Source organism: Stegostoma tigrinum, assembly GCF_030684315.1.
Source record: "Stegostoma tigrinum isolate sSteTig4 chromosome 30 unlocalized genomic scaffold, sSteTig4.hap1 SUPER_30_unloc_1, whole genome shotgun sequence".
NCBI classification, from domain to species: domain Eukaryota; kingdom Metazoa; phylum Chordata; class Chondrichthyes; order Orectolobiformes; family Stegostomatidae; genus Stegostoma; species Stegostoma tigrinum.
The window spans coordinates 170,711-242,799 of NW_026728045.1; the positions used below are offsets into that span (position 1 = coordinate 170,711).

Here is a 72,089-nt window from a genome sequence, read left to right on the forward strand (position 1 = left end):
CTTCCAGCAGCCATTCCTGTCCACACCCAAGTTACTGTACTGGCCACAACATCATAGCTCCAAGTACTGACTCATGCTTCAAGTTCAGCCGCCTTATTTCCGATACTTCTAACATTGAAGTATACTCACCTCAAACCATCCCTGTGTCCACAATTACGCTCCATTGTCTACATTTCTTTATTAACAACCTCACTCCCTATTGTATCTGTTGTAATTTAGAATTGATCCTTACAATATAAATGCATTAGCAAGTATATAAAAAGTTATTGTCTCATCCTCAGGAGCCCACAACTAGACAACAATATTCTGGAAGTAACATTTGTTTATCATTTTTAAATTGGGTTTTCAACTGCTGAAAGTGGGAAAGCTAAAAAAAAAGTTTTGCTTCTGCTATAAAAATTGAGGACACTTTCCTCTCTATTTCATCTTTTGATTCCCTGATAGAACAAATCTGCCTATCTAGTGGTGGACATAACTTCAATTAAAAATATACCATCACCATTTCAAAGTATTGGGTGGGTAATAAAGGCCAGCCTTAAATTGGGCCATCTCCTGAGAATAAATATGAAAGCAAAGCAGAAAAGAGGAGGTTTGTTTAACTCGGTGATATGAAAACATTTTCACAAAATACTTTGTCCATTTTGAACTTTAATTTATGCCATTTTCCTTCAGGATGTGGATTTGTACACTGAACCCATCCCATCCCATCCAAGTAATCACCCTCTGGGCATATAATCAAAGATTCATAACCTTTTGAGTAATGTAAATAAGTGCCTCACATCCTGACCCTTCACAGAAGACAGCAACTCCGTAATCCATTAATCCACAAAATATCCCCTTCTTCAATGATGGGAAAGGCCCATAAATCAGGGAAAAACATAAGGTTAGGATAACAAAGTGTGAAGCTGGATGAACACAGCAGGCCAAGCAGCATCTCAGGAGCACCAAAGCTGACGTTTTGGGCCTAGACCCTTCATCAGTCCTGAGATGCTGCTTGGCCTGCTGTGTTCATCCAGCTTCACACTTTGTTATCTTGGATTCTCCAGCATCTGCAGTTCCCATTATCACAAAAACATAAGGCTGATACATTTGCATCTATCTTCATCCGAAGTGTGAAGTAGACAATCTATTGAAGCTCAACTATCTTCAGCTGCTTCATCAATGACCTACCTCCATTGCCCATACAGTTTAGCATTTTTGTTCATGTTTGGACCAAGGTTGTAATTAGGATCAGAAGATGAGAGGACCTGGCAGGCCCAAAACTGTGCATCAGTGACCAGTTTAGTACTCAGTTTATAAGTTCTGAGGAAGGGCCACCAGACCCAAAACGTTAACTCTGTTTTCTCCTCCACAGATGCTGCCAGACCTGCTGAGCTTTTCCAGCAGCTTTGTTTTTGTGCTAATTTATTACATGCTGCTTGATATCTCTTTCAATAAACCTTTACTTCATTTTGCTGATGTTCAAGAGGACACCGATAGGCAGTAACTGGGAGGTTTCATGTTTTTGGACAATGAATATGTGGGAAATTCTCCATATTTTTGGACAAATGCCTGTGTTGGGGCTACAATGGAAGAGCTTAGCTAATTGGTTAGCTCAAGAACTGGTTCTCAAGCACAAGATTTCAATACTATTGCTGGTATATTGTAAAGGCCCATAGGCTTTGCAGATTTCAATGCCTTCGGTTGTTGTTTGATATTTTTTGAAGTGAATTGGATTAGCTAAAATGAGAAAGTGAAGCTTGATCCAGTCTTTGGCGGGTAATCCACAATCCTGTACATGGCAACTTGCTGTTAAACAACAGAAACAACATACAATAGCCAGGGAAAAGTGATCCCACGGCCAACGAAGGAGATTTAAACTCTGCAGTCTGAGCATCTGTGATGTTGGGTAGAAGTCAAGCTGGACTATCCACTGGACTTTTTTGTGAAGATGGAGACATACACTTCAGTACTGATTTTTTTGTCCTTGTGTGCTTGACTTCCCTGCCTTTGATGATTTGGATATTTGTGGAATGGCTGTCCTCCGGTAGGTATTTAAATGATCACTATCAATCACCATTGGATGTGGTGGGGCAACTGATCATTGAGCTGTTAATAAGATCCCTTATACCTGCCTATTCAGGGCAGCTTCTGCTCTTTGGATTGCAATCAGTCCCACGTATGATTGCCTACTACTAGTCAATGACTAGATTGAGCTTCACTTTCATTTTCTATCAAGGAGCCAATTGAAGCCAGGGCTGTTAGTTCCCCCATTGCTCACTCACCCCACTGTAGGATTTCAGACAGGTCAGAGATGGTTGGAATGACAGTGGAAAGTCCACCTGGGCCATTGACAGATCGCGTTTCACCAGCAAACCACCAGAGGTGAGAGGGTTAGGCGTTGGCACTGCCCACCTCTGTCCATGTATTTCAATCACAGATCAGCCATGCTCTCATTGAAGGACAGAGTGCTACATAACTGACTCCTGTTCTATGTTTCTGTTCTCCACCAATCATTACGTAGGTTTGTTGATACACGACATGAATGGCTGTTTAAAGATATTCAGCTGTGACAATTGGGCATGATTTTATTTAAAAACAATGGTTGGAGGAAGATTTAGGGTGTTTTTGTTCACTACCCATAAATTTACCAAGGAGTATAAAGGTGGCAGTAGGTACAATACCCAGCTGAGGTTTCCTATCATTGTTGGACAGTAGGCCACAGGTCAGTGCTGGGCCTGAGTTGAAGGTGGAGGTGGGTGCCCATAGGATGTAAGTTTTGGGAAAATGTTGAGCATTTTTTTTCGTAACAAGGGTAGGAGACTGTGCCTCACTCTCCGATTCTCCTCAGATATTCCCACATAGATTTGATTGTCCTGTTTCCGAAATGAAAAGACCATCTCCTGTCACTGGTGTCATAGCAATTGTCCAGGAGGAGACTCTGAAATGGGCATTAATTTACAACTTAAAACTTGAATTGGTGAGAAGTTGGGAGACCATACTCAGGCTTCCCTGATGTGGGCCACAAGTCCCGAAGGAACATGTGGGCTACTAGCCGTGAAGCGCAGTGTGACTTGGAGCATGGTGGACAGTGAGACCTGTACCAGTCTGTGGGGAAACAGCCCTGGAGCATCGCGCAGTCAGGCGGTGAGAGCGGGAACAGGCAGCCCCGAGACGGTGAGCACGGGAACAGGCAGTGAGAGTGGGAACAGGCAGCCGGGAGGCGGTGAGAGTGGGAACAGACTGCCCCGAGGCAGTGAGAGCGGGAACAGGCTATCCCGAGGCAGTGAGAGCGGGAACAGGCAGCTCGGAGATGGTGAGAGCGGGAACAGGCAGTGAGAGTGGGAACAGGCAGCCGGGAGGCGGTGAGAGTGGGAACAGGCTTTCCCGAGGCAGTGAGAGCGGGAACAGGCTGTCCCGAGGCAGTGAAAGCGGGAACAGGCAGCCCGGAGATGGTGAGAGCAGGAACAGGCAGCCCCGAGGGGTGAGAACAGGAACAGGCAACCCCGAAGCTGTGAGAGCAACAACAGGCAGCTGGGAGGCAGTGAGAAAGGGAGCAAGCAGCCACGAGGTGGTGAGAGTGGGAACAGGCAGCCCTGAAGTGGTGAGAGCAGGAACAGGCAGCCCCGAGGGGTGAGAACAGGAACAGGCAGTGAGAGTGGGAACAGGCAGCCCTGAGGTGGTGAGAGAGTGAACAGGCAGCTCAGAGATGGTAAGAGTGGGAACAGACAGCGCCAAGACAGTGAGAGGGGGAACAGGCAGCTTGAGGCAGTGAGAGAGGAAACAGTCAGCCCGGAGCTGGTGAGAGTCTGAACAGGCAGCCACAAGGTGTTGAGAGTGGGAACAGGCAGCTTGAGTCGCTGAAAGATGGAACAGGCAGCCCCGAGGCAGTGAGAGCAAACAGGCAGCCCTGAGGTGATGAGAGCGGGCACAGGCATCCCCAAGGAGGTGAGAATGGGAACAGACAGCCCAGAGGCAGCAAGAGCTGGAACAGGCAGCCCCGAGGTGGTGTGAGTGGGAATGGGAGACCCCGAGGCAGTGAGAGTGGGAACGGGAGGCTCTGAGGCAGAGAGAGTGGGAACGGGAGGCCCCGAGGCGGTGAGAGTGGGAAGAGGCAGCCCCAAGGAGGTGAGATCGGGAACAGGCAGCCAGCTGGCAGAGAGGGAGGTAACAGGCAGCCCGAGGCTAGACAGTAGTAACAGGCCTCACGGGGCAGTAAAAGTGTAAACAGGGAGCCCCGAGGTGGTGATAGTGGGAACAGGCGGCATCGATACAATGAAAGCAGGGGCTGGCAGCCCTGAGGCGGTGAGAATGGCAACAGGAAGCCCCGAGGTGGTGAGTTTAAGGGAACAGGCAGTCCCAAAGTGGTGATAGTGGGAACAGGCAGCAGCAATGCGGTTAGAGTGGGAACAGGCAGCCCTGAGGCATTGAGAGTGGGAACAGGAAGCCCCGATATAGTGAGATCGGGAAGAAACAGCCCCGAGGCGGTGAGAGCGGAAACAGGTAGCCCTGATGCAGTAAGAGTGGGACGAGGCAGCCCTAAGGCGGTGAGAGCGGGAACAGGCAGCCCTGAGGCAGTGAGAGCGGGAACAGGCATGCCCGAGGTGGTGAGAGCGGGAACAGGCACGCCCGAGGTTGTGAGAGAGGGAACAGGCATGCCCGAGGTGGTGAGAGCAGGAACAGGCAACCCCGAGGTGGTGAGAGTGAGAACCGGCAGTGCGAGTTGCTGAGAGTGGGAACAGGCAGCCCCGAGACAGTGAGAGCAGGAACTGGCAGTGAGAGTGGGAACAGGCAGCCCGAGGTGGTGAGAGAGCGAACAGGCAGTCTCGAGGCAGCGAAAGCAGGAACAGGCAGCCCCAAGATGGTGAGTGAGGGAACAGGCAGCTCCAGTCGATGAGAGAGGGAACAGGCAGACCCAAGGTGGTGAGAGTGAGAACCGGCAGTGCGAGTTGCTGAGAGTGGGAACAGGCAGCCCCGAGACAGTGAGAGCAGGAACTGGCAGTGAGAGTGGGAACAGGCAGCCCGAGGCGGTGAGAGAGCGAACAGGCAGTCTCGAGGCAGCAAAAGCAGGAACAGGCAGTCCCAAGATGGTGAGTGAGGGAACAGGCAGCTCCAGTCGATGAGAGAGGGAACAGGCAGACCCAAGGTGGTGAGAGCGGGAACAGGCAGGCCCAAGGTGGTGAGAGTGGGAACAGTTGGACCCGAGGCAGTGAGAGCAGGAGCATGTTGTGTGGAGTACGAGTCCAGCATGGCCAGGGGGGTTATGGACTGTGATGTTGAACTATTAACTGTTTTTATTTGTTTTTCTACGCTTTAGAAAGAAGGACTGCAATGTTTAACTTCATGAATTACTTTCTTCATTTTCCTGCTTTGTACTAAGTTTCGGATACATTTGCACATAAGATGACACTGTCAGTGGCAGCTTGTAAACTTTTCACTGTACTGATGTTAGTGATTACATGTGACAAGCAAAAAGTTAATTCTAATTCTAATTCTAGAAATGGGTTTCCCATCCGTGAGTGTCACACTCAATAAAATCACCCTCACCAGCAAATTCACTCTGGGAGAGGGAATTAAATCCCACCGCCCCATGTTTCTGAAGCTGCACCCACTGATGGTGAGCAGGTAACTGAGGGACCCACTGACCAGAATGTTTACACCAACTGACAAGAGGCACATTCTGCAACAATCACCACATTCATAATGCCCTGTTCACTTTTCAACCAAGGCTGTAATGAGGTCAGGAGCCGAGTGGTCCTGGTGGGATTCAAACTGTTTGAAGATGAGCGGGTTATTGCTGAGTTGGTGCTGTTTGTTAGTACTATTGATAATTTCTTCTATCACTTTACTGATGATCAAAAATAGACTGCCAGGGGAGGTAGTGAAAGCAGATACTATCTTGACTTTTAAAGAGCGTCTTGACAAATACATGAATGGGATGGGAATAGAGGGATATGGTATCCGGAAGGGTTGGGGGTTTTAGTTGTGATGAGCTGCATATCGGTGCAGGCTTGGAGGGCCGAAGGGCCTGTTCCTGTGCTGTAATTTTCTTTGCTCTTTGTATGCCCCAGAACATCGATGTACCCTCCGGAGACTCGCCATCCACCCTGCCCTTCTCCTTTGTGAACACCGATGCAAAGTATCTGTAATCTATATCTATCCTCACTGAACAACACCCACCCCACTTCCCCTACACTCACCTTTGCAAGGTTTATCCCCTCCTCCTTGACCTGTCCATCTTCTATCTCACCTATCCGCCCCACTATCCAACTTCTATCACTGCCCCCCGCCCACCACTCTCTATTTATTTCAGAGCCCTCTTCCCCTCCCCCATTTCTGAAGAAGGGTCCAAATCCAGAACATCAGTTTTCCTGATCCTCTGATACTGCCTGGCCTGTTGTGTTCCTCCAGCTCCACACAATGCCTTTGAATGTAGTTTGGCATGGAGTTGCATAATAATGCAGCGACAGTGTTGGCACTGGGTCAGAATGTGTATTGAAAATTAAAATGTCGACCGCATCTTGTAATGTCTCCTTCAGATCAAGTTAGGGTTTTGCACTCGTGCAGTATCTTAAACAATTGCACTGAGCCACAACAGCACCTGGTCCCAGTGGCCTAATGGATAAGGCACTGCCCTCCTAAGGCAGGGATTGCGGGTTTAAGTCCCGTCTGGGGTGCGTTGAGTTCTGCCGTGTGCCACAGCTTTTCATTTTTAAAGCACGGCACTGTGGCTCAGTTGCCTGCTGCGCAATCACGTTGCACTGTGAAATCCGGCTAAGATTGCACCGTGAGGCGACAGGGAGTGTGGAGTTTGAGCATTATTCCCTCGCTGGCTCGTGGTTCCTCGCACAGCTCAATGATGTGAGACGTACAGGCCAGGTGGTGTGTCAGAGATAATGGGAACTGCAGATGCTGGAGAATCCAAGATAATAAAGTGTGAAGCTGGATGAACACAGCAGGCCAAGCAGCATCTCAGGAGCACAAAAGCTGACGTTTCGGGCCTAGGATCTCTGATCAAGGGTCTAGGCCCAAAATGTCAGCTTTTGTGCTCCTGAGATGCCACAGATGGTGTGTCATTTGAGGAGCAGTTGAGGGTTCTGGGTTTGTACTCGATAGAGGTTAGAAGAATGAGGTATGGATCTGATTGAAACTTACTGAATACTGAGACCCCTGGGGAGGGTCGATGTTGAGAAGTTTCCACGAGTAGCAGAGACTAGGAACCGTGGTCACAGCCTCACACTGGAGGGAGAATGCTTTAGAGCTGAGATGAGGAAGAAACATCTTCACCCAGAGGATGGTGTATCTGTGTTGCAGAAAACTGTGGATGCCACGTCATTCAGTGCCTTGAAGATAACAATAGATAGATTCTTCGTTCGTAAGGGGATCAAAGGTTCTGGGGAGAAGGCAGGGGAATGTGGCTGAGAAACAAGTCAGCCACCATTGAATGGTGAATCAGACACAATGGGCCAGTTGGCTGATCACTGCCCCTACATTGTATAGTCTGATATAATTCCGCCCCTACATGGTAAAGTCCTCTATAATTTTGCCCCTACATCTTATTCCATATGGTCTTATGGAAACTGTTGCTTGTTCATTTCAGGGAGTAGTTAAGGGTCTTCCCCATCGCTGCAGGTCTTTCTCTATTCATTCATGGACTGAGGGCGTTGCTGGCTTGGCAGCGTTTATTGTCCATCCCTAATTAGCCAGTGGGCAGTTAAGAGTCAGCCACATTGCTGCAGGCCTGGAGTCACATGTAGGCATAATCGGGTAGGGATGGCAGTTTTCTTTCCCGAAAGGAACATCAGTGAACCAGATGGGTTTTACTGCAATCTATGACAGCTTCATCGTCACTGTGATGGAAACTTGTTTTCAATTCCTCATTTTGTTCAAATCAACTAAATTTAAATTTCAGCTAATGAGATGTGAGTTCATGTACACAGAGCATTTGTCGGGGTCTCTGGCTTCCACCATGATTACATCACCAGATGCAACATAATCCCCTCACCGAGCTGGCAGCGAACTCAGAAATATGACTCTCCATTCCTTCATCTAAGTAATCTCTGACTATAATACAGATAACTGAGAGGGAGTATGAATCACATTCCAACAATCAGAGTATATATTGATTATTCCCCTCGTCTGGCTCCTGCACCCTCATAGATTTCTGGTGCAGGTCGATAGACTGTCTCTAACTCTCTTAACCCTGTTGGTTGTAATGAAGGGTTAAAGCTTTGCTCATAACTAATGCTTCTCATTCTTTCACACAAGTGGCCTTCATTTCCTCCAAACCTCTCCCACTGCCTCACCATAATGTTGCTGGGTCCACTGGGAGAAACCCGGAGGGGTTTAACGCTCAATACAGAACTGAGAGAAATTATAACAATTTCTGAAAGGTCAGAACAGTCCCATCAAGTAACTGGGAAAGGAATATGTTTTAAAATTGTGGTTGCAGGTTTTCACAAACTAAATTAACAACTGTTAAGAATCCCGGGAAATGCCTGAGCTGTAACAGTTCATTTCCCCACCTCATGCAGCAGCAGTTCTATTGCACAATCAGAAATCTCTCTTTTTGCTCTAACCTGGGAAGATAGGGAGAAAATAAATCATTACATCTTCCCCACTCCCCGCTCTCTTGCCTTCACATAGGCATTGCCCTTATCAGGCTTTGCTTGTGACTGGTTCACTGGCCACATGGGCCTTTTCATGGTGGTGGAAATATTGAACCAATTTATTTGCACAGTGGTGTCTTCACTGAGTCACTGCACATAATATATATGTGCACACGGGTAATGCGGGGAGAATAATAAGCACGACTGTTGTGCGATGATAGGAAACAAGAAAAAAACAGGAGTTTTAGAATCTCCTCTGTACAGGCACTGATAAACAAAACACTCTCCGTTTAAAGTAGTTTCTCCTGAGTTCACTCTTCACTTGTTAGTGACAGCCTTATGTTTATATTAGTCCTCAACCGACCAAAAACACTTTCACAATCTTAAAGACATCTATCAATTCATCCCTTAGTTTTCTCTTTTCTGAACAAACAGGCTTCATCATATACAATGCTTTTTTTCTTCATTCCTGAACAAATTTTAAAAATCTTTTTCTGATGTTTCCAATCCGTCTACACTTTGATGACTGAGTTTAAGGAAGGGGAAGGAGCAACAAGAAACAAAAGCATCTTAAAAGTGAATGAAACAGGAAAGAGAGCTCTGGAAATAACACGAGCCCATTAATGGCAAGGGAGAAAAAGAGGAGTCTAAGCGTGAAGTGAGAATGATCCGATTAAAATGGGCGAAACAATGTCTGGAATAAGACCAGGGTGCTGGATGCAGAGGAAACGAGCATTACAGAGGTTATAGAGACATGACTCTAGAAAGAACAGAGCTGGGTATTTGGCACCGCAGCACCTTCTATTTAGAAAAGACGCAGAGGTGAAATAAGGGGGAGGTGGAGAATCTGTATTTATTAAAGGTAACAGGCTGTCGAGAAAAGAGACAGTGCTATCTGTGAGACAAAGATACGGTCCATGTGGGGAGAGAGAAAGTTCATAATGGTAATCATAGTAAAGATGTGTTCTCCACAGGCCAGCTTAAAGTGGAAGAAAGGCGATCAAATAATCATCGCTCAGTCTCTTCTGTCCAGAGGGCTGAGATGCAGAGTGACAGACCCTGCAAGCCACTTCCAATTTGAGTTAGAACTGCATCACTGTTCCTTCACTGTATGTCCCTCTCTATCACCACTGTGGGTATCTCTACACTGTAAGAACTGCAGTGAATCTGATGTCTCACTCACTGACACCTTCTTAACGGAGTTAGGGATGGGGAATACCTGTCAGAGATAATGGGAACTGCAGATGCTGGAGAATCCGAGATAACAAAGTGTGGAGCTGGATGAACACAGCAGGCCAGGCAGCATCTTAGGAGCAGAAAAGCTGACATTTCGGGCCTAGACCCTTCATCAGAAAAGGAATACCTGACAGCCTTGTCAGTGATGCTGAAAGGCTGTCAACAATAGGTTGTTGAGAGCGTAATAGAGGGAGTAGACATTGGCAATGTTGTAGATGTAATTTATCTAGATTTTCAAGAGGCTTTCAATTGAGATCCCCATAATTAAATAATTAATCAGGTCAGGGAATGCGGAGTCATGGAACAAAGTGGTCTTTCAGTCAGAAGGCTGAGATTGGAATGAAAGATAACTGATTCACTCTGGCAGAAACTAAAAAATGGTGCACCTCAGTGATCAGTGTTGGGGCCACAGCTGCTCACAGTCTTGTGTGAAGAACCCTTCCTCATCTGAGCATGTCTTGTGCTTTAGAAGGCAGTAATCTATGAATTGTAAATTCAGAGGTCACTCAGTTCCAAGCGTCACTATGTGGCAACTTTCAATTCGACCCAACAATATGAGAATGGCTTATGACAAGGTTTTCAAGCAATGACCCAAGACAGGTTGGAGGTCACTGAAGAGGAGCTCCAAGGTATCGGCAGTTGTGGAATGAGACAAACAGCAACAGTGGTTGACTCCATGTTGGAGATGTAACAGTGTAATAGTGCTTCTGGTAAGGCAGCGGAATATGCAAATTCTTTGCTGGTGATGAGGCAAGAGCAGTTAGATGGTTCTTTGTAGTCAGAACATTGGAGGAAGCTTCAGGCCTGAGTAGGCAACTAGTTGTTGGAGTCAAGACTCAGAAGAAATGTTGGTGAGTTAAGAATGTGGGAAGGTCGCTGGCTGATAAGCCACAATAGACCCTGAAGAAGCCCTCAGTCTTAACACATTAACATTCCAGTAGCTGAGACACATGTAGAAAAGCTCACAAACAGTATTTGCTGGATGCTACTATGCAATATTGGGATTCAGGGAAAAACCCCAGGGTCAGTTTTATCTTGATGAACCCAGGCATTAATGAAGAGCTAGAATGCTTGTGAAAATGTTGCAGTGTGGCCAGAGCTTGGAGCTGAATATCCAAAGGTAATCGGTTTTTCGGAAGGACAGACAAAAATGAAAAGGATATGGGATGATTGTTGCTTAAAGAAGAAATGAACACATTACTGAGGAATGATACTAGCTCCAGTGAAACGAAATCTGTTTGGATTTCGTTTAGAATCATCAAGAGACAGAAAATGATGGTAAGGGTTATACATAGAACTCCAGATTACGGCAGCAATGTTGGTGAAAGTATTAGCAGGGAATTAAAGGCACAAGCAATGAAAGTACAGCATAATTATGGGCAATTTTAATCTGCGCATCGATTAGGCAAATCAGTAACAATCCCATCGAGTCAGAATTCCTGCAGTGTGTTTGAGATGATTTTCTGTGTCAATGCGGTCATGAACCAACTAGAGATCAAGCCAGCCAAGGCTGGGTGCTGGGTAATGAGAAAGGGATCAATGACAATCCATTGCGTGAGGCCTTTGGGGAAGAGTGACCATAACACGATAGAATTCCTCATTCAGGTACAGAATGGCGTAGTTGAGACCAAGTTTGTGAATCTGACTCATGGAAACTGCAATGGTGTGATGTGCAAGTTGACTTTGATAAAGGGATGAGAGTGGATTGGCAATGGCAAACATTTGAAGAGTACATTGGAGGAATGGCAACAATTATTCATTTCACTCTGGCACAATTATCATGGGGAAGGCAGCTTATGCATCAGAGTATTTCATTCCAAGGAAAAGACAAAGAAATTAACCCAAAAAGAAACACAAAGGGATTGAATAAGAGGGAGAAAATAGTGCATAAGCATAAGCTTGCAGAGAACATTCAAACTGATTGAGCCATCGACAGATTAGTCAAGACAAGCCAGATATGAGTAAACCGTGCCACAATTGGCATTAGATGAGGATTCCCAGAAGTATTCTACAATTAATATCTATTCTAACAATCTACAAGACTGCCTTATGGGGTATCGGCCTATGCTATTTTCCAACAGATGATGGAGAATATTTTGCATGGTCTAGATGACATGCAAATAACTGAGAAGACCAAAAAAGAGCATTTAGAGAATTTGAATGGTGCTTTAACATGTCTCCGAGGCAGGGATAAGCCTTAGTGAGGAGAGATGCGTGTCCATGTGCTCCAAGTGACCTACTTTGACCACAAGAGTTGACAAGACCGGGTTACACCTGTTGGAAGATAACGTGAGGTAATCAAATGTCCCCAGGCACCCATGTTCGTACTGGAGATTAGGTCTTTCCTTGGGTTGGAAGATTATTTCCAAAAATTCATATGTAACCTGACTTCAATCTTGGGACCCTTACATTTGATATTGAAAAGGGGTCAGCTTTGGAAATGGTCTCAGAGTCATGATGTTGGCTTTAGGGAAGTGAAGAAATAGTTATTGTCATCTAAGGTCTTAGGACACTACAGTCCCAAGTGAAATGTGGTGCTGACATGCTCTGCCTCTTTACACAGTACTGGGGGACTGCTGCAGAGCCCGTTCTGGTTTTAAACTTTCTGGACATACTTGCAGTCACGGCTGACAATATCAGACTGTGGAGACAAAATGATCCAGTCCTGGAAAAACTGAAACAACTGATGGTGATGGGAGAAACAAATGGGCCCACACCATCAGAATTGAAATGTTTCTGGGCCTGGAGAGAGCAGATGTCCATAGAGGGTGGCATAATATGATGGGAAGCAAGAGTGATTGTCCCAAACAAAGGATTTTGGCAGATACCTACTGAAGTCCCCCAAGGTCATCCAGGGGTTTTCAAAATGAAGATGTTTGTGAGAGGTTGTGTCTGGTGGCCAGGGTTGGATGTAGACACAGCTGTCTTTGTGGGGCAGGGTCCAGAGGGCCAAAAAAAACAAAAATTGCTGTCAGCAACATTCACGGGAATGTCCAGGTAAACCCTGGATTTAGTCATAAATCGACTATGCCAGCCTATTCATGGGCCGTTTTTTTTAATCATTGTGAGTACCCATCTAAAATGTTTGAATGTGCATTGAGGTCATTTGACAAACTTGGGGACAATAACTGAAAAGTTGTGAGCATCTTTTGCAACACACAGATTCCCAAAGGTGCTGGTCACAGACTTTTGGACCATCATTCACCAGCAGGGAATTCAAGTATTTCTTAAAGTCAACTGGCATTCAGCGTATAAGGACAGCTATATACCATTCATCATTCAATATTCTGGTGGAAAGAGTAGTCCATATTTTGAAGGCAGGCTCAAACAAACAGCTTACTACTTCTCTCGATCCCAAACAGGTTGTGGCTTGATTATGGGACCATCCTTCGTGGAACTGCGGGGACAGCTCTAGCAGATGTGCTAATGAGGAAAATACTTTACACCAAGTTATCTCTGATCTTCCCGGAATTAGGGAGCGGAGGGTGAAACAGCATCAGGAACGTCAATGCCAGGCACAAATTCTTAAATGGCAGAGGTCGTTTTATTTCAGGGGATGATGTTTGGTGTCGATGTCATCGGAATGGACCTGAGTGGGTATGAGGAATGGTTGACACAAAGTCAGATCCTGTGACATACAAACTTCCGGTAGGAGAGGCAATCCTAAACAAGCACATGGATCAGATGAAAGCCACAATCTCGCAAACGGAGCAGGAGAAAAGCCTCTCAGAACCTCCGGCAAGGCTGTCAGAACCTGTGGATTGTCCCCCTTGACCTCGCGTTGAAGAAATCACTGAGAACAAGATGGACCCAGCAATAGACACAGGCTCAACACCATTATCACCTGAAGAACAAGATGAGGTTCGGCCGACATTCTCCAGGCACGATGGAGGCTATGGCCCAGAACATGCCAGCAGCTTCCGAGGCAGAGTCAGAGAAACTGAAAAGGAGTTGAAAACACCCCGGGACAAACTACAGGATAAAGAACGGGCCTAGACCCCAGGCCTTAGAGGAGGAGGGATATACTGATTGGAATGAGGTCAGCCAGGTAGACCTCATGGAATGAGTTCCCTGATTAGAACAGGTTAAGAGCCTGAAATAACTGCACAGAGTCTGGTATCCTGTCCCCAGTTTTACTTTTATTTATGAGGACACAATACTCTAGCTGTGGCTAATCAGCTCAGAGTCAGTCTTCAACTGAGGACATTCTAATCCCTTGGTTATACTTGTTTCTCCTGGTTGCATTGGTCAGCCAAGGCTTTCCCGATTGGTGTTGCTAATCTGGGACAATCAAGAACCACGTCGTCAATGACATCCACCTGGTCCCAATCACTACATCCCGAAGTCCAGGGATGTTGTCCCGGTCTTTTGCTTGTAGCTTCTGTGTGACGTTTTCACTCCAGTTCTGGTTCCTCTGACTCCACCCCTGGCATAGGGGGAGGTAGCGATGGTGGATCATGGCCCTCCTTTTGCATCCAGAGCGTCTCGGAAGAGTCTTTTCCTCCTCTCCCGGTGATGAAAGTATCTCGGCTGCATCCGTCACAGACTCAAGTTTCCTCGACCTTGGCTGGAGGGGGAGAACCTACATTTTGCAACAGACCTTCTGGCTATTCTGAGGGACCAGGTATGTTTTGCACCTGCCCTGTTTGCAAGGTAACAGCTTTTGGGTGATCCACACATTTGTTCAGGACCACCTCGCCTACCCAAACTTAGTAAGTCCCAGGACCTGGCCTTGCATCAGCCTTGCCTTGTACCCATACTGGGCCAAATCCGTGGCACTGGTACAAACTTTTTCCCCCCTATTAAATTGTCTCCCTCCCTTCGAGGCAGCATGTGGCTGGCGTTGGTGTTCTTGTTGGCATCTCACTGCCTCCTCTCCCCCAGGTCTGGGAATATCAGGTTCAACCTGCTGCAGAGTCTTCTCCCCATCAGCAACTCTGCTGGAGCTATCCCTGTTGTTGTGTGCGAGGGGTGATCCTATAATCGAACAGGAACCAAGACAGCATGGCATAAATTGACACTGTAGGCTGCTTCTTTAAACCTGCCCTCAATGTTTGGCTCACTGTTTCTACCAGACCATTGTACGGTATGGAGCTATCCACATGCGCTGTATGTGATTGGCTCAGGCATATTTGAATTCCCTGCTGGTAAATGATGTCCATTGTCTGTGACCCAGTTCTTCCAGGAGTCAGTGTATCGCGAGTTATGCCCACAGCTTCGCAGTCACCACGGCAAACGGAGGAATTTGAATTCAATGAAATATCGGAAATTAAGAATCTAATGATGACCATGAATCCATTGTTGATTGTCGGGTAAAACCCACCCAGTTCGCTCGTGTCCTTCAGGGAAGGAAGTTGCCATCGCTATCTGGTCTGGCCAATGAGGCCCCAGGCCCACAGCAACGTGATTGAGTCGCAAATGCCCTCTGGGCAATTAGGGATGGGCAATAAATGCTGCCTAGCCAGCGACGCCCTCATCCTGTGAATGAATAAAGGACCCCTGAGGTGGCTGAATGAACTCTATGCACATCCAAAGACTTTGAATGGGCAGCCACAATGACCAGGAGCATTGAACCCTTGAAAGGGCCAGCTTGGCCGACATGCAACTGAATCTAAGGTTTACCTGGCCATTCCCATGTGTGGGAGTGCTGTTGGTGACAATTTTTGTCCTTTGTTTGGCACTCTGTACACCATCCCACCATCCCTGGCCACCAGGCATATCTTCTGGCCAGCATCATTTTCTTGGAAACCCTGGGGTAGCCCTGGTGGAGTTTGCCAATACCTGGCGATGACCTTTATTTGGGACAATCACCCTTGCTTCCCCACAGTAATATGCTGTCCTCTGGCCTACATGTAAAATGGGTTTGGCCCCTTTGATAGACCCAAGCCCTTCTTGAAAAACTCCTGGGGATTTCACTGGGACTTCACTGAGGCAGCCATTTTCCAATCGCAAATTCTTGAGCCATTCTGGGTGAATTTGTCTCAGCAAATTCCACCCCAATAGGCTTGGGCCCGAGCCTTTCACTATCATCAGTCGTGACTGCACCAACTGCTTCTCATAGGAGACCAGAACCAAAGTCATCCCCTTTAGCTGTAGTGGTTCCCCAGTGTATGTTCTCAGTCTGGCTGAGGCCTTGCACAAGCTTAAATGTTGGAGTTCCTAAAAATCTTGTCAAAGACAGGTTCTGCAAACACAGATACAGTTGTGCCAGTGTCAATCTCCATGGGAACTGGGTGACCATTTAATGAATGTTAATTTTAATTGGCCTCTGATTTGGATGTTACTGAGCAAGTTAGTTGTCCCAACACATATGTAGGGGAACTTCCCAGGGTGTACACTCTCCTGGGCACTGGCCTACTCAGCTCAGACCTTGTAGGGCTCCTCTGCAGTCTTGAGCCTGCGTACCGCCATCAAATACAATGGCTCGCCAGCCCAGATCCTGAAGAACTGTTTAGCCCCTTGGCTTTGTTGTGGGGTTCTGCTGTGGGCTGGTCTAGGGTTTGTCTGTTCAGGATATGGCCTGCGTGAGGCTCTGCAATTGCCTACATTCACGTGGTGTTCCCCAAGCCCATTCAGACAGGTAAGGGTTTCCACTTCCACTGGGGTGTCCTGTCGTTCCCATGCTCCACTTGGTGCATTTTCTCATGACAGAGCCAGTGATAGTGCCTGTTTGAAATCCTGTTGGGCTTTAGCCAGTAGGGACTTCTACATGTTTATGTCACTAATCCCACATACCAAATAGCCTTTTAGTGTCTCATTCGGGTTCAACCCAAAATCACAGGCATCTGCCAGTCATCGTCACCTCATCAAAAATCCCAATACGGGCTCCCCCTGTTCTGATTAAATAGCATGTCAGGATGAGAGGAGTTTTGGATCATAATATTCCTTCACAAACTCTGTCAACTCTTGGAAAGATTTAGTGTCTGGTGCCTCTGGGAAAGTTAAGCCCCTTTTCACAAAAAAATGCTGCAGGTCCATTCGCAGTCAAGATTACTTGTTGCTTTTCATCTGCCCCAATGTCGATTGCCCAAAAAAAAATCACATTCTTTCCACGTCCTGGCCCCAGTCTTTCACAGCAGGTTCAAAGGAGCCAAGCTTCCCAAATGGTGGTATAATGCCTGAAATGCATCGTATGAATCATCAGAAATGCAAGATGACAGTTGCCAGTGAACGTTGTTCAGATATAGCCCGTTTTCTCCCATCACCACTGAAATAACTGGACAGAGACCAGGTTCCATCAACAAGTCACCCTTTATTCACTCGTACATAGTACACGGGCTCTGGGCCAGCCAAACCAGACTCAGTTCTCAGGACGAGATTCCAATCTCCTTGATCAGCCAAGGCTTTCCTCATTGGGGATGTTAACCTGGGCCAATCAAGAACTTTGTAGACAATGAGATCCACCTTGTCCCAATCACTACAGAGACCCAATCAGGGAGTCCTGGATGTCAGATATTAGCAGGAGTGTTATTGCATTGCCTAAAGTTATTAACGCCTCGAGTAAAACAGCCCAAAAAGTGGCAGCAAATACTCAAGCTTGTGTAGAATTGCTGGTATGTAAATTGTGTAACTGAAAAATGTGGTCATTTGTAATTTCTGTCTTAATTTTTCAGTCCTTTTTGACTTTGGCATACTAAAAGCTTCACTTTTATACAAACATAACTGAGGGTTTACATCTCCTGGGCACAAAATGGAATGTTAAATATGGGTGATTCCAGTTGTTGGACCGACACTGACTAATAAAGTGTGCATGTTTAAATAGGGAAAACAAGAAACAGGAATGTTGGGGGTTCTGCTCGCTCTAAGGGCTGGCTCTATGCCAGCTGGGTCAGTGCTATGTGCTTTGCATGTGCATATAAAGGGTGACTTGGTGATGGGAAACCAGCCTCTGTGGAGTTATTTCAAAGATGCCAGGCGTCATGGTGGTGTGTTGAAGTAGGAAGCAATCAGAAGCTCATGGACAGTGTATCAGTGTTCTGCAAAGTGGTCACCCGATCTGCAGTTAGACTTGGCCACAGGAGTGTTCGTGATGTGATACAAACAGGTTGATCATCAATCCAATAATTGTCTTCAGGTTTTTGGAGGCAGGGTTTCGCCACAGTAAACTGGGAGCAGCTACTTGAAGTTGAATCTACTGCTGAACAGTGAGGTGTGTTCAGAAAAAGGCCCTGGGCAGTGCGAGCTCAACATGTTCTCTTTCAGGTGAAATGTAAGAGCAACAAGCCTGGAGAATGCTGGATGTCTCAGAATATTCAGGACTGGACGGAAAGGAAAAGAGAGATGTATAAAAGGTACAAAGAGAGAAAAACAATGGAGTTCCTCGAGGAGTAGAGAAAGTGCAGGGAGATATCAGGAAAGCAATTAGAAGAGCAAAGAAGATAGTCTTGCTGGTGGGTAAGATGAGGGAGCATCCCAAACATTCTACAAGTTTTTCAAGGGAAAGGGAATGAATATGGAAAGAAGAGGGCCTATTTGGGACCACTGGGGCAAACTGTCTGTGCATTAAATAAGAACTTCATGTCTGTATTTATGGATGAACACTTGAACTGTCAGAAAAATCAAGGTTGTGAGCCTTGTGTGGGAGAATGGGACTAGTCTAGGTCGTAAAGTATTTTTGTTGGTACTGACTTAATGGGCCAAAGGATCTCATCAGTACTGTAATATTCTATGATTCTACAAAGGGTAGGATGAATAGCCAAGGTGTTTTTACCTCAATAGAGCCCAAAACTAGAGGGCATGGGTTAAAGAGGAGAGGGGAAAGATTTAAAAGGGATCTAAGGGATAACTTTTTCATGCAGACGATGGTGTGTGGATGGATTGAACTGGCAGCAGAAGAAGTGGAGGCTGGTACAATTACAACATTTAAAAGACATCTGGATGGTTACATGAAAAGGAAGCTTTTAGAGGTCTATAGAACAAACGCTGGCAAATGGGATCAGATTATTTTTGGATATGTGGTTGGAATTGTAGGGTCAGACAGCTCAAATACAGATGTTTCAGTCCAATCAGTCCATGCTGACCATCATCCCAAATTAAAGTAATCCCATCTGCCTGCACATGGCCCAAATCTGTCCAAGTATTTCTTATTCAAAAACTTCTAAACATTGTAATTGTCGCCGTATCCACAACTTCCTCTGGAAGTTCATTCCACACACAATCACTCTTCAAAAAAGTTGAGAGACTTCTGAATTACCTTCTTACTTTTTGTGACAGCCATCTACCTATCTGGCCTGATCCTGCTGTGTCATTACTTCTCTAAATCTACCAGCCACCTCACTCTGTCGCTTGTATGCCCTCAATGACATTAAGCTGAAAAAGTAGCTTACAATCGCACCTTATATAAAATAAACTATTGTTCTTTACCCAAACAGATAATATAGAGTATCCAAAAGATAATGAGTAAAAGAACCATTAATTCATGAGTGAAAGGTTTATTATTACTGTATTTCATTGTAAAATACACATGAAAATCTTTCATTTGTCACCATAATCCAGCACCATTTTGATAGTTTGAGAGAGAGAAAACGAAAAGCGATAGCTTCAAGAGGAGTCCAGCTGTGTACGAGTTCTGACCCAGCTCAGAACCACCACCGCCACCGCTGCCTCGCCAGACCCAACCAACATTGAAGCTGCCGATCCTCAGGTACCATCTTCACCATTAGGCCCCATTCACCTTCACCACCGCCAATGCCAGGCACGCCGATGGAGACTAAAGTGAGGTAGAAGAAAACATAAAATGTTTCAGATAAAAAAGGCAAGGAAGAGTCCTGATGATCACATACCCCCACAGCAGAATCTGATGTCTGTTATATCAATTGATATAACGTATTAGCCATGTCTGTTAAGTCTTGCTTGAGAGATAAATAAAAGTATTCAAGAACAATCAGATAGGCCATCTTAACTTTTCTCATAATACAAGGTAGCCAAGAATATTTTTGGGGCTGCCCTTAGTTCATTGGATTTCTATGCAAAGGTTCAGTCTTGGGTCCCTCAATAAAGGTCAAGTTTCATTGATGACAATGTATAAGACCTACCAATAGATTCACTTTAGGTTCCTCCATGGCTTCAGACTCAACCAACTCAACTAGGACAGAGATAGCAGGAACTGCAGATGCTGGAGAATCTGAGATAACAAAGTGTGGGGCTGGATGAACACAGCAGGCCAAGCATCACCTGAGGAGCACAAAAGCTGATGTTTCGGGCCTGGGCACTTCATCAGATTCTGTGCTTTTGTGCTCCTAAGATGCTGCTTTGCCTGCTGTGTTCATTCAGCTCTACACTTTGTTATCTCGACTAGGACAATGTTTATTAATGCTAATGGATTTTATAAGAAGAAGAATAGTCATCATTATCAAGAGTCATTACAAAGGCGTTCTTCCTTTCACATCCTACAACATGCTGATGGAGTAAGTATTCTATTTTCTTGATTTAAATCATATAATCCCCTCAGGTACATTTCCGAGAACAAAGCCTCAGTGCCTTTTAACGGCAGCAACACCTGATACAGTATCCAGCAGAAAGGGGGGCTCCAGAGTTGAACAGGAGTTCAGAGTGTAGGTTCTCACTGAATGAGCACTGTCCCCTGGAACACCACATGTCACAGCTGAGCCACCTTGGGAATGGACCTCTTAGAATGAAATGTCTGTCCAGATCTACAGATCTTGAATACAAACACAGAAATGAGAGATGTTCAAGTACTGGACAAACATCAGAAGAAGGCAGAGGATATATCTACAAATTGTCCAAACAGTTTAATGGTCACCTGGTATTCAGATCAAAAATGGATAGTGGGGGACAGAGGGGCAAGGTCAGCTTCAATATGTGAAACATGGCCATCCATGTGCTGTCAGATCCTAATTACAGGCAAAGTTATAGAGTAGGAATCATCCCGTTTCTGTGATCCTGCTCACCGATGTGCGGCCCAGTCTGGAAGTCAGTCATCTCCCAGATCAGGAGAAATGACGTAGAGTGCACTGAGGCAAAAAGTGAGAAAAATAGACTCTACAAATGGGAAGCAGTTAAAAAAGAACCTGCCATGATTTCCCTCCATCATGGCGACATACTTCCCCTCAAATCACAAAGCTCTTGTGAATCAGACCTAACACCCTTAAACTATTCAGAAGACAGTCTAGATTCTAAATTTCTTATTTTAGAGGTAATTGTAAGTGCGGTGTTCCAGATGCAATTTGTTTGCTCAAACTACTCTGTTAAGCAAAACACAATTTATTCAGGAGTTGTTTTTCGAGCCCTTTTTGAACCACTGAGGACATGTGTTCAAATCCCCACCACAGCAGCTGTTAGTTCAAACGAAGAACCCAAGTCTTTCCTCAGAACTCAAGTGTCTCACCCTTTAACACGAGTGGGATTAATAAATGAATAAATAAATTCCCGAATGGGTTTCTCCCCCACTCACTGAAATAAAGTGTGAAATTGTAACAGTTACAGTTCGATCAAAACAATGCAACCAGAGAAATGACAAAAGAAATGGAGGATGTTTAGAAATTGTGGTTTAACGGAAATTAGAAACTAAGTTAACAAATATTTAGAATATTGGGAAGTTGCCTGAATTTTAACACCTCATGTCCCCACTTCATGCAGCAGCAGTTCTATTGCAAAATCAGAAATCCGACAGACACTGCCATCCTGAAGCTCTCTGCTAAGTCTGCAGTGACCAAACAAGCCTTTACATCATCCTCACAATGTTCACCTGGAAAAATTGACTTGTCCTTTAATTAGATAGATCCAATCCGATAAATATTGTTAACAACATCAGGAATGCTATCCCCAAACTTGGACTATCCCTATATTTGCCAGCAGCTTGGAGGCAAACACAAATAGATCAGAGCAAATTTCTGCAGATGCAGGAATCTGTGCTGAAAACAAAACATTCTGGAGATCACAGCAGGTCAGGCAGCATCCATGGAGAGAGAGCAAGCTAACGTTTCAAGTCTAGATGCTCTACACCAAGCATAAATAGATTGTTGGAATTGAGAGTGTGTTAAGTCAATGTGTCCACTTTCAATCAAGTTACACCAACATCACAGCAAATCAATCCCTGTTAATATCTTTGTAATGCTGTGTGGTGGAGACAAATTCAACGGAGGCACATCAGAGGCCATTGCAAAGTGTCTGCAGGTTTACACTGCAAAGGCATTTGATTGGCACCAAGTTAAAACGTGCCAGGACCCAGTGCAGACATAATGGGCAATTCTGTGGCTGAATCTTATCATAATTTGGCTCTGTGTCAATTTTGTTGAGTCTCACAGAGGATACCTCACTGAGAGGCCTGGTAAGATTTCTTACCAAATCATCCCAAGTGCAATTCATTACCTCCCCTTACCCTATGACAATGCTTTTGCCTGATCCTACTGCTCACCAGGAAGGACCTCCCAGAGCTAGGATATCTGCATCACTCGCTCAGGCATGATCTTTAAATTCTGCGGTGCATTCGGCTGAGTGCTGTCAGTCTGGCGCTGTCAGATATGGCTTGTGCATTTGCCCAGGCCTGGCAGATGAAGGCAAATTGTGTATCACTTTGTAGACAGCAACTTTGTCTAACACATTCTGGGTATCCTAATGCAACATACTGACTGGCTTCACTCTACCCACTCTGATTGAGACCTCCTCAAAGAACTCTAAGTTTCTGAGACACCATTTCCCTTTCACGAAGTCCTGCTGATTCTACGTCATCAGATGATGATTTTCCAAATGCTCTGTGGCGACTTCCTTCGTAACTGATTCCAACAGTTTTCCAACAATAGGGCTACAGTTACTTGTTTTTTGCCCCTCTACCCTTTTGAGTAGGGGTGACACATTGGGAGTTTTCCAATCCTCTGGTCCTTCTCCAAATTCCAAGGATCTTTGGTCCTGTTGAAACCACAAGCAGTACTGTGAGCAATTTTGGTCCTATTTAAGGAAAGATATCATTTCACTGGAGGCAGTTCAGAGAAAGTTCACTAGGATTCTCCCAGTTATGGAGCGATTGTCATTTGAGTAATGACTAAACAGGTTGGGACTGTACTCACTGGAATGTAGAAGAGTGAGAGGTGACCTCCAGGAATCATATAGGATTCTTAAGTGCTTTGACAGGGCAAATCTTGAGAGGCTGTTTGCCCTCATGGAACAGTCTAGGGCCAGGGAGCATAGTCTGAGAATGTAGTGGTGCAAATTTAAGACTATCATACAGAGGAATTTCTTCTCTCAGAAGGTTGTGACTTTTTTGAATTCCTTGCCACAGAGAGCTGTGAGGGCAGAGTTTGTGCATCTAGAGCTGAGACAAATGGATTCTTGATCAGTTGGAGAATCAAAAATTATGAGAAAATGTCGGAAATTGGATGTGAGGAAAGTCAGGCCAGCCATGATCCAGTTGAACGGTGGAGTAGGCTCAAGGGGCAGTATGGCCTAATCCTGTTCCTATTTCTTATTTTCTCTCACTTGTCCTCACCCACCCAAGCCCTGATTCTGCAAACTATACGGCATCTCTGCTCTGCCCAGCACTCTGCCCCACCTGCACCAGCACTAGCTACTGTATCACCCACTTTCATCTCACTCTATCCCTCCCTTTCTGTCACTCCAGGAGTGGACAACACACAATTTGGCAGAAAGAGCCAAGACCAGTGATGGGCTGCCTGACATTTTATGCATTCGCTGAGAGCGATCTTCCTTGCACAAGCATCCAGGCTTTGTGTCTGCACGGAAATGCAATGCAAGACAGAAATTCTGAGAGCAATGTAATTCTGGCTGAGGTGACAAAATGCAATGTGGCATGGCAGGGATGCTGTGATCATCCAGATAGTCTCACAGTGAGTGATTGCCAAGAGAGTTAGCAAACAGCCCTGAGATGCAGCCTGGTCCATTCTGTGAGCTTGGCACGTACTGTATCCATGCAGCAATATTTCAATACCAGAGAAACATAAAACACTGATTTTAAGCTTAAAAGCATCCTGCAAGTGGATTGGGGTGGTGCCTTGAGAATCCTAAAAGGCTGGGGGATGCTTGATGCGAGCAACCATAGATACATATCAGAGAATCACAGAATTGATACCATGCAGAAGGAAGCCATACAGTCCAATACATGTGCATCAGTTCTATTCTCTAGTGCCAGCCTCCTGCCCCTTCTCCATATCCCTGCACTCCATTTCTGTCCAAATATTTATCCAATGCCTCTCTTGAATGCTTTAATTGAACCTGCTTCGCTCACATTTCCAGGCAATGCATTCCAGACTCGCAATATTCACTGGGTAAATAAGTTTTTCTCACATCATTCTCATTTCTTTTCCACATTAATTTAAATCTATACCCTCTCATTCTCTTTCTCTTTCATGAGAGAGAATAGTTTCTCTCTATCTAAAACCAAAGAGAAGGCATAAAAGTTCAACAGAAACCGCTGAAAACCTGAGGACTGGGAGAAATTTAAACTTCAGCTCAGGCGGACAAATGGTTTAATTCGCAAAGGGAAAATAGAAGATGAAAGTAAGCTGGTGGAAAACAGAAATAAACTGGCTGCAAAAGCTTCTACTGATATGTGAAGAGAAAAAGACATGTGAAGACAGAAGTAGGTCCCTTGCAGTTTGAATCAGGTGAAATCATAATGGACAACAAAGAAATGGCAGACCAGTTAAGCAATACTTTGGATGTGTCTTTACTAAGGAGGACACAAATAATCTTCAGGAAATGCCAGTGGGCAGAGGGCCAAGCATGAAGGAGGGCCTGAAGGAAATCCTTATTTGACAGAAAATGATATTTGGGAAAGTTTTTGGGATTAAAACCTAATAAATCCCTAAGGTCTGATGCTTTGCATCCCAGAGTACTTCAGGAAGTGGCCTGAGAAATAGTAGAAGTAATGGTGATCATTTTCCAGCATTCTGTAGACTCTGGAACAGTTCCAATGGACTAGAGGGTAGCAAATGGAATCCCACACGTTGAAAAAGGAGAGAAAATGGGGAATTACAGATCAGTTAGCCTGACATTGGTGGTGGGGAAAATGCCGGAGTCAATCATTAAGGATGGAATAACTGAGCATTTGGAAAGCAGTGACAGGATCAGTGCAAGTCAGTATGGATTCATTAAAAGGAAATCACGTTTGTCAAATCTTCCAGAATTTTTTGACGATGTGACCAGTAGAGTAGACAAGGGTGAATCAGTAGATGTTGTGTGTCTGAACATTCAAATGGCTTTTGACAAGGTTCCACACAAGAGATTAGTCGGCAAAATTAGCCAGCTTTTATGGTATTGGAGGCAATGTATTGCCATGAGTAAAGAACTGGTTGGGAGACAGGAAGCACGGAGTTTGGGTAAATGGGTCCTTTTCAGAGTGGTAGGCAGTGACAGATGGTGTGCCACAGGTTTCAGTGCTGGGACCCCATCTGTTCACAATGTACATTAACAATTTGGACAAAGGAAATGAAGGTGATATCTCCAAGTTTGCAGAAAACACTAAGCAAGGTGGCAGCGTGTGCTGTGAAGAGGATGCTAAGAGGCTTCAGGGTGACTTGGGCAGCTGGCTGAGTCAGCAAATACTTGGCAAGTGCAATATCATGTGATTGAATGTGAGGTTACCCACTTCAACCACAAAAACAGGAAGGAAGATAGTTATCTGAATGGCAGCAGTTTAGGAAAAGGGCAGGTGCAACAAGACCTGGGTGCCATGGCAGAAGAGTTACTGAAGGTTGGCATACAGATGTGGCAGGCAGTAAGGAAAGTTATTGGCATGCTGGCCTTCATAGTGAGAGGATTTGAGTATCAGAGTAGGGATGTCTTGCTGCAGTTATACAAGGCCTTGGTGAGGCCACACCTTGAGTATTGTGTGTAGTTTTGGTCTCCCAGCCTGAGGAAGGTTATTCTTGCTACACGGGGAGTCTGGTGAAGGTTCACCAGACTGATTCCTGGGATGGCAGGGCTGACATATGAGCAAGGATTGGGTTGACTTGACCTGCATTCGCTGGAACTTAGGATAATGAGGGGGATCTCAAAGAAACATACAAAGTCCTGATGGGACTGATGTGGAAAGACTATTCCCAATGTTGGGGAAGTCCAGGACAAGGGGTCACAGTGTAAGAGTAAAAGGGGTAATCCTTTCAGGACTGAGATGAGGAAGAATTTCTTCATTCAGAGAGTTGTGAGCCTGTGGAATTTTCTGCTACAGAAAGCTATTGGAGCCAGTTCATTCGATATATTCAAGCAGGAACAGGACGTGGCCTTTGTGGATAACGGGATAAAGGAGGATGGGGAGAGGGTGGGAATGGGATACTGAGATTGCATGATCAGCCACGATTATAGTGAAGGGCCAAATGGCCTACTCCTGCACCTATTTTCTACATTGCTATCTTTACTCTATGCAGGCCGATCATGATTTTGAAAACTTCTATCACATGTCCTCTCAGTCTTCTTCCCGTCAAGCAGAAGTCCTAACTTAATCAATCTTCATCATCAAAGTTCAGCTATGCCCCACACTTGACAAAGGCAGCCTGGATTGAGGATACAGAGGAAGTAAGCAACCCTGGGGTTCTATACTAGGGCCTTGGTCCAGTGCTAGAAATGACACAATGACTTCTCCAATCTATAAGTGTCAGGTTTACATCTTACCAAAGGGCCCCCTGTAGGATCATCGATTAATTTATTTCTGCAAGTGGGCACTTGTGGTTGGCCACATTATCACCTGGCCCTTAGACCATGAGACCATAATATACGAGAACAAAATTGGGCCATTTGGCCCGTCAGGGCTGCTGCACCATTCAGTCATGACTGGTATGCTTCTCAACCCTTCCTCCTGCCTTTTCCCCTTAACCCTTGTTCCCCTTATAATCACAAACATACCCGTCTTTGTCTTAACTACACTCAATGACTTGATCTCCACAACCTTCTGCGGAAATGAGTTCCACAGGTTCACCACCCTCTTCCTGAAGAAATTCCTCCTATCTCAGTACTAAAGGGTTGTCCCTTCACCCTGAGGCTATGCCCTGGTGTCTTAGTCTCTCCTATCAGTTGAAATATTTGCTGTACATCCACTCTTATCAGTATTCTGTAAGTTTCAATGAGATCCCTCTCATCCTTCTCAACTCCATTGTGTGCAGGCCCAAAGTCCTCAACTGCTTGTTGTATGACAAGCCCTTCATTCCTGGGACCATTCTTGTGAACTTCCTCTCGACCCCTACAAGGCCAGCACATCCATCCTTCGATACAGAACCCAAAACTATTCACAATATTTCAAATGTGGTCAGACAAGTGCCTTATTCAGCCTCTGCAGTGAATCCCTGCTCTTGTATTGTGGCCCTCTCAAAATAAATGCTAACATTGCATTTGTCTTTCTAACTATCAAATCAACCTGCATGTTTACCTTAAGAGAATTCTGAACCAGGACTCCTAAGATCCTTTGTGTTTCAGATTTCCAAAGCCCTTTTTCTTAACTGGGCTACATTTTGAGACTTCATACCAAAGTCTTTAAACCTCACACTTTCCCACATTAATTTCCATCTGCCCCTTCTGGCCCACTCTCCTACCCTGGTTTCATGACACACAGCTCGTGCTTGACAAAACTCATTGAATTCAATAATAATCCGGAATTCAGAGTCTATGTCTGACCATGAAACGATTGTTGGGGAAATATTTATATGCTTCACTAAAGTCTTTTACGGAGCAAACCTGCCATCATTACCTGGTCTGGCCTATATGCGTTTCTAGAGCTACAGCGATGTAGGTGATTTTTAGAATCATACAGCATGGAAATAGACCCTTCAGTCCAACTAGTCCATGCCAACCATGTACCCAAACTAAACTAGTCCCACTTTCCTGCATTTGTCCCTATTCCCTCAAACCTTTTCTATTCACGTACTTATCCAAATGTCTTTTAAATGTAATACCTCTACCCACACCCACAGCGTCCCCTGCCACTTCATTCCACACACAATACACCCTCTGTACAAAAAAGATGACCCTCGTGTCCTTTTTAAAATTTTCCCCTCTTACCTTAAAAATAAGCCTCTGAGTTTTGAACTCCCCATCCTCGGAAAAAGATCCTTCCTTCTTGCCTTATCTATTCCCCTCGTGATTTATGAACCCCTATAATGTCACCCCTTAACCTCCTGTGCTCCAGTAAATAAAACTCCCACCTATTCAGCCTGTTTCTCTGTCTCAAACCCTCCCTTCCCAGCATTATCCTGGTAAATCTATTCTGACCCTCTCCAATTTAATAATTTCCTTCCCACAGCAGAGCAACCAGAACGGGACACAATATTCCAAAAGAAACCTCGCCGATGTCCTGTACAACCTCAACATGACGTACAACTCCGACACTTAAAGGTCTGAGCGATGAAGGCAAGCATGTTAGATGCCTTCTTAGCAGCTTGTCAACCTGGGATGCAATTTTTAAAGAATTACATACCTGAAGCCCATAGTTTCAAGATTTCTTGCTGCAACACAGTTCAGCTAAAGATGGTATAGTATAGTTCACCATTCCCCCAATGTTGTGTTTGATGCCTCATGAATCCAAACCCATTTCTATCATACTTGTCTTTAAGTCAAGCATTCATCTCACTCATCTTATAAATCCTGTGCCAATTTTCTCCTGGCTCAGCATGTCATATACTATCTGTTTTTATATTAAAGGGAGTCACAAATGGGCTTAACCAGCCTTATAAGTAGGAATATACAGAATTCTTTCTATCTGAGCAATGTTACTTCATCTTTCAGGCATCCATCCAGAGGAGAATAGCTGCTTCCACACTGGAGATTGCAGTTTTCAATTATCATTCATAGTATTTGACTCACCTCAGTCATCTGCAGATTTGTCCTCACTGAGGAAGGAGAAATTTACCTGAAAGCAACTGATTTTGCCTTGTTCCACAAAAACTGAACATGAAGATGCCCAAAGATGAACCCTGGTAAGCAAACATCAGGAAAACAAACTCGTACTTTCCAGTGCCGTTTCGAGCACTCATTCCCACCATTTCTTGGATATGATTGACTCTCTCACCAGCCACTACCTCATCCTGGTGCTGTTGTTTCTATCAGCCAAATCACAGTATCCTGTTGCCTCTAACTTGGCCACGCATACCACTATTTATCAATAAGGTAACATGAATTCCTTATTCAGCCAGGAGCAAAGGGATATCAGCACAGCACTAGGATAGGCTGTAATTAGAGCACCAGAGTCCTGTCAAAGGGCTATAGTCAATAGCTTATTTAGGTCCTTTGCTGCTTCAATGGTTCCATGCCGCATTCCAGACAAGGAACAGGACAGAGGAATAAACTGCTTGTGGCTGGAAGAACAAACAACATAAACCTAAAACTGGTCTGTACACGTATGGGAAAGCTTGGAGTAATTAGTCACTGGATTTAAGATCATGTTTAAACATTCTGCAAAATGCAACTGAAATGCCAAAAAGGGATTTTTTTTGTTTATATATCAAATTATTCTAATAAGCCTGTTCAGGTTCCTGTATATGCATACCGATTCTACTTTTCACTTAAATTTCATTTTTTACTTTTATTTTGAGCGAAGTGGCTTTCCTTAACAGGCATCTGAGGCCATCACTTTTCTCCTTTTAGAATTCCAACTGCAATTCAAATATTTTAGAAAACCAGTCCCTTGGATGCAGATGAAGAAGAGCATCAGGGAACTGTGAAGTGTGTAATTGTCTACAGAAATAACATTCCTGAACAACACCTCATTTTAGGTGCATGCCCTTAAACCATGTTTGATTAACCCTTGTACACACGGACCTCATAATTTCCCAGCAGAGTTTTTCGAGGTCTCAAAGAGCTCAGTACAGCCTGCCTTGCCGCCAACAGTGAGTAAATAAAACAAAACCAACATTTGCTTCACTACTGGAGCACTAATGCTGCGATTCTAATTTTACTTCTGAATATGACACTAAACTGCATTTTTGGAGACTACTCCAGATCAATATTGGAAACAAGTAGGATGTAGCTCAGATGCTAACATAAGAAAATACTTCAGATCTTGAAAGGTGTTTCCACACTGGTTATTTGGCTTGGTCCAACTCTAGTGCGGAGTGTGTTATCAGATTGCTTCTCTCATGGGTACTAAATGCTGGCCCAGCCACCAATGCCCACATCCCACAAACAAAAAGTTCTTCATTTTAAATCTGAGTCAATAAATTTTTGTTAAACAAAGCTATGAAGGAATATGAGCCAAAGGCAGGTGCTTGGGCTTGGCCACAGACCTCATAGAACATAGAACATAGAACATAGAACAGTACAGCACAGAACAGGCCCTTCAGCCCACAATGTTGTGCCGACCATTGATCCTCATGTATGCACCCTCAAATTTCTGTGACCATATACATGTCCAGCAGTCTCTTAAATGACCCCAATGACCTTGCTTCCACAACTGCTGCTGGCAACGCATTCCATGCTCTCACAACTCTCTGCGTAAAGAACCTGCCTCTGACATCCCCTCTATACTTTCCACCAACCAGCTTAAAACTATGACCCCTCGTACTAGCCATTTCTGCCCTGGGAAATAGTCTCTGGCTATCAACTCTATCTATGCCTTTCATTATCTTGTATACCTCAATTAGGTCCCCTCTCCTCCTCCTTTTCTCCAATGAAAAGAGACCGAGCTCAGTCAACCTCTCTTCATAAGATAAGCCCTCCAGTCCAGGCAGCATCCTGGCAAACCTCCTCTGAACCCTCTCCAAAGCATCCACATCTTTCCTATAATAGGGCGCCCAGAACTGGACGCAGTATTCCAAGTGCGGTCTAACCAAAGTTTTATAGAGCTGCAACAAGATCTCACGACTCTTAAACTCAATCCCCATGTTAATGAAAGCCAAAACACCATATGCTTTCTTAACAACCCTGTCCACTTGGGTGGCCATTTTAAGGGATCTATGTATCTGCACACCAAGATCCCTCTGTTCCTCCACGCTGCCAAGAATCCTATCCTTAATCCTGTACTCAGCTTTCAAATTCGACCTTCCAAAATGCATCACCCCGCATTTATCCAGGTTGAACTCCATCTGCCACCTCTCAGCCCATCTCTGCATCCTGTCAATGTCCCGCTGCAGCCTACAACAGCCCTCTACACTGTCAACGACACCTCCGACCTTTGTGTCGTCTGCAAACTTGCTGACCCATCCTTCAATTCCCTCGTCCAAGTCATTAATAAAAATTACAAACAGTAGAGGCCCAAGGACAGAGCCCTGTGGAACTCCACTCACCACTGACTTCCAGGCAGAATATTTTCCTTCTACTACCACTCGCTGTCTTCTGTTGGCCAGCCAATTCTGTATCCAAGCAGCTAAGTTCCCCTGTATCCCATTCCTCCTGACCTTCTGAATGAGCCTACCATGGGGAACCTTATCAAATGCCTTACTGAAGTCCATATACACCACATCCACAGCTCGACCCTCATCAACCTTTCTAGTCACATCCTCAAAAAACTCGATAAGGTTTGTAAGGCATGACCTAGCCCTCACAAAGCCGTGTTGACATAGAGGGTAGAAAAATGCTTGAGGGGCTGAATGGCCCATTCCTGCTCCTTTCAACTTTTGTTGCTAACTAAATTGAGGAGGTGACATGAAATTATTACACAACATTGTTGAAAATTACTGCAGATGCTGGGATCTGCACTGAGAACAAAAAATGTTGGCGACCACAGTGGGCCAGGCAGCATCCAAGCAGATAGAAAGAGCAAACTAATGTTTCAAATCCAGATAACTCTTCATCAGAGCTGACACAAAGTGCAGAGGGAGCAGTATCTGTGCAATAGTAGGTTGGGGGTGGAGTGCTGTTGGAGACAGGCTGCTGAGCGTGCAGATTAAGTGATCGAAATGCGAGAATGGCAGAACAATTTCATGTCTAACTGGCAGACAGGAAAGAGCAGATAGTCCCACCGGAGTGAGGGGAGGGGGAAGAGGACATGGTGGCAGAGAATGCAACACGTAAGACTAAAAGCAAGGGAAGGAATGGGATTGGGTTCATAATCTGAATGCATTGAACTCAATATTAAATTTTTGCCTTTGAAGACCAGCGGGCCTCTCTGTTCTTTCCAGTTAGGCAGATGGACAGACCATTGTTCTGCCATTCTCACTTTCCGATCACTGCATCTAACAATCGGCAGTTCCCTGAACCCCAGTGTTACACCTTCATGGTCACTGCCACAAACAGCTCCTTCCCATAGCACACTGCACCGTCTGGTATTGCACAGCCCATACCCTTGGAGAAAGTCTATTGCAGATCTTGTCCCCACCTTTATAAATACCTGATTTTCCCAGCAACATTGTTTACCCTCCCCCAACCAACATTTTGCAGTAATTACCCACTCACCACACAAACCCCACTGGCACACTTTTGAATGACAGCTTGGTCTCCAGGACTGCATTGGCTTTAGACCACAGTCTGACTGTGATAAGCTGCCCCTATGTGTGTGTGCGCCTGTATGCATTTGGCCACGGTCTATGGATGTGAGTGTGTATGTATGTCTGTGTGTATAACTCACTCAAAGATAGCAAGAACTGCAGGCGTTACAGTTGGAGACAACACTGTGTGGAGCTGGAGGCTCCTCTGATGCATCCTGGCCTGCTGTGTTCCTCCAGCTCCACACTATGAATATTTGTGCCAATCAAGAGGGTTATTTTGTCTGGATGGTGTCAAGCTTCTTGAGTGTCGATGATGCTGCACTCATCCAAGCAACTGGGAAGTATTCCAACACACTCCTGATTTATGCGTTGTTAATGGTGGATGTTTTTTAAGAGAGTCACCAGGTGAGTTATTCAGCCCCTATCTGATTACAGACCCTGGTATGATCTTTGGCCACAGTCTTTATATGATAGGCCCAGGTCCATTTTGGCTCAAACGTAACCCCAGGATGGTGACAGTGGAAGATTTGGAAATGGTGATGCCATTGAATGTCAAGGGACAGTGATTGAATTCTCTCATTTTGGAGATGGTCATTGCCAGGCACAAACATTACTTGCAAATTTTCAGCAAAAGTCAGCGTGTGTTCAGGTCTGCGGCATGTTGCGGTGGACTGTTTCGGCCCTGGGGCATTGCAACTGGTGCTGAGCAGAACTATGAGTGAACTTCTCCATTTCAAATATAATGGTAGAGGGAAGGTCATTGATGAAGCGGTTGCAGTTGGACAGGCCGAGGACACTATCCTGAGGAACTCCTGCAGAGATGTCCTGGGTTTGAGATGTTTGACCTCCAACAACCATAACCATTTTCCTGTGTTCCAGATGTGACTCTAACCAGAAAAGAGTTTTCCCCCTGATTCCCGTTGATTCCAGTTGTGCTAAGCTTCCTTCATGCCACACTTGGTTAAGTGTTGTCTTGATGTCTAGATCTGAAAATATCTCTTCACTTCGGGAGTTCAGCATTTTGCATCAGGGTTATAATGAGCTCAGGAACTGAGTGTCTCTGGTGGAACCAAACTGAGCATCAATGAATCGTTTATTTCTGAGCAGGTGCTACTTGTTAGCATTGTCAATAACCCTTTCCTTCACTTTGCTCCTGATCAAGAGAAGATTAATGAGGTGGTATGCAGAAATGTCCTTTTTTTGTGGACGGGACAACTTTTAGCAATTTCTCACATTTCCGGATGGATGCTCGTGTTATCACTTCACTGGAATAGCTCAGCAAAAGGCTGCAGCCAGTTCTGGAGCACGTGTCTTCAGTAACATAGTTGGAATGTTATCAGGGCCAATGGCTTTGCTGCACTCAGTACCATCAGCTGTTTCTTGATTTCACTTTGAGGCAATGGAATCAGTTGAAGACCATCCCCTGGGATGCTGGGGTCCTCAGTCAGAGGCTGAGGTATATCATCCACTTCACGCTTCTGAGTGAAGGTAGATACAAATGCTGCAGTCTTGTAATTGGCACAGACGTGTGAGGCTCCCCCATCATTGACGATGTGGATAGTTGTGGAGCCTCATCCTCTTCTTAGTTATTTAATTGTTCTCCACATTCATGAAGTGGATGTCGATCAGCTCTGTTGGAATCACATAGCCCAGTCTATCACTCACTGCTTTTCCTCTTTGCCACACAAGTAGTCCTATGTTGTAGCTTCACCAGGCAGACACCTTATTTTTAGATAAGGCTGACTGAAATTTGGAAATAGATTTTCCACGATTGCGATCAGGAAATTTTTCAATGCACAAAGGAGATCAGCCAAGATCTCATTCCAATGTTGCTGCACAAAGAATGTGCGATAGATGGAATAAACCCCTGGTCAGAGAGGAGGTGAGTGCACCAGAATCATTAAACAAACACCTGGGGGTGCGCAGAGACACTCTGGGTGCATTATTATCTCTTTATTCATTTGTAGGATTCAGATGTCACTGGCTGGGTCGCTGTGAATATCACATCCCAGGTGGTTCTCAGCCGCCTTCATCACAGAATCATAGAATCCCTAGGATATGGAAACAGGCCCAACAAGTCCACACCGGCCCTCAGAGCATCCCCCCAGACCCCTCCCTCATAACCCAGCTAATCCACACATCCCCGAGCACTATGGGCAATTTAACACAGACAATCCACCGAGCCTGCACATCTTTGGACTGTGGGAGTAAACCAGAGCACCTGGAGGAAACCCACGCAGACACGGGGAGAATGTGGCAAACTCTACACAGACAGTCACTCGAGGGTGGAATTGAACCGGGTCCCTGGCACTTTGAGGCAGCACTGAAGATCTTGGGGTATAAGTTGGCAACTGTGATGTCAGGAAGTGAGTTCAGAATTATGACCCAGTAACATCGAGTGGCCCAGCCAGCAACACTCACACCCGGTGAACAAAAAGTTGCTCATTTTAAATCTGATCTTGATAAGTTTTTGTTAAACAAAGCTACGAAGGGATATGAGCCAAAGGCAGCTGCTTGGACCTGGCTCTGACAGAAAGCACCAATACCTTCTGCCAAGTGGAGTGCACATTTATTGTTCCCTCAGCCCACCTCCTATTCCCTCATCAATTACTGAGTCAGACCAGCAGGCTGTCTCCAATTCTCATAACCTTCTTGGTTCTAATGAAGGGTCCAAGTCTTTCCTCATAATGAAAATGCCTCAAACTTGGACACAAGTCATAGAATCATGGAACCCCTACAGTGTGGAAAGAGACCGCGCGGCCCTTCAAGTCTAAGCCAACCCTTTGAACAGCATGCCATAGAACCCAGGTCCCACACCGTACTCCTGTCGGATTAATTTCCTCAGACCATCTCCCACTGCAACGCCACAACATTGATAATTCCACCAGTAGAAACACCAAGGAATTCTACCCCCAACTGGGAACTGAAAGAATTTGTAACAACTATTGAAAGATTAAGACAAAGAGAACTGACAATATAAATGGAGCATGTTTGGAAATTGTGGTTGAAGATTACAACAAAATAACAAATGTTCAGAATACCGGGAAGTTGCCTGAATTGTAACACTTCATTTCCCCACTTCATGCAGAAGTTGTTCTATTTCACAATCAGAAATCCCACAGAAGCTGCCATCTTGATGCCCTGATCTAGGTGTGTGGGGAGCAAGTAGGTCATTACATCCGCTTCGCAAAGCTCACCTGGATAAAGTGACCCATCCTTTAAATGCTGTTACAAGACTTTAGATAGTTCTTTCCCAAGTTTGGAAGGTCCCCTCAACATGTTGAATGAAGGGGAACTGCAATCCGTACACGAGAGCCCGAGAGAACATCACTTACAGGCTCAACAGCATGGCCAACACTCAGAGCAGGTGATCAGAAAATGCTCTTAGGATGTGGAGGAGGAAAATACAACCTAGCCCTAAACTATCTGGCACAGACAGACTCAAAACCGACACAGCGTGAGCGCACACATCATAATAATCAAACAAAATACTGCGGATGATGAAGATCTGAAACAAACAAATAAACACAGAAACTGCTGGACAAACTCATCAGGTCTGGTAGCATCTGTGGAGGAATAACAGAGTCAACATTTCAAGTCTTGTAACTCTTCTTCAGTTCCAACTTGAAATATTAGCTCTGACTAATTGGCTCCTCTCTTTAAGATCTACCTGATTGGGTGATCGCATCCTTGCATTATTTTTAGCAGAAGGCTAAAGTTATTTCCAATTAAGATGCTGCTAATTAATTTTTAAAAATTGTACCAGGCTAATATTTATTGCCCATCCCTCATGGCTCTGGAGAATGCTGCAACGAGCTGCCTTCTTGAACCTCAGCAGGCCATGGGCGCTGTTGTGGGAGCGGAATTCCAGGCCAGAAACAGTTAAGGAATGTTGATGTGGATCTGAGTCAGGATGGTTTGTGCCTTGGAAGGGATTTGGCTGAAATGGAGTTCCCATGTGACTACTGTCCTCGTACTTTTATGCGAACGAGATTGTCGGTTTGGGTGATGCTGTGGAAGCACCATTCCTGTCTTGTTTTACTGCACCTTTAAGAATGCATTTGCAATTTCTTCTGTCACTGGAAGAGGGACAAAAGAGGTTTGTTTTGGTGAAAGAGGTTTGCTAACTCTGCGAGACATAACAACGGCACAACTGTGTATAGTCTTCACACAATTTCACACACACACACACACACACACACACACACACACACACACACACACACACACACACACACACACACACACACACACACACACACACACAGCTGAAAAGACTTTAGTGTCAAAAATCAAAAGCTCTTGAGGCATATGGTTTTAAACTGAGGCAATCATAGCTAATTTGACATCCCAGACCATCAGCAGTTACAAATATTCTGAGTTTGCAACGCAGTGTTGGTCACCACTGAACTGGTGAACTAAAGTGTGCATGCTTAATGGTGGGAAGCTTGTGACTATGGCAGTCCACCAGGAACATAGAGTCAAGATTTCATTTCAGTCCCAATGTCCACTTTTCTAAAAGAAACTTGAATACATTATTCTGTACAATTCAAGTTACTAGTGGAATTGAATATGTATTTGGCGGTGTATGCATATAAATTTCACCAGTAATCGTCCTTAAATCTTGCTAATCTCTTCATGGAATGTATGCGTTTTATTTCTGCTAGCTGTTCATTTTGTTGTAGTTTCATGTCTGTGTGATATGTTGATACCATGCTACCTGCTGTTATGCTGTTGAGTTATTGGGTTGCTGGTAACTCCTGGTCTGATGAATGATGTGTGATGAGGGCAGATGGTGCCTTCACCCCTCCCTGATCAGATACTTGTAGTTGAGGAGCAGCTTCTCCAGTTGGGTGTAAAACGGATTGTTTATTTTTCAAATGGTAAACTGCTTCAGGGAGGTCCAAATTTGACATTTGGCTGAGCAAATGTTTGTTGAAAGCATTGAAAGGTTCTCCAAAGATCATCTCTGACAGTAGTCGAATAGTTTCTTTTCAAAATGAAATTTGGGCTCTGCTGCTTGACCTTGATTTTGTCCCTCACACCTGTCACTATTTCTGGGTTCAGTAACACGTTTGCAATTGGAAAAGCACCTTGTGTGCAGCATGACATCAGTCAGTGTGCAGGGCACCTTTCCATGTCATCAGTCGGTGTCTTTCTCCATTTGAGGATTACCTTATACACTGCTGGATGGAAATTGCACAGTTGTTTCATGATTTCTTTCATGATACCCATTGCCATCTTCGGCATTTAACTGGGGATAAGATGGAGGAGATATACTCCTGGAGTTACCAGTTTTAGTTTGGATTTTATGATGTGACTGATTCCTTCACTCACAAAATGAGGGCTGTTGTCGCTCAGGCCAATGTCAGGAATGTCAAAACTGCTGAAGTGTGTTAACAGGCATTCAGTAATCTCACTGATAGTTATTGAAATCATCTCCCAGCAGTGAGAATCATCATTTACTGTATCAATATAATCAGGTCCCTGCGAGTGTAAAGTGATCTGCTCCCAGCTTCACCCACAGTCTGGAGGTTGTTCTGTGTCATTGGTAGCGCATTAGCTTGCTTAGCCTGGTAATTATTAGATGCTGTTCTAGTAGATGTGGTCCTTAACATTGTTGTTCATTATGGCCGTGGTTAGAGCATATCATTTCCCTTCCACGGACTGGATTCAATTCCTGGTGCCTTGCATGGATGTCCCTTTTTTAATTTACTCATGGGATATAGGTGTCGCTGGCTGATCAGCATTTCATTGCCCGACCCGAGATGGCCTTGAGGAGGTGGTGGTGAGCTGTCTTCTTGAACTGCTGCTGTCCATATTCTATGGGTTGACCCACATTGCCCTGAAGGAGGGAATGCAAGGATTGTGACCCAGCAATACTGAAGCAACAGTGATATATTTCCAAGTCAGGATGGTGAGTGACTTGGAGAGGGAACGTGGAGGTGGTGGCATTCCCATATGTCTGCTGCTCTTGTCCTTCTCAATGGAAGTGGGTTTAGAAGGTGCTGTCTCAGGATCTTTGGTGAATTTCTGCAGTGCATCTTGCCGATAGTACACACAGCTGTCACTGAGTGTTGATGGTGAAGGGAATGGATGCTTGTGGATGTAATGTCAATCAAGCGAGCTGCTTTGTCCTGGATGGTACCAGTTTTTTGAGTGTTGTTGAAGCTGCACCCATCCAGGCAAGTGGGGAGTATTCCATCACACTCCTGACTGCTTCACTGGTGCTACACTGCAGGATAACTTCGTCATTTGTCATAGGATTTCAACACTGATGTTAGCATCTTCTGAAGCTTGATTTTAATGGGTGCTGCTTCATGTTGTGTGTCCCAATGCCTCAGTATATCCTTGGCCGTGAATTGGCATCAGGTTGCACACTCTGATGAAATTTAGTTGGTGATTCCAACAAATGCTTGCACTGTTTTTACATCTTTTGATTGCTGCTTTACGACAATAACTTACTAATTTTGGGATGCAGGCAAAGATATTTTGCTGTCAGTGCTCAGTGTAAATATATTTGACTTCTGGGATCTTTGAATGCAATTTCTTCTTCTTCAGTTTCAGGCTGACCTGGCGAACTCTGTATGAGAATTTGATTATGGTCAGCAAAACTCCTTTCATTGTATTTCCACATTGAAAACCTGTCAGATAATCCATCATCACCTTCACTCCACGAAGGTCACTAACACATGTTGTCTGTGCTGACATTCCACTGGAGAAATGGAAATATCCAATGGTATGTCAAATCAACTGAAGTTCCAAACATCTTTCAGAATGTAGTTAGTAAGTAGAGAGATAACTGCTCCTAAAATGCTGCTTGGCCTGCTGTGTTCATCCAGCTCTACACTTTGTTATCTCTATAGTTAGAAAGTGCTACTTTCATGCAGCTTCGTTCACCAGTGATGCCTCCAGTGTTGAACATTTTTCCCTTTGCAAATTGTGACAAAATCCCTTGGATGGTTGGCATGGTGCAGTGAGATCTCTTCAGGATTTTAATCAGATCCTTCAGTTACATCTGTTAAATAGTTTCAACTGAATCAATAATATCATTCCTAAATTTGGAAGATTCCCCAGAGCGGCGAAATCATTACCAGCAGATTGCAGGAAGAATGCAATTCGGACTGAGCCTGAAAATTATGTTGTGATTGTGTTTGTGTTACAGTGGTGGGCATCAAGCTGAAACAACATCATTCAAAGAAAAGATACAAGCATCAGAGCAAATCATCTTCCTGTATAATATTTTTCTCACATTTTTCTCCTGCTTGCTTGGTGTCAATTTCTCTTTCTGCCCATGTTTCTTAATGAAACATGTAAGGGCTACATTGGTATTTTGACTCTCTAGTCTGACTGGGGCTGAGTTAATCTGATACTAGCTCTGTTTATTAACAGTTACAAATAGACAGATCCTCCTCCCTCCACTCCTTACCTGGAAATTCCTCTGCTCAATATGAAACTCCAGCTTGTTAATAAAAAGTAACTCTGGTAAAATTAAAGAAACGGTGAGGATAACATTACCTCCAGTTCTGCTCAAGTTATTGTGGCAATGTTACAGTGCTAGTCAGCTGTTCTGCAATATAATTGCACTGGTCTTTTTGAGCAGCTGGGACTAGAACCTGGGCTTCTTGGCTCAGGGTAGGGATGCTTCCAATGTGCCACAAGAGCTCACACTGTGTTGGTCACATTCTGTATCAGCAGTTTGAATCCTCGTTAATGAACTAATGTGTAACAAAAGAACAAGACAATGTAGCTCCATTTGCTTTTGCATCAACACAGGAATGGTGACCCTTTTGCTGAACCCTTGTGAGAAATTTGATACCATCCAGGACAATGCAGCCTACATGATGGCCAACGCATCCACAAATACCCATACCCTCCACCACCAATGTTCAGTAGCATCAGTGTGTACTGCCTACAAGATACACTGCAGAAATTTTCCAAAGATCCTGATACAAAACTTTCCAACCTCAAAACCACTTCTAACTAGAAGGACAACGGCTGCAGGCAGATGGGAAGATCACCACCTTCAAGTTCCCTTCCAAACCAGCCAACATTCTGACTTGGAAGTGTATCACGATTCCTTCATTGTCATTGATTCCAAACCCCAATTGCACTAACTAACAGCATTGTGGGTTTATTTACAGAAAATATACTGCAAGCTCATCACCACCTCCTCAAGTGTAACTAGGTATGGGCAATAAACATTAACATAATTAGCGAAAGCCAAACCATGGGAATGAATAATAAAGAAATATCAACAGGACTGAGACCTGATATTCACGGCATCTGAAAATGTTGGGTTACCAGAGATTAAACAGACACTCTTCCTCTTGTAATTCCTAACAAAATGACCACAGTCTCCCAGAACATGTCATGTCATTGCGCCGAAACACACCAGAGACACCCTGAGACCCAAACTCCTTCAGAATGAAATATCCATCCAGATCCAATCAAACCAACCTGAACAATGAAACACAAAAGGAAAATAACCCCTTGCATCAGTAAGCTCACCTTGGAGTGATCTTGAACATCCATGTGCAGCACTCCCTCACACAGTTTGAGTTCTGAGTTCGTACTCCTACTTCGTATACACACAGACTCCCAGGACCCATCCTGCAATGCTGTGATAGCATCGCTGATTGACAAATAGAACAAATTGGTTTATTGACAATCAAATCAGTTAGTGCAAGTCATTTGGAGAGTTGCTTAAGAATGTGAGGCCCATTTCTCAAAGTATGAAAGAACATTGTGTTCCAGTGTGATCATACGATACATCCTCTTTTTACTAAAATGTTCAATTTTGATCAAGTCGACACTGATGAGAGAAGATGGTCAGGACTGTGAAAGAACGATTTCTCTAAGTTTAACCCAAGTGTCCATATCAAACAGGATTGACTTGGACGCAAATGTGGAATAAATCTCCTTAAACCTTGCCTCACACTCTAACGAAAGCTCCCTGTGAATGAGAGTGATGTTACCAGGGTCAGTGTGAATTCTCCTTGCTGCATTTCTGGGGATAGACTGGGTTAAAACATATTTATAGTGAACCTTAAAAAACTTCCCATACTTTTCAAAATAAGCTTCCAAATTTTGGGGCACTGTTGGCAAGGCCACCCTTTCTTTTCATTCCCTAATTGCTACCACTGAATGGTGTCCTCAGCCATTTTAGAAAGCAGTTATAAATCCCCCACAGTACTTGCCCTGGAGAAACAGGCATCATAGCTAAGGTAAGGATGGCTGGTCTCCTTTCCAGTTTGGTGTTAATGAATCAAATGTTCATTTTTACAACAATCTGTGATAGTTTCATGTTTCTAATCACTGAAATAGTCTACATTTTCAATGTAATTTAGTCATTGAGATGATTTCATTTCATCAGTTTCCAATCTGTGATTTAATCTTATCTAAATGCGCATTACAAATGACTCAGATCGAGGTCCTTGTTCCTGCGTTATTTCACAGCTCGATATATTTTGAGGGTTCCAGCCATGAAGATGTTGGCAAATTTGAACATGTCAATGTCAGTGGTTCTAGATGGAGTAATGACGTTTCAGACCATGAGGGTTCTTTCAGAAAAGTTGAGCTTCTACCCCTCCACCTGGTAAATGAAGAGGAACTGTAATCCACATACCAGAGTCCAAGTGGGCATCACTAGCAGTGTCAACCCCAGGACCAACTCTCAGAGCAGGTGATTGGGTAACAGAACAATGAAATGGAAAATGAAAGGCAAACTGGCCATAAGCATCCCAGCACACAGAACATGGATGAGGCTGAAAAACTCTGTGGAGAATTACGTATATCACTCAGGGTAAAGCAATGAGTGAATACACTGACATTTACATTAATGTATTTGCATTTATCCCAAGAACTGCATAACATCTGAAAAATACTGGTCGTAATCTGTTTTACTGAATTTCCATGAGAAGAAAACCATTCTTCACTATGAAATATTATTTGTTGCTGTATATAAAGGAAGTACCTATTCATATGCAATTCTTAATTGTACGTGAGATAAAAATGATGAACCACCTTATTGACGCACTGCAGTCCACATGGAGTTGGTGCTGTTTGAGGAGTCGGTGGTGGGTGGGGAGCGGTTTGACCATGCAATGAAGAGGGAACGGTATTATGTTTCCAAGAAAGCATGGTGTGTGGCCTACAGGGGAACTTGCAGTTGGCTTTCATGTGCCTTCCTGTTTATTATCAGGAGACGTTTCTTCACCCAAAGAATGGTGAGCCTGTGGAATTCATTACCACAGGAAGTAATTCATGCCAAAGCATTGAATGTGTGCAAGAGGCAACTAGATATCGCTCTTGGGGTGAATGGGATCAAAGGTTATGGGGAGGAAGCAGGTATAGGCTATTAAGTTGCACGAGGGCAGAGTAGGCTCGAAGGGTGGAATGGCCTCTTCCTGCTCCTATCTTCTGTGTTTCTATGTTTCTATTCTTCTAGATGGTAAGGTTTGCAGGTTTGGAAAGTGCTGATGAAGATTGTTTTCACATGGAGTCAGACAGCTAAATTGAATCAGTCTTTCTACCTCTGTATTTACAATGCAGGAAAATTAAAACATTGAAAGATCCTGAAAAAGTGAAACTAATGATTCCTAAGCTGACTTTTTGAATAACTAACCCTTCCAAGACTTTGAGATTAATCAATTTTCAACACCTGCTTATATCTTAGACAAAAGTCTTAGAAATTTATTAACGATTCAATAACTTTAGTTGGTAAAATTAAACAACAAAGTAATCTATTTGATCCATGCTTTAAATTCAACAGTCTTTGATTTCAGCCTCATTCACACAAAAGACAGAAGGACAAGCGAACATGGTTAATGGATAAATAAAAGAAAATTAACAAAACTGGCCTGGATTAGTTAAGTGCTTTTCATGATGCACTTCTTCAAAGCTAGGTTGATTTTTCTCAAGAGGTCGATCAGGGTCACCTATACAATTCACTCTGATAAAGGCAGTCTTACTTATAAACTTAGTTTCTATTCTCTGAGTTTCTAAGAGCTACTTATGGGAGTTTGGGCTTGCAGATTTCAAATTTTATTGCTGTAGTATCAACAGCCAGATGCTAGTCGAAAACCTAAACCAAACTCTGATCACTCTCTGACAGATGGACTGCCTCCTCCACAAGGTCCCAGTTACCAATCAACATCTTTCATCTGATTGAGCACAAGGACTTTTCTAGGCTTGCTGATCCAATCCCAGGAATTGACCTAATTTATAGCCAACTTCTGCAAACTGTTTAAACATAATGACCTCCCCCATCATCGAAGCTTCTACAGAATCTTTTAATCAGGAACCAACCTGTAATTAGCTTCCAGGCCTGGGCTCATGAATAAACAAGAGTTTGTTTGGTCTGTTTTCCCTTTAACACAAGCTGTTATCCAGATTCCAAACGTCACCTCTACATCACAGTTCTCTGTTCATAGCTCAAAGTAAAATTGGTCAGATAGTAAAGTAAAAATAATTAAAAATCAGTAAGGGCACGAACAAGAAGTCAAGGTGAGCTTTTGCATTGCATGTTGTAGACAGTGGACCTTGCCGACACTACTTAGCAATGACAGAATATCCTTCTTATTAGGCAGCCCCTCATGTCTGAGAATGATTTTCTTTTCATTCGGAGTCCTGGCTCCCGACCTATTGAAACAGTCAAATACTGGATCCACACACCTTAGCACATGTGAGGCAGCTGGGGTTTGGAGGGGCAGGTGTCTCAGATGTTCAGGATTTCTCATGTTCTTCCCACTGCTTTGCACTTGATCTCCATCTGGGCCTGTCAGAGATGTTTGAAATGGCACCTTTGTGGATGTTTCTTCTCCAGTTTGGGCAGTCTTCGGCAGAAGATTCTCATGAGTTGGGGAGGTCAGTGAATTTTTTTGAGGGTGGAATTAAAAACGTCTTCAGTGTTTTCGCTTCCCTCCTGCCAGCTCCTTGCTGTGATGATTGGACATTTGGGAGTCTTGTAACAAGCATAAGTAAGATATTGCACTGAATACAATCTGTGGACTGTGGACCATCAGCAAGTTAAAAGTATAAAAGTTTGATAAAATACACAGTCTTTCTCAAGGTAAACGTATTGGGATTTTGGTATTCCCTTGCGTATAGGAAAAGCAACAACATGAATATAACTAGCAACAATCGGACTTTGCTGTGGGATTATATCATTTAGCTTTCCACAATTCTTCTCATCTTGAAAATATATTGGATTGGAAGGTTTTGAGGACTTTTAATTTGGGATTGAGAGGGGGCCCATTGATCTCATTCTTTTAAGTTCTCTGTTAAATTTCATCAGAGGTGAGGAAGAATGTAAAACATGTGTGCCCAGTGAAGATATAGCGATGTAAACTGACGAGTTTAAACTAGGATGATATCGTGGCTGGACATCCCTCTTTTGTGAAGAATCCAAAAGAAGCTTATTTCTGAAGTATGGTGAGCTCAGTATTGGATTGCCACCAGCAGGACAGGGTTCAAAAATATGATAAGGACAACATGACTATTGTTGTTGAGAAAAGAATAGCTCTCACAGCAGGTTAAAGTTGCTGCCCTCCTTGCTGTTGGAGTGGACAGCTTGAGTACACTGGCCATTATGCTCTATCTAAGCAGAGAGAGCTTGAAGTGAACATTGGTTGTTGTAAGGTGAAGCCTTGTCACTGCTCATCATTTGGCACATTTGCTAACACCAGCCCCTTTCCTGGTAGGAATCCACAGCATCTGCCTACCACACTCAATGGTGTGGGAGAGCAAACCTATTCAGTAGTCTAATGAGAAGATGTTGTTTTGAGTGTGACTCCACTTTCAGAGAATTATGCATCTGCGCCATAAGGTCTCTCTGATCAGCAAAACTCCTCAGGACTCTACCATTAACTGTATAAGTTCTGCCTGGTTTGCTTTACCAAAATGCAACATTTCCACATATATCTAAATTAAACTCCATCTGCCAGTCCTTGGCACAGTGGACCACCTGATCAAGGTCTTGTTATACTGTGAGATAATTTTCTTCACAGTTCACTGCGTCAACAGGTACCAGGACTGAATCTGGATTAGAATCTATTATTGGCGCAGAAGAGAACTACCTTCAGAGAAGGTGAAATGAAAGTTCTTGTCAGGAAGCTGCTTTTAGCAGCAGCTGGAGAGAGGGACAAGGTGGGGAGGGACAGAGAGAGGCATTGGCTTAGGATGATGGGCTGAAACCTTCGAAGTACGTTGTCATTTAAAAGATCGGGTTCAGGTACATTGTGAATCAAGTGATCGGGTCCAAGATCCAAGAGAAGGAGATCCCAATTATCCCGGGATCTATGGAATGAACAGACTGACTCGTGCTGCTCTTGGACACCATAATCGTGCCTCACCTGCCAGAACATTAAACATTCAGATCTGTGGTCATATAAACCCTGTTAGATTACATTCTAAATTAGGGATTGTCCTTATTGGCAGGGGTGGTGTGGGGACAGTGAATTCCCAACAAAAAAGACTTTGTTAGGAAGCAGGAAATGCCTAAATTCCCAGTGCCCACCTCCAGGATGAGAGTGCAGCACCAAGAGCCCAGCTGAGACCAGGGGACTAACCAAGTTCAACGCCAACACAATCTGGAGCCTTAATGAAACAAGCTGACCTTTCATGTCTTCAGTCGGAGTTTCCACTGCAGGCTCAGATGTTTTGTAGAAGATGCATTCACTGCAACAGAATCAGAGACATTGCCCACCAGATGCTGCATCATGGCTGGGTCTGTAACTGTGTTAATGGAGACACCCCAAGCTGCAACAGATGGCTTCCAAGCCCTGAGCGAAATTCTCCAGGCTCCTTCACACTGAGACTTGTTTAGTTATTTCACAGCCAACAACATCACCATGAGGTTAAAATTGTATCAGTGATAATGGGAACTGCAGATGCTGGAGAATCCAAGATAACAAAGTGTGGAGCTGGATGAATACAGCAGGCCAAGCAGCATCTCAGGAGTTCTCTGATGAAGGGTCTAGGCCCGAAACGTCAGCTTTTCTTCTCCTGAGATGCTGCTTGCCCTGCTGTGTTCATCCAGCTCCACACTTGTTTAACATCACTATGAGGCTCAGGTTACACAGCAGGTGAGGAGAGAAGATTTCCTTCTCTCAAAAGCATTCAGCTTTGATGACAATCCTGTTATGTCAAAATCATTGATAGCCAATGATTGTCTCATGAGCTGATTACAAATTCACAAGCTGTGTGAGTGATATTTGAATGCATGCATGTGGACCATTAGTCTAACCTGCGGATTACCGACCCAGTAGCATAACCAATCCACCATCAGACACACACTGCACACAGCACATTAGGAAGAGATTTCTCAATATGGAAATCTCTGTAATTTAATTTGATTTGACCACTTTGGTTTAGTGTCTTTTTAAAAATTTCTTCAAGAAAATTGCAGATTCAAACCCTACTCCAGCTATTAAGCACACCTTGCTGGCACCCTGGCACCTCAACCATCTGGCTCCTTCACCTTGCACTAACCTGCCACATTTACTCTTTCACAGCAGCTATACTGCTGGATATTTGAATTTCTCAACATGGTAAACTGACTGCTGCAAAAAGGGAGAGTGGGTTTTCTGAAAATCTTCATGGCTGGATTTCTGAATTCCTGGATAAGAGCCTAACATGAGGTCCCTGATGAGAAGCCACTGGGGCAGAATTTATCAAGAGGTGAGTGGGTAAATTTTAATTCCATTAACATCAAAACTAAACAGTAGAACTGTCAGGGCTCAGAGTCATACAGGGCTGTGGTGAGATTTGAGTAGAATCAGGTGAGATATCTGGTGAGGCCTTACCTGGATTTCAATGTGGCGCGATTCTCACTGGGCAGCAGATGAATTGCCAATTGGTGGTGACTAGCATTTGGTAAATGCCTTGTTAACTCCACAGCTCACCTCATTAATATTCAGACAGCCATCTTACCAAACTGACCAAACATGATTGTTTCAGAGATAGTAGGAACTGCAGATGCTGGAGAATCTGAGATAACAATGTGCAGAGCTGGATGAACCCTTCTTTAGAAAGAGTCTAGACCCGAAACGTCAGCTTTCCTGTTCCTCTGATGCTGCTTGGCCTGCTGTGTTAATCCAGCTCTACACCTTGTTATCTCACCAAACATGATGTTGGGAAAACTCAACCAAGAAACCAGTACGGGCACCTGACAGATTCAGATCGATGTTTACTCTGAATGACCTCCATGCACCAACATCTTAAGGCACTGGCCAACCACCCCATGTTCCCCAGACACTGTCGTCCAACATGTGCCTGCACCTAAGGACCCACAGGGCATATCTCCAGTCGCCTACAGGGCACTTTTGCACTTCAGTGCTACACATCAGCCTGAACCAATGAATCTCATTGTAATAGTCTGGCAAGGGCACTGTGAGATCAGGGATGCACACACAGCTCATGGACTGGACCAGGCTGCATCTCTAGGCCCTTTATTCAGAGGTTTCCAATACAGTCAGCCATGGGCAGCCTCTGATAAGTCAGGGCCCTTCTGGGGGAGATCAGAATCAAGGTCCTCTCTCCAGAAGGGAGGCAGCACACATTCTTGACTCTTTCTGCCCTATTGCTTTCCTCATGCAGTGTCATTGGTGTCACGGTGAATGAGGGTCAGTGAAGGAAGATACTGCAGACGACAGTGAGAATGGTAGAGCGCAACCCTTGGTGGGAGGTGGCTGCATTGGCAGAGACAGAAAGAGTGAGTGTGAGGGCGCTGGAGTGAAGATGGTGGCACTTACGCTAGCAGAACGCATCTTTCTTCAGCACTGGGCATTCCTCCAGATGGCTGAGACTGTACTGACCTTGGTGGCAAACTCAGATAGTCTGGTGTCATGGCCTCCTCAACTGGTCTTGGGGGCGATGGAGGTCCTGCGTCAGCACTACGCATGTTGTAGAAACTCTCGAAGCGTGCCCACTAAGCGGGGTGCCAGTTATCTCCAATCTGCCACGTCTAGGACACATGTCACCAACAGTGCAGGGTAGCTCCACACTTACAGCAGTTGTCTAGGTTCACAGTGAGATTCTAAAAATGGAACTGGCACAATTTATGCCAGTGAGGTTCAGCATATCCAGTGAATGGTGAGTTATTTTGGGAACAGTGTGTGGTATGGGTGGAAGTTGGGCACAAAAGATGCGCCAGAAATGGGGTGGGTAATTAATGAGGGGCATTCACTAAGATACAACAAGATAAATCACTTGGTCTTGTCCAAAAACCCAATACAACTCAACTTGCACTGACTCACAAAAATGAAAGATTCAGTTCACAGTTTCCAGTTGCCAGTGCTGGCTCACATTTCAGTGTATTGAGGAAATGCTGCTTTGTCAGGGAGATGTCTTTGTTTGGAATGATTCGTTGAATTTCACTGAATCTCTCTGTTCTCTCAGGTGGGTGAGAAAAGTCCCACAGTATGGTCTGACGAAGAGCAGTACAGGCATCCTGACCCACAGTCATCTCTCAACCACTGGTTAAGGCTGCCAAGTTTGAGGATGGTAAACCAGCGTCAAGCATGACTGACTAGGCGTCTCTCTCACTCTTGGACTAGTGGAAAGAATTCCCATTGAAATCCTCCTGATTGGCTCCATCATCATCATCAGCATTCCTTCGCACTATAGTTCTGGAATGAGACTCAGAAGTGGGTCTTTGGGTTCAGATACAGAGGCTCTACACACTGCATTACATAAACTCCTTCCACTAGAATCAATGCGAGTCGTGAAAGCATTGGCTCAAAATGTTTTTCTCACTGGAGAATGGAGTTATATTTTGAACAAAGGATTCTCCTTGACATTGTGGATCTGTAAGAAGGGAGTGTATGTCTGTCTACCTGTGAACAGAGACAGAGGTAATTCAGCTGTAGTGCACATTGTCCTATTGCAACATGAGGCCAGTCTTTGTGGCACACACGACAAGGGGTGACATACAGACAAACACAGAGAATTAAATCATCCTGACAGCGGTGGTTTACCCGAAAATTACATCAGCGGGGACTAGAAAGACAAGATATTAATGTGAGTCTTACATTGAGAAACAGAAGGATAAAGAGAAGAAGAGCCAGCAGTAATGAGAACAATAACGTGAGACAAGAAATGTTCAAAAGAGAGATGATTTGCTGTGAGATTTGTATATTTTGTCGAATATTGGAGTGTCACTTTTGAGCCCACCACAGTAAAATACATGCAGGTCACTTTTTTCAGGTGAATACTATAAAGAAGATGTCATGACTGGTTCACTATCTCCAGACGGCAGTACCTGGTGGATTTCTGATTCTGCAATAGAAGTGCTGCTGCATGAAGTGGAGCAATGAAGTGTTACAATTCAGGCTACTGCTCAACATTCTAGTTTGTTTACTTTGTTACAACTTGTGACCACAATTTCCAAACATGCTCTATTTCTCTGGTCAGTTCTCAATTTTGGATCTTTCTGTAACTGTTACAATTTCTGTCACTTCCCAGTTGGGGTAAAATTCTTTGTGGCATTTCTCCTAGTGGCATCAGCACTGCTATGATGGTTGCGGGGCAGGGGGAGGGGGTGGATTGTGACAGCATCTGGAGAAATTAATCCCATTTGTGTTCAAGGCTGAGAGACTTCAGTTCTGGAAAAAGAATTAGAATAAACAAGTTTGAAAAATATTAGAGACCCTGAAACGTCAGCTTTTCTGCTCCTCTGATGCTGTGTTCATCCAGCTCTACACCTTGTTATCTCTTATTTATAGTCAGTTAATTTGAGAGAAAGCTGGAGACTCTGGGAATAATCTATATGAGTTCGAAATTTTAAAAATTAATTATTTTTCCCAGCATGGGCATCACTAGATAAGTCACCATTTGTCACCCATCTCTCACTGCCTTGAAAATATGTGAAGGGCTGCTTTCTTGCACAGCTGCAGTCCTTATGTTGTAGGTGTAATTGCTGTCCTGTTAGCAAGGGAATAGATTTGTTCAGAAGGAAGCAGGATCGATAGAATATGATTACTTCTTGGCGCTAGCATTGAGGGCCTCAGCATTTCATTATACTCACAAATGAATCGGAGGAAGAATTAATGATTCAGGTTTGATTTGCATGTTGACTTATGCGATAAATTGAGCAAAGTAAGTTGCAAAAAGAAAGTTGTCAAGTGACTTTGATAGAAAATTATTTTGTATTGGTTGGGAACTAGATGGCAGATACGAATTGGTCCTTTCCACTGGTTTTGAAAATGAAGACAGTGGTGGGGGGGGGGGGTGCGGTGTTTAAATTAGCTGGGGGCTGTTTAAACAGTGTGCGGGGAGTAGGATGCATTTAAACTACATTGAGATGGTCCAAATTTCTCTGGTGGTCTCCCACATCCTCCCCTCTACCCTTTACATGTTTACGACTGTACAGGGGGAGGCTGAGCTATTAGTAAAGACAAAAACAGGATATGAGTGGAAAAGCTGCAGACCATCTCGTAGTGGGTGGGTCATCTATTAAGGGTTGTGGGCATCATTTACAAGACCAGCATTTGATTGCTACTGTTCATTACCCTTGAGAGGGTGGAGGAGAACAACTTTCTAGGACTGCTGCACCACCATGGGCCTCATTTGGCCCCTGCAGACGGCAATTTCAAGTCAATGACATTGCTGTGGGTCTAGAATATAACCAGAAAAGGATAGCAGAGTTCCTTCCAAAGAAGCATCCACAAACCAAAATAGGTTTTTAACAATAATTAATTACATCATTAGGGAGAGCTTTAAATTACATTGAAATCTCTCCTGCAGTACTGGTGGGATTTGAGTCCATGTCCCCAGAGTATGAGCCTGTGGATTACTAACTCAATATCATTGACATGTATCAGGATTATTGTGTAGCACCATTAGCTCCAGGTAATGCCACCATCTGTCACTGGGACATGGCTGATAGTGCTTGGCCTGCTGTGTTCATCTTGATCCATACCTCGTTAGCTCGATTCCATACTGCTTTTTTGTTGTGTCATATTAGCTCTACAGTGAACGCTTCAGCCTTGAGAGAGATAGCAGGAACTGCAGATGCCGGAGAATCCGAGATAAGAAGGTGTGGCGCTGGATGATCACAGCAGGCCAAGCAGCATCAGAGGAGCAGGAAGGCTGACGTTTCGGGCCGAGGCCCTTCGAGGGTCTCGGCCTGAAGCTTCAGCCTTGAGTACTGTTTCTCCCTTCTTGTTCTTTCCATGTGGCCCTGCTGACTGCCTGTTTGCTCAGTGTTCCCAGCTACTCGCTTTGTGACTTGTTCTTAAAGCTATAACATCTTTAAACTTGAAACCCCATGTGTTTTTCATTTATTTGTGGGATGTGGGCATCATTGCCCATCTTTAATTGTCCTTGAGAAGGCCCTTGAACTGCTGCCATCCATTTGATGTAGTAGGTCAAACCCTCTCCCAGCACCACCCCGCAACCACTGCCCTTCCCACTGCCCCCCTACCCCAACAATCCCGATGCTACTGGAGAGACAGCTGCAGGACTTTCATGCCAGGGACAATGAAGGAGTGGTGATATGGTTCTGAGTCAGGATAGTACATAGCTTGGAGGAGAATTGCAGGTGATGCTGTTCCCATGTGTCTGATGCCCTAATTCATTATTGAGTCATAGAAACTTACAACATGGAAAAAGACCCTTTGGTCCAATTCATCCATGCTGACCATATGTCCTAAATCAATCTAGTCCCACTTGCCAGCATTTGACTGATATCCCTCTAAATTTTTCCTATTCATAGGCCAATCCAGATGCCTTTTAAACATCATAATTGCACCAGACTCCACCACCTTTTCTGGCAGTTCATGCCAGACAAGCACCACCCTGTGTGTGAAAATGTTGCCCCTCGGGTCCCTTATGAATCTTTCCCCTCTCACCTTAAACCTATGCCCTTTAGTTACAGGCTCCCCTATGCTGGGGAAAAGACCTTAGCTATTCATCCTATTGAGCTCATAACTTTATAAACTTCTATATGAAGTTATGAGTTTTGAATGTGTTGCCTAACAAGCCTTGGTGAGTTACCGCAGTCTAACTTGCCGCGCGTACACATTGCTATCGCTGTGGGTTTGGAAGGTGTGATGACTGACCTCCAACAATCACAGCCATCTTTCTTCAAGTCAAGTGTGACTCCAACCAGTTGAGAATTTTCAATTTGATTCCCATTAACCCCAGTTTCTCTCAGACTTCACGATGCCAGACTTGGTCAAATGTTGTCTTGATGTCTAGGGCAGTGCCTCTCAACTTCTCTGTGAGATCAGCTCTTTTGTACATGTTTGGAAAAAGCGTTGATGAGGCCAGGAGCTGAATGGTTCTGGCAGTATCTCATCTGGAGGTCAGTGAGCAAGTTATTGTTGAGTGAGTGTAATTTAGTCAGACTGTCAATGACCCTGTCCACCACTTTGTTGATGATTGAGAGGAGACTGATGAGGTGGGCACAGACGTGGCCTTTTAGGAATTTCCTCTCCTGGCCCCTGAGGACTTTTTTCACCATCATTCTCAGTGTTAGTAAACATCAAAACTCACTGCTGATCTCATGGTATTGAAGGGTAGCAGGATAGTTGCACCAAACCTCTTCCCTTGGACTGGATCAAAGGTAAGATCTATTTGTTTGGCTGAGGCAGGAAACAACTCCTGGTAAGTCTGACCAAAAAGATGCTGCACTCTTGACAAGATGTAGTTTGGTTTTCATGAAATTCATTTGTTGGTATTACTGAGTCTATGGGGTCAGCTACGGATATAGGTCTGCACTCTGCAAGATTTTGCTTTTCCTCTTGATTCATTCACAAGATGAGGGCATTCCTGGTCAGGCAGCATTTGTTGCCCATCCCTATTTGCCTAGAGGGCATTTAAGAGTCAATAATATTGATGGGCGTTTGGAGTCACATGTAGGCTAGACCAGATAAGCACGGCAATTTCCTTGCCGAAAGGACATGAGTGAACCAGATGGGTTTTTCTCCAACAAACGACAAGGGATTTATGGTCATCATTAGATTCTTAATTTCAGATATTTGTTGAATTCAAATTCGAACATCTGCTGTGGCAGGATTCAAACTCAGGTGCCCACAACATTGTCTGGATTACTGGATTAACAGTCCAGCGATAATACAACTAGACCATCGCCTCCTCTGAAGACATACTACCTTATTCCCACTCAAGTCTGGTCACCGCATTATAAGAAGGATGTGGAAGATTTGGAAAGGGTGCAGAGGAGATTTACTAGGATGTTGCCTGGTATGGAGGGAAGGTCTTACGAGGAAAGGCTGATGGACTTGAGGCTGTTTTCGTCAGAGAGACGAAGGCTGAGAGGTGACTTAATTGAGACATATAAAATAATCAGAGTGTTAGATAGGGTGGATAGGGAGAGCCGTTTTCCTAGAATGGTGACGGCAAGCACAACGGGGCATAATTTTAAATTGAGGGGTGAAAGATATGGGACAGATGTCAGAGGTAGTTTCTTTACTCAGAGAGTAGTAAGGGAATGGAACGCTTTGCCTGCAATGGTCGTAGATTCGCCAAGTTTAAGTACATTTAAGTCATCATTAGACAAGCATATGGACGTACATGGAATAGTGTAGGCTCGATGGGCTTCAGATCGGTATGACAGGTCTGACAACATCGAGGGCCGTGTACTGTGTTGTAATGTTCTGTGTTCTATGTTCTATGTTCTAACTCAGTAGGATACCATCAGATTGGGTGGAGCTTGATGCAGTCTCCAACATTAACCCTTTCTGACTCATAATGTATGTACCAAATCCAGAACCAGCAATGTACTTGACGTTGTGGTCAGGTGGCCAGCAGGGGAAATGGCTACAAGACTGTAAGAGCTACAATTGATCACGCAGGGGACATTGGCCAAGTTAGTTTAAACTCTGACCTGGTTTAAAACTGCAGCCAGGACACGGCGTGATCTGTACTATAGGCAGTAACCTTCAGGTTCCCGTGTTAACCGAATAAGGGAGATGTCATACAGGTCTGCCAGGTGTACTCGCGTCACTCTTACCTTATATGGAGTATGATATGTGACAGCTTACAACTTGGTAAACTCCATTGGTTGGGATCAAACATTGCGATCACGTTTCGATCGATCTATTGGCTGAGTGTCAGAGAAATTTCAGGAAGAGCAGGCACACTTTGGGTTAAAAGTAACAGCACAAAGGATTTTTCCGTAGCGAGTATTCAAGACCCTCATTTGTAACGTTCAAACCCTGAAGTTATCTTCAGAGAGACAAAGAGCCACAAGGAAAGATCTACACCGAGAGCAAAGTTGGCCGTTTCATTCAATCAGGCCAATATATGTTTCAAGCCGAGCTAATAGACTTTGAGTTCAATGTGAATTAAGTTAAAGGGAAGTCAAATGAAGTGAGTTAAAGTTGAATTTGTTAGATGAAGTAAGACAAAATTTTTGAAGGACTATGTTTTATACAGTTACATAAAGAGTTAAATAAAGAAGGGTTTGTTTAATTGAATTCTGAATCAAGTCCCTGCTTTTTGTCTGTCACACAAGAGAATAACACCAAGGAGAAGGCTGGAGTCTTCCTCTCGGGCAATAACTCTCTTAACTGCCTCTGAAATAACCCTGTAGGCCATTCCACTGCAGTGGGTAAGGAAGGGCCACAGGCACTGGCCTGGCCAACAATAATGTGATAGATTAAAGAAAAATGCAGAAAGTTATTTATGGTTCAGTATAAATCTGCTCTAACTCACTCTGTTGTCAGAAATGTAGCATGGAGAGTTTGCCCTGACCCCGCTAACATCAATCACCCTTATCCACAGGGGGCTGTTATTGGAGGGTGATGCAGAATAAGAGGAGATTTATTCCACATTTGCATCCATGTCAATCCTGTTTGATGTTGACACTTAGGTTCAACTGAGAGAAATCTTCCCTTCACAGTCCTGCCCAAACTCTCTCATCAGCGTTGACTTTATCAAAATTAAGAAAAAGAGGATGTATCATATGGTAACATTGGAACATAGTGTTCTTTTGTACTTTGAGAAATTGGCCTCAAATTCTGAAGCAACCCTCCAAATGGCTTCAACTAACTGATTTAAGCTTGTTAATAAACCAATTTGTTCTATTTGTCAATCAGTGATGCTATCACAGCATTGCAGGATGGGTCTTGGGAAGCTGTGAGTATATAAAGTACAAATACAGACACACATTGTGAGGGAGAGCTGTGCTTGGATGAACAAGATCACTTCAAGGTGAGTTTACTGATGCAAGGGATTATTTTCCTTTTTGGAGATCAGTGATGGGTGGTTGGATAGATCAGGTGAGATGAGTTTCATGTTAAATATGTGATCATTGCTTTGAGTTTTGTGACCTGAAGAGAAGTATTTAGCCCTGATGGAGGGGCATTTTGAGGGGTTTTTATTTCACTGCCTCCTATTTGTGGAGATTTGTTTTCCTGACTTTTGCCTCTATCTGCTCTGTCATTTCCCCTGTTGTGGGAGCTGAATGACTTCTAAGTCCTGCCATTTCTGCTCTCTACTGGCTGCCAGAGGTCAGCAGGATCACAAAAATGGATTGATTCCTACTCCACACCTTTCTTCTGGGAAGTTTCAATTGGCATGCCACAACATTGGCATCCTTTTCTTATCTTGGGACTTATAGGTGATTATTAATGCAAACCAGTCAGAAGGTTCATTGTGGAGAGCAAAGTAATGACCATGTGGCCTGCTATGTTTCTTTTCCTTGATGGTTGTCTATATTTAAGCTCAGTAGTGATTATCCAATAGTTGTAAATCTGTTTCTGTTCAGATAGATTTTTGTGGATCTGGGATGGATGTTCCATTCTGAGGGAGGCTGACTCCCAGAGGAACTTATTGTGCAGTGACATGAGATGTTCAGGGATGCTGTGGTCATACAATGATGAATTACAGTAGGAAGGGTTTCTGTGCAATCCCTGCCTAACCCCTGTCCTGTGACAAAGATAATGGGAACTGCAGGTGCTAGAGAAACCAAGACAACAAAATGTGAGGCTGGATGAACACAGCAGGCCAAGCAGCATCTCCGGAGCACAAAAGCTGATGTTTTGGGCCTAGACCCTTCATCAGAGGGGGATGGGGGGTGGATTCTGAAATAAATAGGGAGAGAGGGTGAAGTGGATCAAAGATGGCTAGGTGGACCTATTTTCTCCTCTATCCATCTTTGATCTGCCTCCCCCCCCTCTCTCTCTCATTATTTCAGAACCCGCTCCCCATCCCACTCTTCCGATTGAAGGGTCTTGGCCCCAAGCATCAGCTTTTGTGCTCCTATGCTGTGTTCATCCAGCTCCACACTCTGTAACATAGGAAGATGGTCATGGTTGTTGGACATCAGTCATCTCAGCTCCAGGACAGCTCTGCAAGAGCTCCTCAGGGTAGTTTCCTAGCCTTGATCATCTTCAGAACCTTCATCAATGACCTTCCCTCCATCATAAGGTCTAAACTGGGGATATTCACGGATGATTGTGCAATGATCAGCACCATTCATGACTCCTCAGATACTCAAGCAGCCCATGTTCACAGCCAACAAGATCTGGACAATATCCAGGCTTGGGTTGACAAGTGGCAAGAGACATTTGTGCCACACAATTGCCAGGCACTGACCATCACCAATAAGAGACAATTTAACCACCACTGCTTGACATTCAGTTGTGTTACCATCAATAAATCCCCCCACTATCGTCATCCTGGGTGTTCAATTGGCCAGAAACTCAACGAGGCTCATCACATTAATACAGTTGCTACAGGAGCAGGTATGAAGCTAGCAATACTGCGGCAAGTAATTTACCTCCTGATTCCTCAAAGCCCGTCCACCATCTTCATGGCACAAGTCAAGAGTGTAATGGAATACTCCCCACTTGCCTGGATGAGTGCAGCCCCAAAAACACTCAAGATGCGTGGCACCGTCCAGGACAAAGTAATTCCCTGCTTGTGAATGTAATGACAATTAAGCATCCATTCCCTCCACAACCAACACACAGTAGAACCAGTGGGTTCAATCTCCAAGATGCACTGCAGAAATTCACCAAAGATCCTCAGGCAGCACCTTCTAGACACCCACCTACTGACTTCTAGATGGGCAAGGACAGCAGATACATGGCAACAACTGAATTCCTCTCCAAACCATTTGACATCTTCACTTGGAAATTTATCACCGTTCCTTCAATGTCGCTGGGTCAAAATACGAGAACTCCCCGCACTCCCAGGGCTTTTGTGTCAAACCACAGCAGGAAGACTGTAGCAGTTCAAAATGCAAGCTCATCACCACCATCTGAAGGGCAACTGGGGGTGGGAAATAATAGCTGACCAGCCAGCAATGCCCACGTTCCACGAAAGAATAAATAAAAACATGCACATGCACTCTGTGTCTCTCACACACTTACTCCCAATCTCACAGTCACATTCACTCTCCATCTCTCGCACACACGGAGTCATACAGACACACAGAATCGTACAATATCTGGCTTAGTTACAATGGCTCTACGTTAACTTTTCTTTGTACTTTTTCATGGACTGTAAGCATCATTCTAAAGAACATCATTTGTTGCCCATCACTATTTCCCTTGGATCAAGTGGTTTGCTAAGTTGAGGACAATTCTTGATCAAGCATATTGCTGAGGATCTGGAGTTTCATGTCAGCCAGAGCAGCTAGTGACAACAGATTTCCTTCCATAAAGGATAGGAATGAATCAATCGGATGGGATTTTCATGATCGTCTCACGTCAATGTTTATCCTGACTCATTGGCAAGTAGATAAGCCCCTAGACTAAGGAGGTTTGGTGTCAGTGAATGATTTCAGAAACCCCGAGCGTACTAACACATACTAGCCACTGCCATTTTCTCTGTTTGGGAAACATTGTGAAGATGATGTCAGGGCTTGTTTGCTTCCTATGGTCTGAGATCAATGCACCAAGACAGCACTGTCTGAGGGATTTCTGATTCTGCCACGGAGCTGGTGCTGCATGAAGTGTTACAATGCAGGCAACTTCCCAGTATTCTGAACATTTGTTAACTTTGTTTGTTATAACCTCCAACCACAATTTCCAAACATGCTCCATTTCTATTGTCAGTTCTTTGTTTATAATTTTCTGATCTTTGGATAATTGTTGTCAACACTCTCAGTTCCCCACTGGCAGTAAAACTCCTTTTTGGGGTTTCTCCCAATGGAATCACCGATGATATGGTTTGGCAGTGGGAGAGGGATTGAGGAAATTAATCCCTCTAGTGTTAAAGGATGAAACAACTTCTTTATGAGAAAAAACTTGGACCCTTCATCAGAATAAAGAGGGTTAAGGGAATTGATGTGAATCAGGAATTTTCTGGGGAGTAGGAGGAGGACAATGGGAAGAATCCATATTTACTCCAGTTGGTTCAAATTTGAATGTGATGAATGGTTTCTCTGAGGAATCTGTTTTATTCCCGGAACTTTGTGATATTTATGAATGACACGTGAGAGTTATATGTTCAAGTTTGCTACCAATACTACATTGGGCCTCATTGAATAATGTTGATGTGAGTAGAATGTTTTCATGTGGTATTGATAGATTCAGTGAGTGGCAGGATTGGTAGCCGAGAACAGAATTTAATGAAGTGTGCAGCTGGATGAACACAGCAGGCCAAGCAGCATCTTAGCAGGAAAGCTGATGTTTTGGGCCTAGATTCTTCATGAGAAATGAAGGAGGGCAACACGGTTCTGAAATAAATTGGGAGAGAGGGGGAGGTAGATCAAACATGCACCTGCACATCTGTTAACGTGGTATACTGCATCTGCTGTACCCATTGTGGCGTTCTCTACCTCGGGGAAACTAAGTGAAGGCTTGGGTACCGCTTTGGCGAACAACTATGCAAACGAGATATCAATCGCCTCAACCTCTCCACCCCTCACCCACTCAACTCTCTCCTGTAGAACATGCAGCCCTCTGCTCCCTCCACTCCAACCCCAACCTCACCATAAAGCCTGCAGGCAAGGGTGGTGCAGTTGTAGTATGGCGCACTGACCTCTACATGAATGAGGCCAGACGCCAACTCTCCGACACCACCTCCAACCGCCCCTGGAACATGACCCCACCCCCGAGCACCAAACCATCATCTCTCAAACCAACCACAACCTCATCACCTCAGGTGATCTCCAACCTCATCGTTCCCCAACCCCACACCGCCTGCTTATAACTTCTTCCCTAAATCCACAAACCTGCCTGCCCTGGTCGACCCATTGTCTCCGCCTGCTCCTGACCCACAGAACTTATCTCTACCTATCTCGACTCCATTTTCTCTCCCTTGTCCAGGAACACCCTACCTACGTCCATAACAACACCTACACCCTTCACGTCCTCCAGAACTTCCAATTCCCTGGTCCCCCAACACCTCATCTTTACCATGGACATCCAGTCCCTATACACCTGCATTCCCCATGCAGATGATCTCAAGGTTCTCCGCTTCTTCCTGTCCCACACGCCCAACCAGTCCCCCTCCATTGACACCCTCATCCGCTTCGCCGAACTGGTCCACCCCCTCAACAACTTCTCTTTCAATTCCTCCCACTTCCTACACAAAGTGCGTGGCCACAGGCACCCGCGTGGACCCGAGCTATGCCTGCCTCTTTGTAGGTTACATGGAACAGTCCATCTTCCGCACCTACACTGGCCCTAAACGGTACCTCTTCCTCTGATGATCGCATCTCCCACAAGGAGCTCAAACACTTCATCCACTTCACCAACACCTTCCACACCAACCTTAAGTTCACCTAGACTATCCTTAACACCTCTCTCACCTTCCTGGACCTCTGTCTCCATCTCAAACAACCACCGAGAAACCGATGTCCATTTCAAGCCCACCGACTCCCACCGCTACCTGGAATACACCACCTCCCACCAACCTTCCTGCAAAAATGCCATCTCCTATTCCCGATTCCTTCGCCTCCGCTGCATCTGCTCTCGAGTTGAGGCATTCCACTACCAAACATCCCAGATGTCCTTTTTTTTTTTCAAAAACCGCAACTTCCCTTCCACAGTGATCAAATATGCCCTCGACTGTGTCTCCTGCATTTCCTGAAACTCATCCCTCACACCCCCATTGGCACTAATAAGCAAAACAGAATCCCCCTCGTCCTCACCTACCACCCACCCAACCTCCAGGTCCAACGCATCATCCTCAGACACTTCCGCCATCTGCAATCCGTCCCCACCTCCAAAGACATTTTTCTCTCCCCATCCATGTCTGCCTTCCAGAGGGACCACTCTCTCCGTGACTCCCTTGTCTGCACCACACTCCCCTCCAACCCCACCACACCTGGCAACTTTCCCTTGCAACCACAGGAAGTGTTGCACCTCCCTCACCCCTATCCGAGGCCCCAAGATGACTTTCCACATCAAGCAGAGGTTCACCTGCACATCTGCCAATGTGGTATGCTGCACTCGCTGTACCCATTGTGGCCTCCTCTGCATCGGGGAAACCAAGCGGATGCTTGTGTACTGCTTTGCAGAACACCTAAGTTTGGTTCGCAATAAGCAACTGCACCTCCAGTCACAAACCATTTCAACTCCCCCCTCCCATTCTTCAGACAACATGTCTGTCCTGGGCCTCCTGCAGTGCCACAATGATGCCACCTGAATGTTGCAGGAACAGCAACTCATATTCCACTCGGGAACCCTGCAGCCCAATGGTATCAATGTGGATTTCACAAGCTTCAAAATCTCCCCCTCCCCCCTGCAGCATCCCAAAACCAGCCCCGCTCATCCCCGCCTCCCGAACCTGTACCTCATCTCACCTATGCCCTCCTACCACCTCAAGGCACACCCCCATTGTCTACTTACTAAACTCATCCCACCCCCTGGACCTGTCCATTCTCCCTGACTGACCTATCCCCTCCCTAACTCCCTACCTACATTTACGCACCTTTTACTGGCTCCATCCCCACCTCTTTGACCTGTTTGTCTTCTCTCCACCTATCTTCTCCTCTATCCAACTTTGATCTACCTCCCCCTATGTATTTCAGAAAACCCTACACTTCCCTCCTTTCTGAAGAAGGGTCAAGGCCCAAAACGTCAGCTTTCCTGCTCCAAAGATGCTGCTTGGCCTGCTGTGTTCATCCAGCTCTACATCTTGTTATCTCGGACACTCCAGCATCTGCAGCTCCTATTATCTCAAACAGAATTCAACAGGTTTGATTGCACAGGTAGGATGCGCCAGCAGACTTCCACACCACCTTCTGCCAGTCTGCATTTTCATGAGCTGGTTGAGGTTTCAAGAGGGTGAGCTGAACTCACTTTATTAAGAACCTACATGCTACACTAATAGGCACTTGAAGACCAATTCATTCTTGGCCTCACTTCTGAAGTCAACAAAAGGGTGATGGTGGTTTGGTGATGGCCAGTAGGGAAATCTGCTCTGGCCCTGGGTTAGACAGAGACAGCACCTGTACTGGTCACCTTTCTGCATGGGACGCGCACACAAGAACAGAATGGCCTGCCCTCACCCGTGGACAAATTTCCTTCCCCAGATGGTCATTTCCTAACAAGTCAATAGTCTGCGATTACTTCCAAGCACTAACATTCCATTCCCAATGTTATTGATTCATTGAACACAAATTCCATCAGCTGCTGGGGTGGGAATTGACCTCATGTCCTCAAAACATTGAGCCTGGTGCCTGGATCACAAGCCCAATGACATTTACAGTACACCACCAACTCCTAATCACATCAATCAGTCTGTTTAAGACTGGGATAATGGTGGAGAAGGAAATCTGCACCGAGTTAGGAAATTAGCTAGAAAAGTTTAAGGCATGATTATAGAGGATTTCAATGACCCAGCTATCAATTGGACAGAGAGCAAGGTAATGGGGATAAAGTAGTCGGCTTCCTACAATGTCAATAGAGCTCCTTTCTATTGCAACAAGTTTCTTTCCACAGCTTCTTCCAAACTCACTGCCTGACCTATGTCAAAACCAACAGTGGACACCGAGGCTCCACCTCTTGCAAGTTCTCCTCGACACACAGCCATGTTTCAAGTTCTGAAGAAGGATCACCCAAAAACAAAGTATTAACTCTGTTTCTCTCTCTCTACAGGTACTGCCAGACCGGCGGAGATTCCCCAGAAATGTTTTCTATTGGAACTAATTTGCCGGACCTTCTGAGTCTTGGGCTTCAGTGTGAATCACACTGTGGGCATGCCTACTTCTCATGGACTGCAGCAGTTGAAAGGAGCAGGTGCTTCACCTGCTCCAGGGGAATGAGGGACAGGCAATGCACTGTACTTACACCTACATCGCACTGAAATAGCAAAGGAAGGGAAAGTAGTAAAGATCCCAAAGGAACATTCTCCATTGGGAATGTAGTATTAGAGAAAAAGGCAGAATACAGCAGAGCAATAAAATTGGGATAACACGTAGAAATTAATGACCATATTATAATAAACGGTGAATAAATTTAAATCTGGAGCACATAAAAATCAGCAAAACTATGTAGATATATTGGGAGAAAAATGCTGGGTTTGAAGGACTTGCAATAGAATTTGTGAAAAGTCAAATGGACAGGGGGATTACGGACTTGTTGTATTACACTGGACTAATTGACTGGGACATGAGCTTGAATCTCACCATTGAAGTTGGTGGACATAAATGCTCATCTAATAACGAGGACAAAGCCATTGTTAATTATGATAAAATGCTGCTTGGCTCCCGACTGCAATTCATGGATTACAAGGCTACCATCTATATCTGATCTGACCTTCATACGGCGCCAAATCTACAACTCATGGCATCAGGCCCAAGGTAGGCAATGCCACCTCATGAAGATGAACATTCCCAACTCTTGCTCAACTGATGAATCAATGCATGTTTACATTGAATTACATTTGGTGGAAAGGCTAAAAGTGACAAGGGCACAGAATGTACTCTGGGCGGGGGGGGGGGGCGGGAAAGGTTAGGGACCTTCAATGTCCATCATCAACAGTGACTCTGCAGTGTAAGGGCTGGCTGAGAACTCACTTGTTGTGAGACTAGATCTGCACAGATAGTAAGGCAACCAACAGGAAAACAAAGACTGACTTCATGCTCAACAGGCTACATTCCTCAGATGTATCTGTCCATGACTGATCAGTCGGAGTGACCACTACATTGTCATTATGGAGACAAAGCCCATCTTCTCATTCTGGAATGTCACAGCCCGTACCATGAGCATCGAGTCAGGAGATCAACTCTGGTTGAATGAAGACGGCATGAGGGCAAGACAAGAGTGACAGCAGACAGACATTACAGTACGTTGTTAAATCCATAACACAAGATGAAATAACTCCATGGAGGTTGGCATCCTGTCATCAAGTCATCCTTTATTTAAACATGCACAGTACATGGACTCTGACCAGCTCGGCCAGAGCCAGTCCCAAGAGTGAGGAGACTCTGAGACTCCTGTGTTTTCTTCAAAAATAAAACCAATGTTGAAAGACAGTATATTGTTGTGTTTAAAATCTATTTCTTTTAAAAGTGGACAGACTGGGTGAATTCATAAAATGTCTGAGGTTGATCATATGACTGTGCTTCCAGAAGCATCAGAGCCCACTGTATTGAATACAAATTAGTGCTAAATGGACTGGGGCGGGGGAGACTGCCTCTGGACAGCTCTAGATTCAGGAAAACATCAAACCTCATCATATTAATGAAAGTACTCAAGGAACCAATGTTATCCCATCACCTTGCAATGGACTCTCTAATGAGAGAGCTAAAACTGTGTTGTGAAGTAGCCACACAGAGGCTGGTGACTGGTCACCAAGCCACCCTTTATTGATACCTGCACAGTAAATAGCCTCTGACTAGTTAGCTTAGAGCAGGTCTCCTGAGAGAGGAGTATCCCTGAGAATCCTGTTTACATCTGTCAGCCACGCCCTGGTTAACCGCACCAATCAGGGAACTCATTCAATGAGATACACCTGGCCAAACTCAATCCAATCACCCAATGGGGCTATCTGCCTGTCAAACAGCAAAAGGCAGGGATAAGCGATCGCCAACCAACACATCACATCTAAGCTCGATATTCATCCATACGCAGTGATGGACAATTATAGACTCAGTCTCGACTGCCCTGTGCAGCAAAGATCTCCACAGATCCACTGGACTCTGAGAGAAGGAATTCCTCCTCATCTCTGCCTTAAACGGAAGATGCCTTCACTCGGAGATTATTCCCTCTTATCCTAAACTCCAACAAAATGGAATCAACTTCTCTGCATCTACATTGTCGAGGCCCCTGAAGAATCGTGTAAACATCGGAAAGGCCACCTGTCATTATTGAAAACTCCAAAGAGTACAGGCCCAATCTAGTCAACCTCCTCTCTTAAAGCTATCCCTTCATATCCAAATTCATCCCAATGAAACTTTTCTGGATTGCCTCCACTGCCAGAAAATCTCTCGTTACGCAAGGACACCACAATGTTCACAGTTCCTCAGGGCAGTGTCCTAGGCCCAACCCATCCTCAGCTGCTTCATCAATGACCTTCCCTGCATCATAAGGTCAGAAGTGGGGATGTTCTCTGATGATGGCACAATGTTCAGCACCATTTGTGACTCCTCAAATACTCAAGCAGTCCGTGTTCACATGCAACACATTCTGGACGATATCCAGGCTTGGGCTCACAAGCGGAAAGGAACATTCGCTCCACACAAATGCCAGGCTATGACCATCACTTATAAGAGACAATCTAACCACCGCTCCTGGACGTTCAACGATATTACCATCACTGAATCCCCGACTATCAATATCCTGGGGGTTACCATTCACCAGAAACTCACCTGGGCTCACCACATAAATACAGTGGCTTCAAGAGCAGGTCAGTGCTACGAATACTGTGGCAAGTAATTCACCTCCTGACTCCTCAAAGCCTGTCTACCATACACAAGGGAAAGGTCAGGAACGGGATGGAATACTCCTGATTTGCCTGGATGAGTGCAGCCACAAGAACACTTCAGAAGGTTAACACCATCCAGGACAAAGCAGCCCCCGCTTGATTGGCACTACATCCACAGGCATCCACTTCCTCTGCCACCGACGCTCAGTAGCAGCAGTGTGTACTCTACAAGATGCACTGCTGAAATTCACCAAAGGTCCTGAGACAGCACCTTCCAAACCGACAATCACATCCATTTGGATGGGCAAGGACAGGAGATACACAGGAGCACCAGCATCAACTGCAAGTTCCCCTCCAAACCATTCGATATCCTCACTTCGAAATTTATCACCATTCCTTCAGTGTCTTTGGGTCCATTCTGTAATTTCCTCCTCTCATAGGGCTTTTGGGTCAACCCACAGCAGGGGGACTGCAGCAATTCAAAATGCAAGCTCATCACCACCGCCTCAAGGGCAACTAGGGATGGGCAATAAATGCTGACCAACAGCAATGCCCACATTCCACAAAAGAATAAATAAAAACGTGCACACGCACACTTTCTCTCTCACACACTTACTCCCAATCTCACAGTCACATTCGCTCTCCATCTCTCGCACACACACACACAGAGGCATACAGACCTGGGCTCCCACAGATCTGACTTAGTTACAACAGATCAAACTTAATTTTGCTTTGTACTTTATCATGAACTGTAAGCATCACGAGAAATCACATCATCTGTTGCCCATCACTATTTCCCTTGGATCAAGTGATTTGCAAAGTTGAGGACAATCCATGGCCAAACATATTGCTGAGGATCTGGAGTTACATGCCAGCCAGAGCAGCTAGTGACAGCAGATTTCCTTCCATAAAGGATAGAAATGAATCAGTCAGATGGGATTTTCATGATTGTCTCATGTCAATATTTATTTTGGTTTATACTGTCTCATTGATAAGCAGATAAGCCCCGAGTCAAAGCATAGACTAAGGAGGATTGGTGTCATTGAATGATTTCAGAAACCCCGAGCGCACTATCACATACTAGCGACCGCCATTTTCTCTCTTTGGGAAACATTGTGAAGATGATGTCAGGGCTTGTTTGCTTCCTACGGCCTGAGATCAGTGCATCAAGACAGCCCTGTCTGAGGGATTTCTGATTCTGCCATAGAACTGGTGCTGCATGAAGTGGGGAAATGAAGTGTTACAATGCAGGCAACTTCCCAGTATTGTGAACATTTGTTAATTTTGTTTGTTATAACCACCAACCGCAATTTCAAAACATGCTCCATTTCCATTGTCAGTTCTTTGTTTATATTTTTCTGATCTTTGTACAATGTTTATCATTTCTATCAGTTCCCCATTGGGAGCAAAACTCCCTGGGGCTTCTCCCAATGGAATCACTGATGGTATGGTTTGGCAGTGGGAAAGGGATTGAGGAAATTAATACCTCTATGTTATGCGGAAAAAATTGGATCCTTCGTCTGTACAAAGAGGGTTAAGGGAGTCGATTTGAGTCAGGAATTTGCTGGGGAGGAGGAGATGGACAATAGGAATACTCAATATTTAGTCTGTTTACTCTGGGAGTCTATGTGTGTGTCTGTATGTCTCTGTGTGGATGTGTGAGAGATTGAGAGTGAATGTGTATGTTAAATTGGGAGTAAGTGTGTGAGAGAGAATGTCCGCATGTGTGTTTTTTATATTTATGCTTTTGTGGAATGTGGGCATTGCTGGTGGGTCAGCATTTATTGCCCACACCCAATTGCCCTTCAGAAGGTGGCGATGAGCTGGGATTGTGAACTGCTGCAGTCCTCGTGCTGTGGGCTGACCCACAATGCCCTGGTTGTGGAGGGAGTTTGAGGATTATTACCCAGCGACACTGAAGGAATGGTGATATTTACTATTGGCTGAATGTGCTGAATGGTTTCTCTGCTGAACCTGTTTCAGTCCCTTAACTTTGTGTGATATTTATGAATGACTCAGAATGCCAATTGAGAGTTTCACATTCAAGTTTGCTACCAATACTACATTGTGACTCAATGCACAATGTTGATGTGAGTAGAATGTTTTCAAGTGGTATTGACAGATGAAGTGAGTGGCATGATTTGTAGCCAAAAACAGAATTTAACAGGTTCGATTGCCCAGGGTGGGATATGCCGACAGAATTCCCCAACACTTCTGTCAGCTTTCTGCCAGCCTGCATTTTCATGACCTGGGTGCGGTTTGGAGGAACTGAGCTAATCTCACTCTATTAAGAACCTACATGCCACACTAAGAGGGACTTGAAGACCAGTTCTTCCTTAGTCTCACTTCTGAAGTCAGAGAAAGTGTGCTGGTGGTTTGTTGATGTCCAGTGGGGAAATCTGCTCTGGCCCTGGGTTAGACAGAGACAGCACCCGTACTGGTCACGTTTCTGCATGGGACACACACACAAGAACAGAATGTCCCACCCAACACAGTCTGTCCTCACCCACGGACAAATTTCCTTCCCAAGATGGGCATTTCCTAACAAGTCAATAATCTGAGATTACTTCCAAACACTAACATTCCATTCCCAATGTTATGGATTCATTGAACACAAATTCCGTCAGCTGCTGGGGTGGGATTTGACCTCATGTCCTCAAAACATTGAGCCTGGTGCCTGGATCACAAGCCCAATGACATTTACAGTACACCACCAACTCCTAATCACATCAATCAGTCTGTTTAAGACTGGGATAATGGTGGAGAAGGAAATCTGCACCAAGTTAGGAAATTAGCTAGAAAAGCTTAACGCATGATTATAGAGGATTTCAATGACCCAGCTATCAATTGGACAGAGGACATGGTAATGCAGATAAAGTCGTGGCCTTCCTACAATGTCAATAGAGCTGCTTTCTATTGCAACAAGTTTCTTTCCACAGCTTCTTCCAAACTCACTGCCTGACCTATGTCGAAGGCAACAGTGGACACCGAGGCTCCATCATTTTGCAAGTTCTCCTCTCAACACACCCTTGCCTCAAGTTCTGAAGAAGGCTCACACCAGAATCAAAGCATTCACTCTGTTTCACTCTCTCTCTCCACAGGTACTGCCAGACTGCTGTGATTCTCCAATACTTATTTATTTTGGAACTGTGTCACTGCTCCTTTACTCAGTAGATTCTCAGTCTGGGACACCAATAGGAATCACACTGTGGGCATACCTACCTCGAACAGACTGCATTAGGTGAAAGGAGCAGGTATTTCACCTGCTCCGGGGGAATTCGGGACAAGCAATGTACTGTGCTAACACCCACATCCCACTGAAAGAACAAAGGAAAGTGAAGTAGGAAAAACCCCAAATGTACATTCCCCATTGGGAATGTAGTATGAGTGATCAAGCCAGAATAGAGCTGAGCAATAAAATTGGGGAAACACAAAGAGATTAATGACCATAATATAATAAACGGTGTATACACTTAAATCTGGAGCACATAAAAATCAGCCAAGCCTCCTAAATACATTGGGAGAAAAATGTTGGTTTTGAAGGACTGACATTGGAATTTGGGAAAAGCCAAATGGACAGGTGGCATAATGGAGTCGTTGGAAAATACTGGACTAATTGACTGGGACATGAGCTTGAATCCCACCATTTCATTTGTTGGACATAAAGGTTTGTCTAATAACGAGGATGAAGCCATTGTTAATTATAATAAAATCCTACCTGGCTCCCGACTACAATTCAGGAAATACAAACCTACCATCCATATCTGGTCTTGCCTTCATAAGACTCCAAATCTACAACTCATGGCATCAGGTCCAAGGTAGGCAACGCAACCTGATGAAGATGAATATTCCGAACTCTTGCTCAACTGATGAATCAATGTATGTTTACATTGAATAACATTTGGTGGAAAGGCTAAATGTGACAAGGGCACAGAATGTACTATGGGTGGGGGGAAGGGTGGGGGTCTTCAATGTCCATCATCAAGAGTGACTCTGCAGTGTAACGGCTGGCTGAGAACTCAAGGTTCCTGCTCTGAGACTGGATCTGCACAGATAGTGAGGCAACCAACAGGAAAACAGAGACTTACTTGAATTCATCTTCAACAAACTAGCTTCCTCAGACGTATCTATCCATGACTGATCAGTCAGAGTGACCAGGACATTGTCATTATTGAGGCAAAACCCATCTTCTCATTCTGTCATGTCACAGCCCATACCATTACCATCGAGCCAGGAGACCAACTCTGGTTGAATGAAGAGGGCATGAGGGCATGTCAGGAGTGACAGCAGATGAAGTAAGGTATTAAAGCCATAACACAGGATGAAATGACTCCATGGAGGTGGGTATCCTGGCACCACGTCACCCCTTATTTAAACATGCACAGTACATGGACTCCGACCAGATCGGCCAGAGTGAGTCCGTCGCGTGGGGAGAATCTGAGACTCCTGTGTTTTTTTCTTCAAAAAGAAAGCTAATGTTGAGGGGTCATATATTGTTGTGTTTAAACCCTATTTCTTTTAAAAGTGAGCAGGCTTGATGAATTCATAAAGTGTCTGAGGTTGATCACATGACCGTGAGTCCAGAAGCTTCAGAATGCACTGCATTGAATACACATTAGCGCTAACTGTACTGGGGCAGGAGACTGCCTCTGGACAGCTCTAGATTCAGGAAAACATCAAAATCCATCATGTTAATACAAGTACTCATGTAACTAATGTTATCCCGTCACCTTGCAATGGACTTTCCAATGAGGGAGCTAAAGCTGTGTTGTGAAGTAGCCACACAGAGGCTGGTACCTGGTCACCAAGCCACCCTTTATTGATGCATGCACAGTACATATCCTCTGACCAGTTAGCTTCGAGCCAGACTCCTGAGAGAGGAGAATCCCTGAGAATCCTGTTTACATCTATCAGCCACGCCCTGGTTAACAGCACCAATCAGGGAACTCATTCAATGAGATACACCTGGCCAAACTCAATCCAATCAGTGAACAGGGCAATCTGCCTGTCAAACAGCAGAAGGCAGGGATAGGTGATTGAACAACCAACACATCACATCTAAGCTCGATATTCCTCCATACGCAGATGGACAAATAAAGACTCAGTCTCGACTGCCCTGCGCAGCAAAGAGCTCCACAGATTCACTGGACTCTGAGAGAAGAAATTCCTCCTCACCTCTGCCTGAAACGGAAGATGCCTTCACTCGGAGATGATTCCCTCTTATCCTAAACTCCATCAAAATGGAATCAACTTCTCTGCATCTACATTGTCGAGTTCCCTGAAGAATGTTGTAAACATCGGAAAGGCCACCTGTCATTATTGAAAACTCCAATGAGAACAGGCCCAATCTGGTCACCATCCACTCTTAAAACCATATGACCATAAGACATAGGAGTGGAAGTAATGCCATTCAGCCCATCAAGTTCACTCTGCCATTTAAATCATGACTGATGGGCATTTCAACTCCACTTCCCCGCACTCTCCCTGTAGCCCTTGATTCATTGTGAGATCAAGAATTTATCGATCTCTCCTTGAAGGCATCTAACATCTCGGCCTCCACTGCACTTCGTGGCAATGAATTCCACAGGCCCACCCCTCTCTGGCTGAAGAAATGTCTCCTCATTACCATTTTAAATTTACCCCCTCTAATTTTAAGGCTGTGCTCACGGGTCCTAGTCTCCCCACCTAACGGAAACAACTTCCCAGCGTCCACCCCTTCTCAGCCATACATTATCTGGTAAGTTTCTATTAGATCTCTGCTCAATCTTCTAAACTCTATTGAATACAATCCCAGGATCCTCAGCCATTCATCGTACGTTAAACCTGCCATTCCAGGGATCATCCATGTGAATCTCCGCTGGACATTCTCCAGCAACAGTCTGTCCTTCCTGAGGTGTGGGACCCAAAATTAGACACAGTATTCTAAATGGGGCCTAACTAGAGCTTTATAAAGTCTCAGAAGCACATCACTGCTTTTATATTCAAACCCTCAAGATAAACGACAACATTACATTTGCTTTCTTAATCACGGACTCTACCTGCAAGCTAACTTTTAGAGAATCCTGGACCAACACTCCCAGATCCCTTTGTACTTCTGCTTTATGAATTTTCTCACCATTTACAAAATATTCCATGCCTGTATTCTTTTTTCCAAAGTGCAAAACCTTGCATTTCATCAGCCATTTCCTGGACCACTCTCCTAAACAATCTAAATCCTTCTGCAGCTTCCCCACTTCCTCAGTATTATCTGCCTGGCCACCTATCTTTGTATCATCGGCAAACTTCACCAGAATGCCCCCAGTCCCTTCATCCAGATCATTAATACATAAGGTGAACAGCTGTGGCCCCAACACTGAACCCTGCAGGACACCACTCGTCACAGTTTGCTTTTCTGAAAAAGAGCCTTTAATCCCAACTCTCTGCATTCTGTCAGACAGCCGATCCTCAATCCAAGCCAGTAGCTCATCTTGACACCATGGGCCCTCACCTTGCTCAGCAGCCTCCCATGAGGCACCATATCAAAGGCCTTTTGGAAGTCCAGATAGATAACATGTACTGGGTTTCCCTGGTCTAACTTACTTGTTACCTGTTCAAAGAATTCTAACAGGTTGTCAGACACGACCTCCCCTTACTAAATCCATGCTGACTTGTTTTAATCTGACCCTGCACTTCCAGGAATTTAGAAACCTCATCCTTAACAATGGATTCTAGAATTTTACCAACAACCGAGGTGAGACTAATTGGCCTATAATATTCCATCTTTTGCTTTGATCCTTTCTTAAAGAAGGGAGTTACAACAACAATTTTCCAATCATCTGGGACTTTCCCAGACTCCAGTGACTTTTCGAAGATCACAACCAAAGCCTCTGCTATTTCCTCAGCCACATCCCTCAGAACTCGAGGATGTAGCCCATCAGGGCCAGGAGACCTTTTAGCTTTTCTCCCACTTTCATTTTTGTAATGCCTACCCTACTCAACTCTGCCGCCTGGCTCTCCCTAATTGTTGGCATACTACTCATGTCTTCCACTGTGAAGACTGACGCAAAGTACTTATTGAGTTCTTCAGCGATTTCCTTATCTCCCATCACTAGCCTTCCAGCATCAATTTGGAGCAGCCCAATGTCTACCTTTGCCTCTCGTTTATTTCTTA

General features: G+C 44.6%; 1 long non-coding RNA gene across 1 annotated transcript; it reads right to left on the bottom strand.

Annotated features, from left to right (window-relative positions):
• Window positions 1-19,239: 19,239 nt before the first annotated feature.
• LOC132207543 (uncharacterized) lies at window positions 19,240-40,972 on the bottom strand. The gene is made up of 2 exons (XR_009443526.1): window positions 40,658-40,972; window positions 19,240-19,533 (listed from the first exon to the last, which is right to left on the bottom strand). It is a non-coding gene; the product is annotated as an uncharacterized LOC132207543 (long non-coding RNA).
• Between the last annotated feature and the right edge of the window lie 31,117 nt (window positions 40,973-72,089).